Consider the following 72,089-nt stretch of genomic DNA (forward strand, 5'->3'; position numbering starts at 1 on the left):
CTCCCCTAAACAAGCAAACAAAAACCCCGGAAGACTGTGGATCACATGGTATCAGTGGTTTGAGATTCTGTCGGGCAGGCAGTCAGCATGTCTAACTTAGAGTTTGTTCCAAAGATTTTACATGCAAATATAGCTTTCCAAATCTATTTCATGACTACAAGAACCTGATGAGGTACAGGTGGTTATTACCGCCATAGTAATAGTCCGTAGACATTAAGCAGCTCGCTATGAGTTTGAATCCTAGTAGCTTGTCTCCAAAGTCTGAACTGTTGTTAATGAGAAACTCAGAACACACATGGAAAAAAACTGAAACTATTTTTAAGTTTATCTTTTGTTAATCATTAAAACAGTTATTTCTGATTGATTGGAAGGGATAAGATTTCAAATTTTTCTCTAAATTTTTCCCATAGCAATTTAACTTTATGAAAATTTTGGTGGACTTTCTTTGAACAATTCATTATTTCCTGTCCTTAGCAGTGTCTCTGGGATTGCTTCTACAGTGGAAAGATCTTTGGTTAGTCAGAGTTGGTGAAGGTGGCCATTCCAGGTATCGGCACCTACGAGAAGCCCTGGGAGAGTTTTGGCCGACAGAATAGGTCTGCGGTTACCTTTGCGACGTATTTGTTGTTAGTCTCTTTCACTGAAAGACTAGTCCAAGCCCAGCATAAAAGAAGATTGTGTCTCTATGAAGAACAGCAAAGACTTTTGTTTGTTTTTAATGTCAACTTGGGGCCTGGAAAAGTCACCCTGTACTTGAAGCACTTCCTGCTCTTGCAGAGGACCCCAGTTCAGTTCCAAGCGCCCATGTTGGGGAGCTCATGACCACTTGTAGCCCTGGTTTCAGAGGATCGGCCACCCTTCTGTGGCTCTGCAGGTACTGCGCTCATGTGCATATATGCACACACAAATGCATAATTAAAATAAAGATAAAATCTTAAGGATAACTTGGATATCAGCTTATAACTATAAAGGTGGCTTCTGAGGAAAAATCGTGAATTTCTATCAGCCGTGAAGATAGGAGAGATGCTGAAGAGAATGTGTTTTAGAACCTAATTTAGAGCAGTTTTGAAGGGACAGGAAAAGTCGGCCTCATCAATAATAAGGTCTGGTCAAACACAGACTCTTGATGATATCTATGTAAATGAAGTTGGAAAATCTAGATTCTTCTTCTTCTTCTTCTTCTTCTTCTTCTTCTTCTTCTTCTTCTTCTTCTTCTTCTTCTTCTTCTTCTTCTTCTTCCTCCTCCTCCTCCTCCTCCTCCTCCTCCTCCTTCTTCTTCCTTCTTCCCTCCTCCTCCTCCTCCTCCTCCTCCTCCTCCTCCTCCTCCTCCTCCTCCTCCTCCTCCTCCTCCTCCTCCTCCTCCTCCTCCTCCTCTTCTTCCTTTTTCTTCAACAGATCTTGCCTCAAGCTTATTTGTAAAAACAGCATAAGGTCCTGATTATCTGCAAATATTGTATTGATATTCATCCATCTGTCTTCACATTGGCAGACTAAGACCTTTTTATGGGGCCTTCACAGGGGCCTTGGCACCTTTGGGAGCCTGAGCTGGAGCTGAGGCCTCTGCCTTTGTTTGAACCTTGGGCTTTGTTTTTTGGAGCTACTACCCCTGGCCATGTAGCTTCTCATCTGCTTCCCAAGCTTGGGGTGAGCAATTAAAGTGAGACGGGTGAGTTTGCCGCTGGAGCCCTTTGGCATCATGGGCTTCACCACCGGGGGCTTCACCAGGGCCTCGACGGCCTCTGCGCATGCGTCATGGCCTTTGCGTTATTTGCCTGTATCTTCTTTAGGCCTTTTGTGCTTCTTGCCAAAACACATGTTCTTCAGGAACTTGGGGTCGACCCCTTAAGAGATTGGTATATTTGTGACCGGGGTTTCTTGATGCCATTTCTGTGCCATTTTCGGGACTGGTTGTGTGTGGTGTGATTTTTGGACCTGGCCACGGCTGGCTGGTAACTGGCGGCTCCTGAAGCGCCTAAGACTAGAAGAGCGATTGTTCTTGTTGTTGTTGTTGTTGTTGTTTTTTTTTTTTTTTTTTTGGTCAACAAAACTAGAAAGCACACTGCATGAACGCAGAAATCGTGGGCACGTATTGAGATTGACTGTCTGGCTCATGGATTTGATAGTGAAAAGTCTTTTTTAGCTACTACAAGCTATGTGGTGATCTGAGGCAGGTGTGTGTGTGTGTGTAAGCCTGTGTTTTGCCTTTGAATTTGGATCATATAAGTCACACTTCAGTTCAAGTCAGTTCAACATGTTAATAATAACGACTTCCGTGCACTGTAAGGTAAGAAATGTGGGGTGTAAGGCTGAGGATACGATGGTCTTATATATTTGGCTGGAACAAAAGTAAAGTGGAGGTGGCTTCAAAGAGTAAGACAAATCCAGCTGTTAAAATATGCTGTTTCTCGTGACCCATGGAAGGACTCCTTTTAACATATTATCTTTATTGACTCTTTGAGAATTTCATACAATGTTTTTTGATTGAAAGGACTCTTTTAAGGAAGTCATTTTCACACAGTACATTTCATGAAATCTCTTCCATGTAGTTTGTCCCTAGCTCTCTAGATGACTCTTAAACGTTTACTGGAAAAAAGCCTGCGACTTCCAAATAGCTTGTTTGGGTGCTTATGACATCTGTCAGCAGAAGCCATAGTCACATTCAGCTTAAAGACTTGTTCTGATCTATCTATCTATCTATCTATCTATCTATCTATCTATCTATCTATCTATCTATCTATCTATCTATCTATCGATCTATCGATCTATCTATCTATCCATCTATCTTTCATCCATTAATCCATCCATCCGTCATTTATCTTCATTTATTGTCTATCAATCATCTATATTCTATTATCTATCTATCTATCTACCTATCTATCTATCATCTATCTATCTATCTATCTATCTATCTATCTATCTATCTATCTATCTATCTGCCTGCATGTCTGTCTGTCTGTCTGTCTGTCATATATCAGTCATCTGTCTTGTTCCACTATCTATCAAATTACCATTTATCTATCTATAAATACATCTCACATATCTGTCTATCTATCTGCATGTCTATGCTTATATTATATTATACATGTGTGTGTTTGATACAGGGTCTTGCTTTGTAGCACAGACTGGTCTCAGAATCATGCTATTCTCCTGCTTCAGTCTTCTGAGGGCTGGGTTTATAGATGTGAGCCATCATGTCCCACACTTTAAAGGATTTTCCCCAGTCCTGGGAATTGACTCAGAGCCTCTCACAGTCTGAGCCAGTCAGTCCTCTGTCATTGAGACACATCCTCAGATGGCTTTCCTACTTATTTTGAGACAGGTTCTCACTGAGTTGTCTAGGCTGGTTTTGAACTTGCAGTCGCCATGCCTCCACCTCTGGGGAAGCTAGGACTATAGACCTGTGCCACCAGACCTGGATACTTTCATCTCTGGGCTCTGTGTTTATATTTCTAACCCTTCTTGTTATTGTCATTATTTTTTCTCTACTCTTTCTAATTTTTTTTTTATTTTAGAGACAGGGTTTCTCTGTAGCTTTTGGTTCCTGACCTGGAACTAGCTCTTGTAGACCAGGCTGGCCTCAAATTCACACTGATCCGCCTGCCTCTGCCTCCCTGGTGCTGGGATTAAAGGCGTGCGCCACCACCGCCTGGCCCCTCTTTCTAATTTTTCAGGTATTGCTCAAGTCTTAGAATGGACATTGAAGAGCGTCTTCCAAATAGTTGTTCCCAGAGGAGGGTGACTGTAGATACACTTTTATGTTTGCTCCACTTTGCTGTGTAACCTGGGAGAGATGGCCCTTCCAAGTCTCTGTGTCTGTGATTACAGTCTAAGGGTTACTGGAAGAGTATGGGGCTCTCCCAGCCACACGGCAGCACTCAGGGGTATCAATTCCTATTCTGGTAACTGCAACCGTTGGTACAGCTGCCCCAGTGCTGTTGTATAAGCATCACATCTGTATTTCTTTGTCTTATATTTGTAGCAGAACTTTTTAAAAGAAAGAAAGTAAAGACACAAACCTGAGCATGGCTGATATTTTGGCTGTGGACTGTAACATGAATGCTGGCTTGTTTGTTGTGGTTTTTGTGCCGCCCAGTACCCCACAACTGTTTAGCCCCAAAGAAAATCACACATAGGTCTCCATAAATTATAAGCTGATTGGCCCATTAGCTCTAGCCTCTCATTGGCTAACTCTCACATCTTGATTAACCCATTTTTCTGATCTATGTTAGTCATGTGGCTCAGTACCTTTTCCAGTGGGGCAGATCACATCCTGCTGCTTCAGTGATCTAGGTAGGAGTGGGAGAAATCAACTTCCTCCTTCCCAGAATTCTCCTGTTCTCATTACATCATTTCTACTTCCTGTCTGGTTTTCCCACCTATATTTCCTGCCTGGCCAATCAGCATTTATTTAAAACATGATTGACAGAATACAGACAATTCTCCTGTACCAGTGGACAAATCTTAGCTCACTGTTAACCAAGCAAGGCATTGGGAACCTTGAATTGTGGAGGGGTAAATCTGTGGATTCTGGCACCCAGAACTGAAATGATGGTTACTTTTCTTTATTGAACAGTTGCTCCTCTTCTTTAAAACCATTCCAGACTGCATCACTGAATAAATGCTAAGCCATGTAATTGCCGATTCAGAATTCCTCTTTGTAGACTGGGCGGAGGATGTGAAAAAAACAGGCCAGGCACCAATAAGGAGTCTGCTTGTATTTGTTTCCTAACTGTTGATGTCAGTGAAGCTAGACAGTTGCACACGTACCTGTCACACTGTGACTTTGTCTTTAAGGTCACAAAATTAAATTTTGCCTTGTTTTGTTTGGTGTGTGTGTGTGTGTGTGTGTGGTGATGTCAAGGGTTACATGCACAGGTGTGTGTGTGTGTGGTGATGTCAAGGGTTACATGCACAGGTGTGTGTGGGTGTGTGTGGTGATGTCAAGGGTTACATGCACAGGTGTGTGTGTGTGTGTGTGTGTGGTGATGTCAAGGGTTACATGCACAGGTGTGTGTATGTGTGTGTATAGTGATGTTAAGGGTTACATGCACAGGTGTGTGTGTGTGTGTGTGTGTGTGTGTGTATAGTGATGTCAAGGGTTACATGCACAGGTGTGTGTGTGTGTATAGTGATGTTAAGGGTTACATGCACAGGTGTGTGTGTGTGTGTGTGTATAGTGATGTTAAGGGTTACATGCACAGGTGTGTGTGTGTGTGTGTGGTGATGTCAAGGGTTACATGCACAGGTGTGTGTGTGTGGTGATGTCAAGGGTTACATGCACAGGTGTGTGTGGGTGTGTGTGTGTGGTGATGTCAAGGGTTACATGCACAGGTGTGTGTGGGTGTGTGTGTGTGGTGATGTCAAGGGTTACATGCACAGGTGTGTGTGTGTGTGTGTGTGTGTATAGTGATGTTAAGGGTTACATGCACAGGTGTGTGTGTGTGTGTATAGTGATGTCAAGGGTTACATGCACAGGTGTGTGTGTGTGTGTGTGTATAGTGATGTCAAGGGTTACATGCACAGGTGTGTGTGTGTATAGTGATGTTAAGGGTTACATGCACAGGTGTGTGTGTGTGTGTGTATAGTGATGTCAAGGGTTACATGCACAGGTGTGTGTGTGTGTGTATAGTGATGTCAAGGGTTACATACACAGGTGTGTGTGTGTATAGTGATGTCAAGGGTTACATGCACAGGTGTGTGTGTGTGTGTGTGTGTATAGTGATGTTAAGGGTTACATGCACAGGTGTGTGTGTGTGTGTGTGTGTGTGTGGTGATGTCAAGGGTTACATGCACAGGTGTGTGTGTGTGTGTGTGTATAGTGATGTTAAGGGTTACATGCACAGGTGTGTGTGTGTGTGTGTGTGTGTGTGTATAGTGATGTTAAGGGTTACATGCACAGGTGTGTGTGTGTGTGTATAGTGATGTTAAGGGTTACATGCACAGGTGTGTGTGTGTATAGTGATGTTAAGGGTTACATGCACAGGTGTGTGTGTGTGTGTGTGTATAGTGATGTTAAGGGTTACATGCACAGGTGTGTGTGTGTGTGTATAGTGATGTTAAGGGTTACATGCACAGGTGTGTGTGTGTGTGTGTGTATAGTGATGTTAAGGGTTACATGCACAGGTGTGTGTGTGTGTGTGTATAGTGATGTTAAGGGTTACATGCACAGGTGTGTGTGTGTGTGTGTATAGTGATGTTAAGGGTTACATGCACAGGTGTGTGTGTGTGTGTATAGTGATGTTAAGGGTTACATGCACAGGTGTGTGTGTGTGTGTGTGTGTGTGTGTGTATAGTGATGTCAAGGGTTACATGCACAGGTGTGTGTGTGTGTGTGTGTGTGTGTATAGTGATGTTAAGGGTTACATGCACAGGTGTGTGTGTGTGTGTGTATAGTGATGTTAAGGGTTACATGCACAGGTGTGTGTGTGTGTGTGTGTATAGTGATGTTAAGGGTTACATGCACAGGTGTGTGTGTGTGTGTGTATAGTGATGTCAAGGGTTACATGCACAGGTGTGTGTGTGTATAGTGATGTTAAGGGTTACATGCACAGGTGTGTGTGTGTATAGTGATGTTAAGGGTTACATGCACAGGTGTGTGTGTATAGTGATATCAAGGGTTACATGCACAGGTGTGTGTGTGTGGTGATGTCAAGGGTTACATGCACAGGTGTGTGTGTGTGTGTGTATGGAGGCCAGAGGTAAAACTCAGATGTCATTTCTCACGGGCATGCATGCTGTTTGAGACAGGGTTGTGCATTTGTCTGGAGCTCACTGGTGAGGTCGGCTGGTTGGACAGTGAACCCTGGGGATATCTACCTGACTCAGCTTCCCACTGGCTAGGATTACTATGTGGGTTTTAGAGGTTGAGTGTTTCCAGGCATAAAGTATAACAAGCACTTTATCAACTGAGCCGTCTCCTTATATGCAGTATTGCCATTTTTAGTTCTTGAATTTTCTATGTATAGAATCTAGTAATATTTTTGTAATTATTACTTTATTGTAATTATTGTCATTACTGTAATGACTTTTAGTTTTCTGGCCTTGATTCAGAATGTTCAGGGCAAGTCATTCATCATTCTTTAAGATTCTTCATCTAGCGACCATTTTTACCTAGTTTTTTTCTCTACATTATTTTTATCTAAGGCTGACCAGGTTTAAGGGGGAAGAGCCCGTCAGAAGCAAGATCCCATGTCTTGGCACCTCTTCAAAGGACACACAACAGTGAGACATGCATTTAGTGACAAGCCACCATGAGGGCAGATGGCTCTTCACAGTGTCATGGTACAGAGTCTGTCACAGTACGTGAACACTGTCCCTTCTTTACTCCAGCGTCTCTCTCTAAGTCATCATAGAAGGGTGGGCTTTTGCTTGGGAGGTTACTCCTATCGTCCAGACACAATGTGCATGTTTAAAAGCAACCAGGTTCTGAGAGCTCTCTGCTTTGAACTCCTTGAGTATTGCGTCCTCCCAAGGCAATTCTGAATCCTCAGATACTTCCTCCTTGTCTGGGAGAATGAGGAAGAGATATTATCCAGGAGCAAAATGCTAAATACCGTTAAAAGATTCATATACACGTTTGCAACACATTTCTTAATAACCATTATGGAAAACTCTTTCTTTCACAGAGTGTTTAAGGGTTGTTGACAGTTTTATTGTAACAGTTTTACACTGCCTGCTTTATTTATTTATTTGTTTGTTTGTTGTGTGTGTGGGGGGCATGCATGAGCCATGGTGTGCATGTAGAGACCAGAGGAAAACTTTTGGGAGTGGCTCTCTCCTTCCACCATGTAGGTCCCCGGGATCAAACTCATGTTGTCAGGATTGAGCACAGCACTCCACCCACTCAGCCGTGCTACCAGCCCTGCTATGCCTTTAATTGTGTACTGCTTACAATGTGTAGTATATGAAGTCAAGGGAGACTTACATTTTCTACTTAAAACAATTTTTATTTTTAATAAAAAATACAGATACATTGTTATAAATGGAGAGAACTCCTAGGCTGTTCCAAAGAGCAATACATTTTCAAACTCAAAAACACATTTAAATTTTTATCTACATAAACTTTACCACTGTGACCTGGTTTCCTCTGCATTTTAATAACGCAGTCAAATATCCATTTTTGAGGCTATCTTTCTAACCTTTTGTTTGAGACAAGGTCTCATGTAGCCAGGCTCATTATGTAGCTGAGGCTGACTTTGAACTTTTGATCTTACTGCTTCCATTCCCAAGTGCAGAGTTATAGGCATGTGCTACCAGGCCAGGCTCCAAATCCCATTTGATAAGTTTAAGAGTTAAAGCTACAGTGTTCTGAGAAACCCGAGTCCACCTCTGCACATTGAGTAAGGACTGTTCTGAGTGTTAGTCTACAGTCCTGGAAAAGCAGAGGCACAGACCAGCGTCAGTGCTCTGGATCAGAAGTGAGGGACAGGCTTCTCCACATGCTGGGCTTCTCCACATGCTGGGCTTCTCCACATGCTGGGCTTCTCCACATGCTGGGCTTCTCCACATGCTGGGCTTCTCCACATGCTGGGCTTCTCCACATGCTGGGCTGCTCCACATGCTGGGCTTCTCCACATGCTGGGCTTCTCCACATGCTGGGCTCATCGCACTCGGTACAGGCGAGCTGAAAGTCTTGGAAACGTGGGCTGCTTAAGCTTCTCAACCTGTTTGTCCTAATACATACATTCCTGGGAACCACAATGCTAGCAAAAGGGACAGGTACTAGAGACAGTGACATTTGGGTGTTTGCTTCACCCTCAATATCATTAGACTGTATTTACTTTTAGGGTTAAAGCATAACTAATTAATATTCAGAGTCTGGAAAACATTTTAAAGCTTTCATCATAAAAAAAATCTGATGTATGTGGTGGTTCATGCCTCCAGTCTCAGCACTCAGGAGGTTCACAAGTTCAAGGCTAGCATGACTACATAACAAGTTTCAGGATAGCCTTAGCTACAGCAAGATCCTGTCTCAAACAAAACAAAACAAAATAAAATGAACCAATCAACAAAAACCAACATCAACAACAAAAATAAAAACCCGGAGAGGAAAATTAAAAGACCTGCTTTTTATGCAATTTGAAATAACTGAGCTGGACAACGGCCTTGGAAAGACTCGGCGAAGACAATAATGCCGAGAAACAGGTGAGGTAGGGTGTTCTTTGTGGGCTGAAGGTTGGGGCCATGAATAACCAGACACGTCCGGAAGAACTGTATTACTGTTAGGGCAACTCTCATGAAAAATGTTCTAGACCAGAGGTTCTCAACCCATGGGTCATGATCCCTTTTTGGGGGTGTTGACTGACCCTTTCACAGGGGTCACATATCAGATATCCTGCATATCAGCTGTTCACATTACGACCCGTTACAGTAGCAAAGGTACAGTTACAAAGTAGCCGTGAGAATAATTCCATGGTTTAGGATCAGCCCAACTGTCTGAAAGGGTTGCAGCTGCAGGAAGGCTGAGAACCGCGGCTCCAAACGTTCGCTCACAGAACATCCTCACACTCAGCGTTAATCGCTACAGCTGTCCAATTCTGCTTCACTTGAAAATGGCTTCACTTTCTCCTAAAGTGATACACGTTCACTCATCTCACTGCCTGCTATTTCAGTCCACGGCCCTTTTGGCTTCGAGGAAAAACCACAAGCCCTGCTCGATGTTATTTGCACACCATGCCTCAGGTGCATCTGTGAGCCAGTCTTACTTGTTGGCACTTACACTAACGTGTCTTTTTAAAAGATTGGCACAGGCTTAGTTTTGGAGGAGTATCTGTGAGGGAGCTCGTGTTTTTTGTAGGAAGTTACATTTTCTTGGACTAGCTTAAAATACTTACAAAATATTATTTACATATACTAAACTTTCTTACATGCTCTATGCTACCTGTATTTTAAAAATGTCTTATTGTGAATACATATAGAATATAGATGCAGTAATTTAAGCATGTTCACCCACAGCCCTGGGCTTGATCAAAAGACAGGCTTTGAGTTCTCACACCAAGAAGACGAAACCCCTGAGCTGCATCCATTACCCTTGTCCCAAGCTGCCCTGAAAGCTTCATCATGCCCCTCAGATTTCCACTGTTATTAATAATACTCTCATATTCTTATTAATGATGCCAGAAAGGTGACAGAGACAGGAACCTGAACTCCAAGAAGGAAGCCAATCCACACTGCGTAGGGCTACAGCATCTTCCTTTGATGTTGATATCACAGAACTGTAAAGATGCTTAGGAACACTCCCTACATAATATCTTAAGATTATTTTTGAAAATATACAGGTTTACTTGCGCTTGAAAAAAATCAGAGAATTAGAAATATTCTTTAACATACCTAGCTGTTATATATGAATAAGAATATGTAAATCATGATCATGATCAGAGGTTATCCAGTAGGAGCCAAATTAGTCCAATACCACAAGCTTTGCTAGATTTTAAAAAGATATTTGGGTACAAATATCCAAATTTGGCTAGTATATTTTTCCAGTTTGCTTTGGTCATAGATGGGAACAGGTTTCTTTTGTATAGAGCATACTGTAGGACCCTCTCAGCTCCGTGGGAGCCACTATGCTGCCAGAGATACTAGGAAGTGGGCAAATCACTCTTTCTGTTAAGGTGACATTCTGGGTGAGATGTGGGTCAGAGGTGGCAGTGGTGGGCTGCATGAGGGAACCTGAAGTTGAGTGGGTTTCTGTGAGCAAGTAGTTACCAAGCTGTAGAGGGTCAGGGATAGCAATGGCAGGGTGGACAGACCCGGAAGTGAACAAAACAGAAGCATCCTGACTGCCAGGCAAAGTCTGGTGCCTTTGAGCACCCGACTGAGCGACCTCCAGACTGCCAGGCAAAGTTTGGTACCTGTTAGAAACTGATTGAGGGACTTCCAGACTGCCAGGCGAAGTCTGGTACCTTTGAGAACGTGACTGAGGGATTTCCAGACTGCCAGGCAAAGTTTGATACCTGTTAGCACCTGACTGAGGGACTTCCGCAGAGCGAGCACGGATGCCTGCCCCAGAACCACTGTCTTTAGGGCCTGGCTTTGCCTGCTTGGCTTCGTCATCAATACCGAGACATATCTCTGCAAGCTTTTTAAATTTGGGGCCAAGGGACTCCAAGAAGCTGTCATCTAGGTCATCGGGAATGAAGCTGCAGGAGCTGAGGGCAGGCGAACAGGGGGCGCCATCCTCGTCTTCGTCATCATAGATCAGCAAACAGTCATTCACTTCCCGCTCATCCTCCTCCTCGGCATAGGCAAACGATTTCTAAAGATGGAGAGAGGAGAGACGGACCTCACAAAGACCATCGAATTTATCCATAAAGCCCAAGGCTGGAGAGTGAATCCCCACATTAGGAAATCCCCACTAGTGATGAAAATGTTCTTCATATTTTAAATTTGGTTATTTTTTTCCTTTGGGTAGCTAAAATGTTTTCTTTTATTTATTTTTATTGTTAGTATGTTTTTAGTTAGTGGTCAATATAATAGGTTTATGACATTTTCATAAATATATATCCTTGATCTTTGATCATATTTAGATCCCTGCTTGCCCTTTCTGCTCTCTCCGCTCTCCTGCTAGCCATTTTCCTTTTCCCCAATAGTCTGTCGTTGGCGTCCATGGGCTATATATGCATATATAGTTAAATATAGATTTCATCAATGAGAGAAAGCACGAGATGGCTTTTCTTCCTGTTACTGCTCCTCTCTCCTATTCTTTCCCTTCCCTTCCAAGAAGTCCTCCTGCTTTCATGTCATAGATAAAAGTAAACCTAGGTCCACACTAGAGAAAGCAGGATATGAGTCTTCCTGAGTCTGGTTTCAGGAAATACTCTTTAATTTACATTTTTGTTTGGGGAATTGGCAATATGGCTGACAGGCCATCAAAGAGGCTAGCCTAGGCTTATGTGTTAGCTCTTGATTTCAGTCTCCATAGCAACTGTATATACTGCCTGGAGTCTATCACTAGGGCTGCTCGATTTTTGTCTTGGGGACAGGCAGCTTTCTCAACGTTCACGGAGACAGTTTTCACCCTATGGGGACTTTGCATTAGCTTTGTCATTGCTGGCTTGGCTTGTGAATTTGAGCTAGTGGCTCAAATCTGACAGTCACCAAAATTACCTGATTTATTTTGACAAGAGGAAGCTTTTCTTTCCTTACTTTGAAAAAAGTGTAGAAGAAATGAATCTCAAAACTATTGTATACAATCAAGTAGCCAGGTTTCCTATATAAATGAGATAACCCAGCCTGACAGTTTGCTACGCAGTTACCTGATTAAAGTAGGAACCTAGGAAAGTCATGTTCACTGGCGCAACAACGTAGTCCTTCAAGGTCCCTCCGGTGGAATGCCTCGTTCTCATCGTTCCTGAGTGACCCAGGGAACAGGGGCCAAGTGTCCCTGCAGCTCCTGCTCCAGTAGCGGCTCCCACTTTGGTAGTCATTTCCATTCCCGAAGCGCCTTCCACCACCGTCCCTCCAGCATATGTGTTCGTACAGACTTCTAAAGGCAGAAGAGAGAGAGAGTTCTCTGATAGTTCATGCTGTGACTTTGTAAAAGCTCCCATGTGTGCATATGTATGTGTATGTTCGTGTGCGCACTCAGGGGTGTGCTCATGCCCATGTGGTATGTGTGCACACGTCAGACTTGTTAGAAGTCAATCTTGGGGGTTGACCCTCAGGGCACCATCATCTCTTTCGAGCCAGGGTCTCTCCCTGGTCTGGAACTTATAGATTCAGCTAGACTCTCTATCAGTGAGCCCCGGGATCTGTCTCCCCTATTGCCACAAATTGGCCACAATGCTTAGCTTTTTCATGAATTCAGGGACTCATGCTCGTACAGCAAGCACTTGGCTGACTGAGCTCTTTCCAAGCCTTAAAGTTCTCTCATCCTTGACAGACAGTTGCCATATAAAGCCGCAATGTGAGGAAAGTACGGTGGTGTGGCTGGTATTAGCATTGCTGAAGGTTTCTGTGAGAGTAACTCTGAAGGGGCGTGGGCAGGTGGAAAAGCCACAAGACCATGTCAGTCAGTTAGAGGAGGGTACAGGGGAATTGGGTTGTCAGTGGCAATAGCCAGAAACAACAACGTGAAAGGACAGTTGGCAGTGATCAGCTGTGGAAAGCTCCCGAGCGCATGTGTTCTCAGGTACAATGACATTGCAGTCAAGCAGCCATGTGATTTCAGTACGGGAAAGGAAGAGAGACTCCATGACGTGGCCGTGCAAAGTGACAGATGGTATCCATGGGAAATTTAAAGTGTTATGGTGTATTTCCTATTTCGTTCATGTTATGCTTTCATAGATTATTTGAATTTATTTTTACTTTTTATTTGTGCATGTGTGAATGTGGGCCCATGTGTATGGATGGGTACCCACAGAAATTGTAGCAGGCTATCAGATCCCCTGTGACTGGAATTCACAGGTGTTTATTAACCACCCAGTGTGGGTATTGGGAAATTGAACCCCAGTCATTTGGAGTACCAAACAATACCCTAAACCACCTGACCAATTCTCAAGTTCATCATGAGCTATATTTTATACACAATTCTGAATTTAGTTTTTGCTATATAATCATAATGGTAGAAGCAATTGAGTATTTGAGAAGCTGTTAAAGGCTGTCACATAACTGGAGACAATTTGTGTAGATTTTTGCTAACTATAGAATTAAGAATAAAATTCCTGTGAGTGTCATATCTTATCGCACGCTAGTTTACAGAGTACTTCTGGTAATGAGACAGCATGATTGAAATTGTTACTCAGTAAACCCAAAGAAATAAGAGATTTACTTAAATGCCAGCTTTAGGCTTCATGCCCCATGGTGATTGCAGAGAACTAGGAGCTGAACACAAATCAGGAACACAGTTGATGCTGTTATGTCAGGAAGAGGGACAGAATTGCAGATGTGCACACAGTGTACACACACACACACACACACACACACACACACACACACACACACGAGGCATGAACGCTCACACATGAGACACAGATGTGCACACAGAGGACTTGACGGGCAAACATAACCCGACCTGAACTAGCAATAGACAGAGTTGGTGGTAGGCACAGCTATTGCTTGAATTTTCATTTACAGTTTTTTAATACCGTAAAATAGTTCCTAATTAAAGGTTATTGATTAGTGGTTGGAGAGATGGCTCAAAGGTTAAGGGCTTGGCTGCTCTTTCAAAAGACAGGTTCCATTCCTGGTACCCATATAGTGGCTCACAGCCATTTTTACCCCTGTTTCCAAGGGATCCTATACCCTCTTCTGACCCCTGTGGGCAACAGGCATGCACATGGTGCATAGACATACATGCAGGCGAAATATCTCTAAACAAAATAAAATAATAAATTAAAAATATTTTAAAGTTAGTAACTAGTTGATTGAGAGCTATAGTTGCTTCAATTCATTAAAATTTGGAAAATGAAAAAAAAAAGTCTTTACATTTTTCCAAACAGCAATATCAGCGAGTGAATTAACTCATGGAGGGCAGACCAGTGCTGTGGAATTGGCTCAGCCACAAATAACTGTAAAACCAGCTTCTAATCTCAGTGGTGATATCGCTTGTTATGTACACAAATGTTCAGTTATTGATCATTTCTTAATTTTGGCTAGTTCTCCTCTAACCTGCCCTTAATTTCAAAGTTACATTTTAAAAATAAATTCCAGCTACTCAAGGGGTTGAGGCAGGGGGGTTTAAAGTTCAAGGACTGCCTGGGCAAATTAGTGAGAGCCTATCTCAAAAGAGAAAACATAAAAAAGGATGGGCTGTAGCTCAGTGTGTACACTTGCTTAGCATGCATGAAGCCCTGAGCTCAAATCCCAGTACAAATAAAAAGACAAATTTGATGCCTACTCACCAGAACTTTCCATAAAATCTGCACCATTGGCTGTGATAGGAGGCACACAAATATTTGTGATTTCCTACAAATTATAAGACAAACACATGTTTCAGTGCAATATAGATGAAGTGTGACCCCCTTGTAAGTGATAACATTAAAATTCTTCTAGGAGTGTGGGCCTTTTTAGGACAGGACTTCTGCAGAGCTGGAGTCCTAAAAGTCCCCATCCATGACAGTCTCATCTATCCACTTAGGATTAAGATGTCCCTTGAGCTCTCTCTATTCCCCTTTCCTACGTTAACATAAACTGTTTCCCACTGCACGGCCACAGTAACTGTCTTACAGACTGGATCCTCACCTTGTCTTCAGGCTGGGCTCCTTCGATTCCCCACTGATGGATTGTTCCTTCTGAACCATCAGGCACAGGGATAAAGCCACCTGTCGCGGCTCCTCCTCCGATGGGACCTGACCCACAGTCACAGGCCAGCAGCAGAAGCGGGGCCACTGGGCAGGGACAAGGATAATAAGAGAATGGTTGAATCCATCGGAAACTATTTGACATGGCAATTGTCAAAAGTGTTACAAAGGCAATACAATAATTCAAACATTAAAGGAGTATATTTACTGAAAGCAAAACTAGTGTTTACAGAATGCAATTTGGTAAGTTCAATGCAGTAATTTTCCAGTGATCATGATCTGTAGGAGGCCAGGCCATTTTTTGGAGGGTTTGTTCAGTTTTGTAATTCCTTTCCATAATACTTATTATTATTACTCCTTGCTGCTGCTGTTGTTGTCATTACTATTTGTTGTACTTGTCTGTACATGTTGTCTGGCAAATACACACAAAACTATAATACCCCATAACCAAGATTTTGATAATACTTCAGGATCTGATCTTTACTAAAGAGCAATTGACCAGCAAAGTGCAACAACGGCTAAAGACATTTTAGTCAATGACTGTCAGTGCACCGTGTGTGATGCGCTGTGTGTGTGTGGACTGTAGGTGTGAGGTGCTGGGACCTGGAATCCAGGTTCTGGCAGAGCCTGTGCTTTTAACCTCAGAGTCGTCTTCCCAGTCCCCACCAGTGCACTTTTCATTGTGAACCGAAAGTCCTTAGCGTGAAGGATCTTCCAGCCACCATGCCATTCTTTCTGCTAATGGGTAAGACATGTTCATTTGAAAACATTTTTCATACGTATGGGTGTTTGGCCTGCATCTTTGTCTATGGACCGTGTGCCTGCTTGGTGCATGCAGAGGCTGGAAGAAGTGTCAGATTCCCTAGAACGGGAATTACAGGCACTTGCTGGCTGCCATGTGGGTGCTGCAATCCAAATCCAGGTCCTCTGGAAGAGCAGCCAGGGCTCTTAGCTGTTGATCACTCCCTAGCTCTGTTGTCCCTGCCTCAACTCCATTTCTGCACTGTCAAGGCCCTATGAACCCTAATGCTGGAACTGTCCACTTAGAAGTGGTCCCCTGAAAGGTTAGCAAACTCCGTCTCCGAATCAGACTTCTAGGGTCTGAACTTTGGATGCATGGCTTTTCAGTCTGTGATCCCAAGTTGTATGATCTAAGCCATCAATTCAAAGGGGAAGCAAGTGGTGCTTTCATCATGGTTGTCTGAGAGAGGGAAAAGACAGTAATGGATACTAGGAAGACCTGCTAGTATTGCTAGAATGAACTACATAATTATGCAAATTATATCAGTCATATATTAGTATAAAACTAGGTCAAGTTATAAATAGATGGGATGTAATTCATACAGCATATTGAATTTTAATATAATGCTTATATGAATTGTATTTATCATTGAAATATTTTATTTTTAATTATGTGCACACATGTGCATCTGTGTGTATGTATGTGCATGTTAGGGCACATGTCTCTGAGGGCCAGAAGAGGATGCTGGGTCCACTGGAACTGGATCTATAGGGAGTTGTGAGCCATCCACTGTATGTACTGGGACTGAATTCAGCTCTTCTAAGAGCTATGTGTTCAAGACCACTGAGCAATCTCTCCACCCCATAAACCATATTTCTAAAGACAGTTGAAGTAGAATATACATATATAACATGAAAAACTTTTTCCATTAATATTTTATGATGCAGTAATAAACTAAGGAATTATTGTGAATTTATTGAGGATATCTTATCCGACTCCTTTCCAAGTTTCTTTAAGTAGAGGACTCTTGCATTTACAGCATCATTTGATTAATGAACTTTTGGTTAAAATGAAAATTTCTAGAAATCTATCTATTGAATAAACTAAAATGCACATTTATTAAAAGACAGTAAGACATGTAGTTTCCCTAAATGCCTTCCTATTATGTATGAACATTAAGGTGTTTTTTAAAGGTTTATTTTATATGTATGAGTGTGCACTGCATATGTGTCTGGGAGTTATGGGTGGCTGTGAGCCACCAAATGAGTGCTAGGAATTGAACCCGGGCCCTCTGAAAGTACTCCTAACTACCGAGCCACCTTTGCAGCCCAGGGGTGAATATTTTAAAGGGTGCACATGAGATAAGGGGTAAACTCTGTTTTGAGGACTTGCTGGATTAAATAATAAATTCTCAGAGCTCAAGTTCTGCTAACGTGGATCCTAGATGACCTCTCTGAGGTTATGTGACCAGCATTCTTTTGTCTTAGAACTGTAGTCATGAGACTAGTATGTGGGTCGGAGATGTATCTTAGAAAGCCCATGCGTATGAATAAAGGCATGGTTTGGACTGTGAACAGAGCATCTTTATAATTTTCCCCTCATTCTTGTCCCCTACCCTCCGCGTGTGTGGAATGTGCTTGTGAGCACACACCATACGGGTGTACTCACGGAGGCCAGAGCACCACCTGAATATCATCCCGTGGGTATCTTCCCCTTTTGTTTGGGACAGGGCTTCTCAATGGGCTTGCGCTTCGCTAAGTAGGCTAGGCTAGCTGGCCAGTGAGTTCTAGAAATCGGTGTGTCTCTTCCTTCCATCTTGCTACTACGGCTGGAATTACAAGCATCCATTGCGACACTTGACTTTTTAGGTGGATGCAGGATTGAACTCAGGTTCCTTATGCTTGCAAGGCAAACAGTATTGACGGAGCCATCTCCCCAGCCCTGTCTTTTTTGGAAATGTTTGCATATATGACTTGCCTTGCTGTATTTAAATTGCTGTTAAGTGACAAGCTAAACACATTTGAGATTTTTTTTCTAGCAATTTCCTTCAGCTTTGCCATCTAAGTGATTAGAATGATGCTTCTCACATTGCACAGATGAGCACAGTGACTCTTCCAAATGAGGCCCTTGCCACAGACTCTGATGGGCGTGTTAGTTTACTCACGCAGCAGCATCAGGAGTCCCAGCAGGATCAAGCCGATGGCAGCGGGCCCCAGCCGCCAGGATGACTCTCTGTGTCTCATAGGCTCTCTGCTCGGGTTAGGGGCTCGGCACATGTTCCGGTCATCACACTGACACACTGTCAGGGTCAGGATCTCTGGTGTGTCACACTGCCCGCCCTCATTGTCCTTCACGACGACTGGGACGCTGTACACTCCTGGGGACACCTGCTGCTGGGCTCGTAGAAGTGCGGAGGTATCTACAAAAAAGTCAAAAGCAACAGTGAGACCAGGCAGCACTTGCTCTTAAAGCCTCCTGCGTGTGATAATGGTGCCAGAACTGTCTTGGAATCATGGTCACAACCAGCCAGACTGGCATTGTTGGAGCAGTGCTGAGTGGTGAAGGGGTTTGGCGGGGTCAGTCTGCCCACCAGGAGTGTCCAATCATGTAGGCCACATGTGGCCCAAAATAGCTGTAGATACAGTTGAACATAAAATTGTAAAAGCTAATTAAAACACAAGAGATTGACAAGAGATTGATTTTTTTGTTTGTTTTTATAGACTGATTGCCCAGTACTTGAAGTCTTTAGAAGACAGCTTCAAAGTGTTGTGTCATGAAACAGTGTTGTGAAAATAAACATATATATATATATATATATATATATATATATATATATATATATATATAATATATATATATATATTTCCAGCCCCCAGGCTCTTGTAGGTTCAAGGTTGTGGGTTAGACATCCCTCTGTGGCCCAAGACAGTTTTTCATCCAATGGAGAGAAGCCAAAAAGTTGAACCCCTCGTGATTTTTTGTCATTCTCTCCCATAGCCCAACAGGCCCATGATTCCCCTCCACAAGGACCCAGCCCTGTATTATTTTTTTTCCCACTGAAGTTGGTGGGAGATGGGGCATCACAATGTCATGTTTATATCCTGAGCTTACCCACTCTTGTGTATATCCGCACCAATACTTACAGGCACATGACCCCATGCATGCTTTCAAACTCTGATCCCATGTCTGACTCATTGAAATCTACTTTTGGCATTGGGGGTGCTCTCTTATCTGCTTCTTTTGCTTATCCCCAGAGCTAAGGGCCTGGGTGATAGGGTTCCTAGTGGTGGGGCCCATTGCCTGTTAGACAACTGAGCACCACCTGGTTTTGGTTCTCCATTTCTTTGTCACCTCTTTCTAAGTAGGAAACCTGGCAGTGTTACATTGTTTGAATTGTTCTGGAATCCACAGTGCCCTTGACATTGTGCCATGGCTGCATCGTTTGCTTTGACCAACCTAACTCAATTCAGTCACCCCATGCTGTCACCCCAATACTTGACCCTAGGACCCTGTGAGTGCTAGGCATGAGCAGTACCACTGAGCTACATTCCCAGCTATCTGTTTTCTGACCATGCGTCTATCTGGCAAACGCCTATAGAGACCAATGGCACATACAGTTTGGAGCTATTCCTCTAAATAAGATCAGAACGCCGAGAGCGAGAGAGCAAGATTTCTTTGGTGTCTCTGGCCATGACTGATATACGACTGCAGGATACCATGGAGCACATCCATGAGAGGAAGCAAGATTTGCACAGAAACCAGAGAGGGAAAGTATGTTTGCAGAGGATTAGAAGCGGCCTAATGGTCACTGTGCAGTCCAGAAAGGGACTTTTGAAAAACTCAGAAAATATATGATAAACACGATACGTTTTAGGAGGAAACGATTCCTTGTTTTTCATTGGCTGGTGAGTTTGTAGCTGTCAGTCCACTGTACTCAAGGTTACCTCTTACAGGGCAAGCTCCATCCCAGGCTAGACCGCACAGAGAGACCCTGTCTCAAACAACGATACTAACACACCCAGAAAACAGTAAATGATGCTCAGCTCATCCAATTTCTCTTCTCCTCAGAAGAGACCAGGCTCATGTCTTAGTTTCAAAGCAATGCTTTCAGTTTTTCACAGAAAGGACCTCCATCAAGGGGGTTCATGTTCCTCTGGAAATACACAGCAGCTGCGGCTTCGGCCCACAGAGGCAAGTTTGTTCGCTCACCGTTCATCATTCTGATGTTCCACATGACTGGCAGTTTCAGAGGCTGCTCCTCAAGCGACACTGTGTAGGGGCCAGTGTATCTGCCCCTCTCCAGAGTTCTCACCGAGACGAGCACAGACGGCGAGGCACTGCTACAGATCTCGTTCTTCTCCAGGACAACCGAGGGACAATTTTCACTGAAACTGGGCACTTCGACGTGCACTGTGCCCGTAGACGTCTTACCAGTGTTTTCTGTAAGAATAGTATTGGAATACAGAGAGAAAAGTTGAACAAAACATGATCTTCCACACCCCTTCTCCTCTCCTCTCCTCTCCTCTCCTCTCCTCTTCCCTCTCCTCCCCTCCCCTCCTCTCCCCTCCCCCCTCCTCTTCCCTCCCCTCCTCTTACCTCCCCTCCCCTTCCCTCCCCTCCCCTCCTCTCCTGCTCTCCCCCTTCTCTCGTTGCTTTCTCTGAGTTCTTCCCCTTCTCCTCCTCCTTACTGTTCCTCTCCACTTCCCCTTTTCTTTCTATCTTTTCACCTTCCTTTCTTTTTCTGCTTTCCCCTCTCCTTCCCACACTCTTCTCTCTCCCCTCTCTTCCATCCTTTCGTTTCCTTCCTTTCCCTTCCCTCTCTCCCCCTCTCTTCCCTCTCTCTCTCCTTTCCTTCCTTTCTTGTTGAGAAAGAGTCACTCTAAATTGCTCAGGCTGGCTGTGAACTTCGGCCTCAGTCTCCTGAGTAGCTGGGATTATAGATATGCCCTGCAGCCAACTTACAAAATTAATTTTTTATATTTCTTTCTTGTTGCCAAGTCATGATAACTTCTCATGAAAAGGTGTGTTTGTTATTATCAGGAGTAAAAAAACACCATCCTATCTCTGCAACTTATAAAACCAGTTCAAACTAGTCAAGTTGTCTGGTGTCTCTAGTAAGCAGCATGAGTATTAGTTAAATAGTCGTGAAATCAAAGTAATTGATTCATTAATTACAAATGAAATTAAAACAAAAAATAGCTTGTAAGGGTCTTGCTTCTGCAATCTGAGCCCCCAGTATTTAAAATAAATAATTATATTTATTACTTAATACTTAAAAGTTTACTGAAGTCAGGGTGGGTGGTGGCATGTGGCTTTTTAATCCCAGCACTTAGGAAGAGAGACATGTGGATCGCTGTCAGTTCGAGACTAACCTGCTATACATAGTGAGTCACAGGACCAGCTCCATACAGTCAAGCCCCATTTCAAAAAAGCAAGCAAACAATTAATGTTTACAATCAAGCAACAAATAAAACTCTTTGGTGGTGAGATGATGAATGAGTTCTGTCATTTTTGCAGTTGGGGTGGTTTTTCCAAATGTTAATATTTTTGATGTTTATTTTTGGTGCTTATTACACCGAGCTTAAATTAATTTTATAGAACATTTAACACATACATTCTATGAATGTTATTTTAAGACATCTCAGGAGGGGAAACTTTATTGCTTAATGACATGAGTTTATTGGGAGCTCACAACGTGAGCTTCCATTTGGAGTGGATTTGTGGTTGACTGTCTATGGGATTTTTCCTTGTCCTCTCAAACTCAGTTATTTCTGTAAGTCAAAAAATTCCTCCTGAGGCTTGGGAAATGGCTCAGGGTGTGAGAACACTCAATGTACAGACATGAGAACCCAAGTTTGGATCCTTAGCACTGTGTAAAAAGCCAGGGCTACTGTGTGTGTGCCTGTAATTCTGCCTTGTGGGCCTGCTGACAGCCAGCATGGCCCCAGGTTAAGTAAGACACCCTGTCTCAGGTTACTAAGGCTTACACTGATGAAACAGGAAACTCAACATCTTCCTCTGGTCTCCACAAATGCATGGACATATGCATTCCCACACACATAGGGATGAATACACATCATACACACACACACACACACACACACACGAACACACACACATGTACACATGCACACTTTCTCCCTCACCCATAGTAAACCAAAGGGACCAGAGTTATGGTGGGTACCAACTAAACTGGGAAATGGATATTCTTAGTCTCTCTTAGGTTAAGGTGTGGGGTTGCAGACTCAGGCCGGAGAGTTCCTAAGAGAATAATCTCTATGATAAAGGAAAGGTGCAAAGCACTCATGACCATCTACTCTGAAGGAAATGCTTTTTAAAAAATATTTAATTCAAAACCATGGAAATAGCTTTCTTACCATCTATAGCCAGAACCTCAGCTGAGATTGTCTTGTTAACTATGAAAGTAGAATCTCGGTCAATGTTCTTGATAAATTTGATCTGAGCAGTTTTTGGATCAATAACAAGCAAACCACCATCATTACGACCCAGGACATATCTGTTTTATAATAGAATAAAATACAAAATGTTACTTGTTTAACAAATACTATTCATTAGATAGCCAACACATTAATGCATGATCTAAAAATGTTGTATATGTACTTGTAAATAATATCAGGGTGCTGGAAAAGTAGCTCAGTACTCAAGAACACTTGCTGCTCTCTAAGGGGATCTGGGTTTAGTTCCCAGCACCCACATGGCAGCTCATCCACCCATTAACTCCAGTTCTAGGGGATCTGATGCCCTCTTCTGGTTCCTTGAGGAACTGCACACATACGGTACAAAGATACACATGCAGGCAAAACACCCATCCACACTAAAATAAACATAAATAAATCTTATAAAGCAATTAAAAAACCAGAAAGTTAACATGACATAGATGAATCATAATTCATAATCCTTACACATTCATTGGTCTGATTACCCAATTTTGGCTGTGAAAAATAAAAGAGAACAAAGTAAAACAAACCGTGTGCCTTTGCTCTTTACAAGGCGACTGTTACTCTGTACGACGCTTTATGCTTCAGCTATTACTGACTTTGCTTTGGATTGAACCATAATGTCTTATCTCACTCTTCTGATGAACTTCTAGACTTTTCCAAGTCTCAACTGTGAAGCGCTCTCCTGATTTCCACATGGGCTAAGGCATCCCTCTTTTATTTAGTGTCTACTAGTTTATGGGCATACTATTTCTGCTCACGGCATAATGTATTCTAATAATTTATCTTTATATATTTTTTTGGGTTGTCTGGCTCCCCAATTTCACCCTTTTCATAGCTCTGGTTTTGGCAGCTAGTGGGCGGAGCCTTATGCTGTAGTCGCTTATAGATGAAAGCAACACAAAGGCCTGAAAGGATAGAAGGCCTGTCTTACCTGACAGTCGAGGCAGCTCTACCAGTGTCTTCATCAGTAGCTTCGTATGTTCCCAGGATATAACCAGCCAGTTTACTGGTGCTTATGCTCCCTGGCACAGTAAATGTCTTAGAAGGAGGACGGAATGAAATGCCTTCTTGGACATTGGTGACTTGGATGATGACTGGAGTCGGCTGCACTCGGTACTGGGAGATCACAGACTGGTGGAACTCAGCTTTGTTCCTGACGGCGATGCTAAACTGCAGGCTTTGCATCTGCTCGTAATCCAGAGCCTGGAGTGAAGACCAAGTAAGACAGAAGGAAGCGTCACAAAAGAGAAAACAAGCAAGCACAATCTGGAAGACAGGACCTTCTAATTCTATAGAGCAAAGATAGTTTCAGAAGTGATTGCAATGTCCAATAGAAAATGCCTTAGGATTTCTAACTCATGAGACCTCGTTTTGGTAACCTGTTGTATACTTTCCAGATTAACAAAACATCATCAACTCTTTTTAGGCTGTGATGTAGAACTTAAGAAGTCCTGAATTCGTGGTGGTAACATGGCTCAAGTCTTCATTCTGATACATCTGAGCTGGATCCTCAGCTTTTTGCTTCTAAATGTTATGTACATTTTATTAATTTGTTTAAGAATATTAGTTTTTTCAGTACTGGAAACAGAACCCAGGATGTTATGTAAGACAACTGTTCTATCACCACGCCACATCCCAGGCCTAACTTCCTGACACATAAAACCAAACCTTTAACAATTAAGTTCTATGATTCATTCTTTTTTTGTTTGTTTGTTTTTGAGACGGGGTTTCTTTGTGTAGTTCTGACTGTCAATCTATAGACTAGACTGGCCTCCAACTCAGAGATCTGCCTGCCTCTGCTTCCCAAGTGGTGGGACTAAGGACGTGCCCCACCACTGCCTGGTGATTCATTTTTTTTTTAAATAAACAGCCACTTGGCCATTAATAATATATTCATTGGATTCATGTATCTTTTTTTCTGACATAAATAAAATTCCAAGGTTCAAAGGCCACCTATTGCATCTTTGTTGGCAAAAAGACCAACCAATTCTTTTTTATATTAGTGAGCAATTGGCCCAAGTCTTTATAAAACCAATTTTCAGTGTTTTTGCTTATAGTGACTTGGTTTTCTAGTTAAGCTGGCCTAAATCAAGAGTTCAAGATTAACAGTTTTCATTCAATCGTTTACTTCTTCTTCTTTTTTTAGGATGGTAGAGTAGGAAATGCTAATTTTGGCTTTATCTATTCATCCGCAGAATATTTTTTAAGGGAAGAGATCTGGATTCGAGTGTCAGCTACAGGGACTGCTTGACAGTGTCAGAGTTCCCCGGCGGAAGGGAAAGTGTGGGTAGAGATGGCAGAGCTGCATGGAAGCAGGAGAGGCTTCTAGGCCAGAGCTGGGAAAGGCATCTGAGAGGATCTGAACTGAGCACTGAAGGATGCTGGGAAGTTCTTCAGGGAAAGGCGGAAGCATCTTCAAACACCCTGCGCTGCGGAAGGATCTGAGCTGGCTGGTAGGGTAGGGTTTTGGGCACCGTAACGTGAAGGTCTGCTGCTTCATTTTGAAGTAGGTGGTCATCCACCTGGATGGCACGTTAGAATCACGTTGCTTAATTTAAGACTCAATAATATGAGTGTTTGCCCCCCAGACTCCTCCAACAAATCCTTTCTGTATTCCATGTAGAAAAACTGCAGGTGACGTGAAGGTGCTGTTGGCACCGGGGCCAGCTCAGCTCTCTGAGAGCCGGGGCAGGATTGACAGAACAAAGTAAGTCATCTTGTTTGTTTCTTTAAAATAATGTGGTAGTGGACTGGTGGCAGTGAGGATGACAACTGGGGACAGGCAGCAGGGACACCTGCTAGACAGTATTGCAGTCAGGTAAGAGGGAAGGAGCAAGGCCAGGCAGAAGCTAGGTGGTAAAAGAAGAGGAAGAGGAAGCCATCCTTGCTTCATAGCTTGCGGCAGAACGCAATGGCTGGAGGAATGCTGTAGGAATGGTCAAGGTTCAAGGATAACATCCAGGTGTCAAGTTTGAGAAAGGGAATGACCCCAGGACATTAAATAGGGAATCACGATGATGTTGGAATTTATAACAAGATCCTTGCAGATTCAGAAGCAGTGACAGTCTCCGTGAAATGTGGACCACTAAGAAGTGTCTTTGTTAGGAAAATCCTATCACTCCATCTTTAAGTCAGACCCAGTCATTAAAGAAGCTCCAGAATGTTTCAAGCCCAGTGCCAGAGAACATCAGCAGAGCGGCTACCGTTCGCGGCTACCGTTCGAGTCTACACTGTTTCCAGGCACAGCTGCCCTAATGTAATTCCAGCTGGGGATGCTGTCTTGCTGAACCCAAGCTTTACTCAGTGTTTTGCTTTTTACCTAGCAGAATTTGTTAAGTTTCCTTTTTTTGGGGGATTTTGTGATTTCTTTCTGTGATGAGATTAGTTTAAGCCCTTAAAGTGTGTTGACCAATTCCCAAGTCACAATCCCATGCTTTCCTATCTCTTCTGAACTCCAATCCATCTGCAGACAGTGGATTTGATTAATATATGAAATGTCTTTCCTTTCCTGTCATGAGAGTATGCAAACCTCCCCCACCTTGTGTGTGTATGTGTGTGTGTGTTAAAGAAAATATGGTAGCTTGGAAGGAAAAAAAATAGTATTTCAAGAGAAGTTGTCTTTAGGCAATAGAGCTATGATGCTAGTAAAATAAATGCTATCCACTTTGTTATGTTTTCTGTTTTTTTAAATAATAGAGTGATCATATTATTGATGTTATTTATTTGTATTACTAATAGCTTGAGTTCTGTAGAATGTTTTTACCCACTAAAGAAAACTCAGGCCTTACCTTAACCACCTTCAGGATGCCTTCGTTGGTTCTTGGATCTGTTTCAATTTCAAACCAATTCCCCTCATTCCCAGAGGTAAAGAAGTACACGGCCAACCAGTTATCCGTGTACTCTTCGTCCCAGTCTATCACCTGAAACCGGAGTAGCTCGGCGTTTAGAGTGTTTTCCTCAATGCGCGCTGAGTACTGAAAGGGAGAAGCGCAGGATTTAAGAGTCAGTGCTAGGCGTCCTGGGGGTTACCTGGGGGTGACCTGGGGGCGACCTGGGGGTGACCTGGAGGTCACCTGGCTGCAGCGTTGCTGCCAATCTGTCCACTGCCAGGGTTGTTTGGGTGACCTGGCTGCTTAGGTCAGTGTGCCCTTCCTCCCGCACTGTGTCAGCCCTCCCGCAGCTGAAGAGGATGGTCCGCAGCTCCACTGCTAGAACCGCTAGACAAGGACTCAGGAGTCCGCACTAGGGCTTACCTAAAAGAATATTTATTTTAAATAGTATTAATTCTTAGTTTTCAAATTATATGTTATTTCATACCAATCCCTTAACTGCCATATTTGAATTTTTTGTTTGTTAGATTTTGTTTCTTTTCTTTTCCTTTTTTTTTTTTTTTGATTTTCGAGACTGGGTTTCTCCGTAGCTTTTGGTTCCTGTCCTGGAACTAGCTCTTCTAGACCAGGCTGGCCTCAAACTCACAGAGATCCGCCTGCCTCTGCCTCCCGAGTGCTGGGATTAAAGGCGTGCGCCACCACTGCCCAGCATCTTTTTTTTTTTTTTTGACAGCATTTCTCTGTGTAGCCTTGGCTGTTCTGGAACTCACTTTGTAGACCAAGCTGGCCTCCAACTCATAGACCTTCCTTTGTCTCCTAAGTGCTGAGTGAGATTAAAGGTATGCACCACCACTGCTCTACCTAAACTATTTTTTAAAATAGAAAAACAGAAAGTTTAAAGCCCAACAAATGTGTAGTTAATAAATTGGGATGCAAAACTGTTAATCACACACAAAAATGGTTCTTCAAGGACAGGACCAGGCGGCATACCTGAGAATCCCTAAGCACTGGGAAGTTGTCGTTGACGTCTTTCACTTTAATACTGCATTCGCATTGAGTCGACAGTCCCGTCCCGTCATTGTCTGTACCACTTACAACCAGGTGGTAGCTACTGATTTGCTATATTTGGAGAAAAAGAATAAAATTTACGAGTGGCCAGTAGTTGCCTTCTATAGATATGATAAAATGTTTCCATGAAAACATTTAAGATCGTGAATCGTGGCTCATGCACACTGTTAGCTATCCGTGGCAGAGAGAGACTGGTGTGGCGCCAGATGACTGGGTGGAGGTGTTGAGGGGCTGGAAGAGGCTTCCTCTTTGGCTGACTTCTGAAGGTAGCGGTGTAGATGTAGAGCAAAAACATGGATATAGGAATGAGGGGTGCTGTGCCTGTCTGAGAGAATGAGGGGCGCTGTGCCTGAGAGAATGAGGGGTGCTGTGCCTCTCTGAGAGAATGAGGGGTGTTGTGCCTGTCTGAGAGAATGAGGGGCGCTATGCCTCTCTGAGAGAATGAGGGGTGCTGTGCCTGTCTGAGAGAATGAGGGGTGCTGTGCCTGTCTGAGAGAAGCTCACATGTGGCGTTTCCCTGCCAGTCTGTTGGGGAAACCATTTGTGTGAAGGAAATGTGCACCTGAGTAGCCTGCTCTGGTGGAGAAACATGGTGGTGGGGATGAAGAGAGGGAGAGGAAGAGATCCTTCCGTGTCTGTAAGGAGAGGTTAACCTGCTCTGGTGGAGAAACATGGTGTTGGGGGATGAAGAGAGGGGAGAAGAAGAGATCCTTTCGTGTCTGTAAGGAGAGGTTAAAAATAAATGGCGATGTCTAGAGGAAAGGTATGTATGCCTTCAGACTTTTATGACAGATAGACATCTCCTCATCTAAGAATTTTCTCCCATTCTTTAGGAATGAATCCCAGTGTAGTCTGCTTCTACACACCAGCGTCTTCTTTAACCCCATTTGAGCTGTCGTGTGAGAGGTATTATCCCAGGTACACATGCTACTACAGCGGAATCACACCCATGGAGGCAGGGTCCTCCAGACGGTGTCTTTGTGTTCTCTTTGTATCCTCAGATAAAATGGAGGTACCTCTCTTGGGTTGCTAGTCATCAAACCCTTTTGGCGTTTTCTTTTTTTTGATGCTTCCAGGTAATCTGCCTTACCTCTCGATCAAGAGAACTGGTCAAAGTGCGGACTTCTCCCGTGTTTCTGCTGATGAGGAACATGGGCATGCCTGCAGGCTCCTGGGAGACGATTTTGAAGGCAATTTTAGAATTCATATGGTTTGGTTCATCCGCGTCTGTGGCATTTAGGATCATTACCAGTGAATCTAGAAATATAGGAAAATTGTCAAAGACATTACATTCACATCAAAGAGCCAAACTAGTTTAGCATTGATTCCTATTCAAGAAAAAAAATTTTTTTTAAACACTACCTGTTTGCTTTAAAAAATAAACCAAAAAACAAAGTATGTCACTGTTGTTCTTTCTGCTGGCTTTTAGAAAAATCTTCCAACGTTCCCTCAGCCTTGACTTTGTTGAGGTTGGGGCTACCTTCTGACCGGAGTTCTCCCCGAAATAGATGCACCTGCGTGTTTCCTTTTAAATATGACCCAAGGAATGTGAATAGATCTCGGCCTCCTATAATCTAAACTCATTGAGCTTGTGCATCCAGGCTGACTAGGAGCCCTCTTCATGCTTGGGACTCACACAGAGGTTGTATGCAGGCACTAGCTTCGTGATGGGACTATAATCTACAAACGTAATCCTGATGGGTAATTGTTGAGAGTTATTACAAAATTTGGAAAAGAAATCTCAGACTATCGTGATGTTTTTTTTTTTTGTTATCAAACTACAGAGCAAAAGAACAGAATAGTTTTTAAAAATGGTATAATGACGTGTAGTTGAACGTCATGGATAGGAGGTGGTTGGTGCTGCTAAAGACTTACTTGAAGCACTGTTTTCTTCAATTTCACCCTTGAATATGGTTTGTGAAAATATCGGAGCATTATCATTGACATCTAAAATTTTCACTGTTAATATGAGTGGTCTCTCTACATCTTGTCCCAGGGCGTTTAGAGCTCGGCATGTGATCTAGAGACAAAGGGAGAATAGCCATCATCACTATATGGAGCTAGTTTGAATATGATTAACACCCATAGAAATTAGAGCAATGCTGCTATTTACAGAAGTTAATGAGAAAGGAAGAAAGAACATTTCCCCCAGTGTGGGTGAAGGGAAAGGTTCCCACTCTTGCTGTTGCCCAGCTGCTCTTCCTTCAAGTAGCTGCATTTTGGCAGGATGAAGTTCTGGAAAGTGTCCCCAGCCCCTCCCCCACTCCCCTATCATCATCCCCCACTCTCTGGTGTATTATCCCAGGGACATGAACCATGGGGTGGGAGTTAGTAGAAGGATGAATTTTATTCGCTGATGGACTAATCCATGTAATAATTTCTTCTCTTGCAAATCTACCTGGAGAGAAGTTAACTTCACAAAGAAGGCTAGCTTGACTGGGGACTCACCAGGAAGCTCGGGGTTTCCTCACGATCAACTATGGCCGTTATGTTAATATCACCATTGTTTGGGTCAACAACAAAGATTCCAAAAGGGGGCTGATCAATTCCCACCCCAGAAATTCGGTAGGTAATTTTCTGGGTTGCTTGGAAATCGGAAGTGATCTGTAAGGAAAGAAAATGGCTTAAATGTCAAGCTGACCCTTGACGAGCCTTCTCCTGACTCCTGCACCGTCTAAAGTCATCTGTTCACTGGACCCACCCTTTCCGTTGCTGTCATTTATTCTTGCTCTACTTATTTATTGGAGAGTCGGAATAAAAAATCAAGTACAGCTGCTCTGCTCACCAGCATGGACCAAGAATGACAAGCCATTCTGAGTGCTTATTTGGGTCGTGGTGCCATGGTGGGAATGTTAAAATGTTGTAAGAAAACAAAGGAGGCTTAGTGGTGAGAAAGCTTCTTCTGGATGCCCAATCCTTACTTACCATTTACAAAAGGATGCTTCTGTAAGTTCGGGGAAGTGACAAGGAAGGGGGAAATGGAGAGAATAAGGTAACAGATGTTCAGAGTACGTGTGAACATGGACTGAGTTTTATTTTTATAATCTTAAAGCTGTTTAGCAGAGCGAAGAGTACAAAGCTCACGAGACAGCTCATTGTCCAGCCTCAGCAGTCGCCATCCACGGCCACGCCCACACTCTCTCCCAGTCATCTAATTGCTATCTCTTTCCATTTTTAGCCTTGTTTAATAGAATGTGGACAGGCACAGGCTTATGCATTAAAATGAGCAATATATTTCTTAATCCCATTTTATAGCTCTAGAGGCTATCATTCCTATCTTTTTCTTTTACATTATTATTATTGTAGCTTTGTTGTAGAGGACAGGTTGTTGTTCTGTGGACTTCCCAGGCTGCATATTGTTGAGTGGAGTTCGTACATCGTGTGTAATTTGCATGTAATACGTTTATTCTAAAGCTCACACTGCTTCTGTCAATATGACTTACCTTGGCAATGGGATTTCTTTTTGAGTTGTCTTCTCTTTCTCTGCATGGCTTGGCAAATTTTACCCATTCACGTTTGTACCTTCTTTTGACAACCGGCTGCACTGCTGTCCCCTCTTCTCCGTGCTGTCCTCCTGACTGTGTTGAAAGAGACCCCGATTTATCGCATCCGTGACTGGCAGTCTTTGCTTTGAATATTGATCATAGATAGACACCTACGCTGAGAATCTTTATGTTTCTCCTTTGATGAGCATTTGCTCACCTGACTCTTTGTCGAGAAGAAGCAGCCTTAAATAGGTCATCACAAAGCTATGATATTTAATCTTACTATTTAGTCAATTTGATTTCCCCTATAAACTCCATAGTAGGATTTCACTTCTTGTTTATTTGAGCTATGTAGAAAGGAGCCAGACATAGCAGTGAATGCCTGCAAGCAAGCACTAGGGAGGCTGAGGCAGGAAGATTGCCAGGAGTTCAAAGCTAGCCTGGTAGGCATAGTGAGTACCCGGCTAGGCAGCACTTCCCAGAAGAGTGGTTCTCAAGAGAAGAGAGCCAAGCAACCAACCCAGAATCCAATAGAAAATAAGATAAAATAAACAAGACCATATGAGACAGTAATCATAATATGTATAGATAACTTTAAAATATCTTGGGTTATTTGCTAGAATTTTAGTTTTACACATTTTTACAGTTGAATTACCAAATAATTAAATGCTTTTCTCAATATAACTAAGTTTTACCAGTGAAGCGATTCTAATGATGCAGGCTGCACACTTTACCTCTGTTCGCAGCTCCCCGTGCACCAGCAGCACCTGCAGATATCAAATAGAAACAACTCCACGTGAGTTCCCCAAACAGGCGACTGTGGAAAGCTAGCCATCCTTATCACTGCATCCTGTTCTTCAGCTCGTAGTTCGTTTCTAGTTTTAAAACAGTCAGTTTGCAGAAGCATCCCGAAGTGTAAAATTCTACCAGGAAAAGGAATATTTTCCAAATAAACAAGGTCTTCAACTTTTTCGATCTGACTTTAGACATTTTAAGGATTTGTTTTACTTTATGTCTATGGATATTTTGCCTGCATGTATGTGTGTGCACCTGCTCAGTGCCCCACAGCTGGAATTTAGAATGGCTGTGAGCTGCCATGTCAGTGATGGGAGTTGCACCTGGGTTCTCTGCAAAAGCACCACGAGTTATTGATTCTTAAGATATGTCTCCAGTACTGTGCTTCAGATATTTTTTATGCCAGAAAAGAGGAATCCACCAGTGGTTAGTACAGGATAGACAAACCTGGGCTGGACAGTGACTGCAGATCAGCTTGGACTACAAAATAAAACCCCGTCTCAAAACAAAACAACAAAAGCAAGAAAGAAGATTCGCAGCCACCCCCACAACATCATCATCATCTCCATTGCCACCATTATCACCCTCTCCTTGACTGTAAAATTATGCTTTCAGGCACTCTCAGTCACTAGATGTTTCTTACACAGTTACCATATAAAAACCTCCCAGAAATCATTGCTTTAGGAACTGTTATGATAAACTCCTGCAAGTGGCCACACAGTTATTGACAGCTGTTGTGCTGGGCATGCTGGTGCATGCCTACAATCCAGCATGTGGGAAGCTAAGGTAGGAGGGTTACAAAGTGCTGGAGGATAGTCAGGAAGACATAGCAGGACTTTGTCTCAAAAAACTAGGAAGAACAAAGCAACAACAAAATCAAAACCCCAAGCCTCTATTATCTATCATGTGTGCTTATACAAAAGCAACTTCAGATTAACTCCTTCTAAAGACAGGTTCTTTGTTCCCCACTTTTTTATCCCCCCTCCTCTTTTTAAAGCTGAACTTGAGTAAGGAGAATAGGACAAAACTATTCTAGTTTATGAAAATGGAACCTTTTTCTAAAAGCAGGGGTTGTCCCATGCTGGTCTTAGGTGCTGTTTGCTGTAGGGCATGAATCTGTTCTTCTTCCTACTGTAACATAAACATTACACTTCATTTTTAATTCCAGACGTGGTGGTGTTGTCTTCAACGCCAGCACACAGGAGACAGTGGCAGGTGGGTCTCTGTGAGTCTGAGACTATCCTGGTTTACGTGGTGAGTTCTAGGCTAGGCAGAGCTACATGAGACCATGTTTCAAACAAAAACAAGAGTTTCATTGTGTACTACGGGTCTAAAAATTTGAATGAGGACAAAAGAAGTGGTGCTGCCTGGGACCTTTGCTTTCTTAGGAGCCCACAGGCCTGGCATCTGGATTGCTTTCCACCTGGAATGCGTTCCTGCTCCTCACGGCCCACCTACAGGTGATTCACCCAGTCAAGCACCGGCATGCTACATGAAGCTGCCTTTACTAATGGCTCCCTCTCTGAGTTTGTACAGCTCACATTCTCTTTAAGGGCATGTAGCTCACAAGCGCTCCCTGTATCTTACTGTTTTATGAGTAGTAAAGAATTTCTTCATGAGCTTTCCAAGTCCTGGGTCTTACGATATTGTTCTTCCCTATTCAAGTGTTCAGCAAGTATTTGCTGGTTCCCTGAGTGTGAGATCCGAAGAAAAGAAGGCCATGGAAAACAAATTACAGGGTAAATTTAGGAGAGTGGTAGTGGTGGTGACTTGCTTAGTGTTTACTTACAGAACATTGTGCTTAATATTGCTATTGTTTATTGCAACCACCTGAAGAAGATTCGATTATATAACCCCCGTTTTTATGTATATAGAGAAGCAGGAACACGGATACTTTCTCCCTGTTTATCAACCCTTGATGAGCTAGGGTTTGAAACATAGCCACTTTATCTCCAGGGTGTGTGCATTGCCGTGACAATAGATTCTAACCCCAACCTAACGTAAATACACAGAAGAAAGTTGTATGACAGTGACTTAGATTTTTATCTGGCCAAAGGCTGTGGCTGATCTGAAACAATGTAGACTTATTACGTCATTTATTTTTAAAGATTATAATGAACAGGCAGGTCCAAGTCTTAACTAAAGGAACAATTACACCAGACATATGATCAACCCCTCCATCATAAGCATTTTATCTGAAATTCTGATTTTAAATAATACCTCAAGATGATGCCCCAACATCGTGCAATCTCTGAGGAAAGAAGGGACCAGTATGGTGTGGTCACTGACCGTTCTTTCTCATCTGACTGTACGGGGAAGGATGGGCCGGGCGTGCTCCCCTTTACAGGAAAAATGGAGTCATCCAGAAACCATGAGTCACGTCTGTGTTGGCCCCGTGGAGAATGGGGCTTCTATAGACCTTAAAGCCCTGATCTACCTTCCCAGGCAGGCAAAGCCTAGTCTGTGGAAAATTAGCAGAGCAGACCACGGGTTATCGTATTTCCAGTTCTCAGAAAACCAGAATCCTTGGATGACTTCTCCATTCCAAAATTTAAACTCTCTTCTTTTAAGCCTGATCTCAAAGAGTGTCCCTTCATTTTAGTGTTGTAGAAAGATACTTTTTGTTTCTGGAAACATGAGAGATATCATAGGAAACATTTCTGAATGCGGAACCATTATTTTTGGCTGGCTGGAACTGTGATTGCAGCTCTACATTAATTCTGAAGGCCGGGGAGCCTTGGGAGGGGGTCCCTGGCTGGAGAAACAATCACTGAGGGTGGGGCTCAGAAAGTTGCCTCCTTCTCTAGTCTCAGCAAGCCCTCTTTGCCTCCTGTGTGAGCAGCTATTGATGTAATATTCTCTTGGCATGAGCTTTGCCATCATGTTTCCCAGTGGCAGACTGGAATCACTGGCCAAAATAAAGCTAGCCTCCCTTCAGGTTTCTGTCAGCTGCCTGCAGCAGCTGTGAGAAAAGCAGCTTACACAGCCACCGCCCGTTTCCAGAGTTATCACGGCACCCGCCATGCTCCCCGCTGGGGAGTTCAGAGAATAATGTAGGTAACTCAAAGAAGTCATTACAGAGTTCAAGTATGATTTTAGATTTATACCTTTCAGGCAAGAAATGCCATGAAATGCCCATAGGCTGGCGGTTTACTGCTATAATTGATCAACTAATCAGAAACTTATTGTAAGCACTTAGGTCATAGCAGCCTTTCAGGACACGTTTGATAAATGAGTTACACAGTGCACAGCTCAGAAGAATGAGTGACTTCTTCTGATTGCTATGTGGAAGCTCCTTCACTTATGGTGTGCAATGTCCTAATAACCCACTGTAAGCTGGAAATACTGATCCTCACGTGCATGTAACATCCATAACCCTCTGAACATCTTAGCTTAGTCTGCATCCTCAGAACCCTTACTACAGTCTATGGTTGGGGAATCATCTAATACAGAGGCTGTTCTATAATGAAGCCTTGAGTACTTCATGCAATTTATTGGATTTTACACTGAAAACAAAACCCCAAGAGTTGTAGAAATATAAAGCAGAAAAAATTTAAGTGTAAGTCAGGACTGTGTAGAAATTTTGAATTTTAAAGCCACAAAACATGCTAATAAATGTTATATTCATCAAGACAAAGACAAATTCTCCAACTGAATAATACATATTAAATTGTTTAGAAATTAGTATTTAATTTCAGGCGGTTCAGTTTTCGAGGACTGATACGTAAACTCAGTTAATTTAGAAAGCTAATGTTTTTTTCCTGCTGTGAAGAGAAGCCAAGTAAAAGTAATGCGCTTGGTTGCTTGTGGATGTTCCATTTGGAGGATGCTGTGTCAGGTGTGCTGGTATGAACCTGGATCCTGCACACTGGTTTTCTTTTTAATAGTGTGTGTGTGCATGTGAGACCATGTGTGTGGAGGTCAGAGGGCAGCCTTAGGTGTCAGTCAGTCTTCATCCATCTTACATGAGGTAAGAGCTCTGGTTTGCTGCTGCAGTTGCCAGGCTCCTGGGCCACGAGCGTCTAGGGATTCCCGTCTCTCCTTACTGTCTTCCCAGAGGCATGTTCTGATTACATGTGTATACTGCGTGTTCTGATTACATGTGTATACTGTGTGTTCTCATTACATGTGTATACTGTGTGTTCTCATTACATGTGTATACTGTGTGTATACTGTGTGTTCTGATTACATGTGTATACTGCGTGTTCTGATTACATGTGTGTACTGCATGTTCTGATTACATTTGCTCAGCAACCCCCTGAGCCATCTTCCTAGTTTCCAGGCCAATTTAAATTTTGGCCTTAGACATGTACCACTATATGGCTTGGGAACATGACCCAGTTCTTGCATTTCCTCATCTGCCGTAGTGAGATCACACCACTTCTTACTTGCATGTCGGTTTGTTGTGGGGATTGAACTATGAGCCCAAGTGCATAGTAGGTGCTTAGAAGATGCTAGTAATTTCTGTTAGAATAACAAGAGAAGGAAAGGGCTATCAAAAGCCCTTGGACCAGTACAGAGACTCCTTAACACAGCGCTCCACTATACCGCTGTGCAGGCTGCTCCTTGCAAACTTCCGGGTACTGCTTCCACTGCAGATCCCGTGAATGCACCCACTGAAGTTGTGCAATGCATAGCCTGGCCTGCGGCGCTGCATTAAGAAAAAGTGTGCATTAAGCAGATTCAATTATTCGTCATGTAATTATGGACGACCAACCCATCATCTGTGTAATTTCCTCATGAGGCATTTCCCCAAACAAGCCCTCACCTTAGGCTATCAGATTGACTTTTTACTGGAAAGGAAGCACCAAGAGCTAAGATATTTACGAGAAACCTCTGGGACACGGAGTATTATAGTTAGGGATGAGAACTGGCTTCTGGTATTAAGCAAGTGGGAAGGCTAATTGGTAGAAATAATTGGGTCTATCCCAGCTGCTGCCCAAGCCAGGCAGTGTTAGGCAGGAGTCCTGGCAAGGTTCTTCAGCCTTTAGAATTTTGAATTTCGAAGAGATTCAGTGGGACTCATCTTCATATGTATTCATCAGCGGAGGAAACAACCATCTCACTAATCAAGACAGAAAGAGACACTTCCGAGACTTCCATTGACTGAAGTGGGATGTTTGACTTAAAACTGTTTTTATAAACTTTCATGGGGCAGAGAAAGATGGCTGGAAGGGATCTTGCTAGTTTGAGGGGATATTCTGCTCATGACCTGACTTTTTAATGGCTGTCACTCTTTCCCTTTACCACAGCAGCTTAAAAAGCCGTGTTAGGGTTGGGTGGTGGTGGTGCAAGCCTTCTTTAATCCCAGCACTTGGGAGGCAGAGGCAGGTGGCCAGCCTGGTCTATAAGAGTTAGTTCCAGGCCAGGCTTTAAAACTACAGCAAAGCCCTGTCTCGATAAAAAAAAAAAGCTGTGTTAAACCTTCGGGTTTGGCATTGTCACATGAGATTGACAAGCTTATTCTTCGGGTAAGGAGTGTTATGGCACAGGATGTGTGCTAGAGTTTGTTAACTATGTGGCGGGGAATGATGGGTTTCTCTGTGGATAATCTTTATTTTCACAAGTGAATCTCTGAAGGGGAGCATCTTCCATGAAAAGTTTCTCTGATTTTGTGTTATGTGAAATAAATCAGATACATATAAATGACTGATAAATCTGACACCTTAAAAGGGATATTCAGATTCACTTTATACCTACGTATTCCAAAGAATTAATCTTAAAGCCCAAAATAGCAGAGATTTTTTGAAAAAAATTCTCTACATTAGAAAGCATGTCATTTTCCAACAGTCACAGTATATTTAAGATTGTTTTTTTTCCTGTAACTTTCAAAACATTCGTTTCAGAAATGTTTTTTTAATTTTTTGAGTATTCGTATGTATAGGTGAATGGTCTGTGTGTGTTTTATGTATTTACATGTGCCTGGAGGTCAGAGGGCACTGGATGTGTTCACTATCGCTCTTTATTCCCTTGAGTCAGGGTCTGTCACTGAACATGGAACTAGGTTAATGGGCAGCAAGACCCAACAGTCCTTCTTCTCCATTTCCCATAGTGGGAAGCTTCAGTCATACGGCCATACCTGGCTTTACATGGGTCTTGAGGATTCAAACGCACATCTTCATGTTTGTTCGCAAGCTCTGTTAACCTACTGGGGCGTCTCCCCAGCCCCACATATCGTAATATACTCTAACTGAAGAAACGTGTTTGTCCTTCCTTGACGTATTAAAATGGATGTCAGTGGTTACTTCAAGCATTAAAACACAACACTGAGACTGATGTAATCAAGAATCACGCCTAGAATGGAAACACCATAAGTGGGTGCTATCAGTTTTTCAAATGCTTCTGTTTCTCCAAGTACTTCTGTGAACACGATGACACTCCCTTCTCACTGTGGGCATAATAGAGAGGCGGGGGAGGACTAAGGTCTCTCTACTGTTATTACTTTTTGTTGCTTATTTTTTTTTGAGACAGGGTCTCTCTACAGAGCCCTAACTATTCTGGAACTTCCTATGTAGACCAGACTGGCCTTGAACTCACAGATGATCTGCCTCTCAAGTGACGGGGTTAAAGGTATGTGCTACCATATCCAGTCTAAGATGATTCTTTGTTGACAATGGAGAACACGGGACCTGGAGTGAGTCACTGGAACAGCTGCACAGTCAAGCCTAGGTCTTGCTGCTACATCTCACGTTACAGAGCTGTCAATGACCTTGTGTGGTGTGTGCGATGGGAAAGGGACCTAGAAACCTCCAGACATGTCTTTCAACTTTCAGACACCACCCTTCAACAACAAATGATGCCCGTGCTCTGAGAACATTGCCTTTTACCCGTAACCACATTATGTCAAAACTCTGGGTGGCTCCGCGTTCTAAAAGGATTCCATTTGCCTTGACAGAATGAACCTTTCAATGTCACACTCCTCTACCTTTGTAAATTGTGCCCCGATCCCCTAACAGACAGTTTCGGTCCAGTCAAACCGGTAGCTCCACAGCCCCTGGCAGAGGCCACAACTGCCCTGTCTTTGCTTGTATCGGTCTGACAGTAGTTCCGTCCATCCCCACTTATGGAATCTCAACTCCCACTCAATCCACGGAGTCATATCTGCCTACACCACCCTCTGCAAGTAGAATTAGGACACAGCTTTGCTTAATGTGAAGCACAAATGCCACCTACATGAACAGTTTTAAATTTTCTTATACTTTTATCAAAAGGCTTGTTAAAAAGTTAATTAGTGGTATATTTAATTTAATCTACTGAAAAAGACTATAATTTCAGTATATAACAAAATAAAAACTAGTAATATCTTTTACACTCTTTTGTTATGTTGTATGTTTTATATTTAACAGCATATCTCATCTCAGAACAATTATATTCCAAGTGATAAATGTCCATATATGGATGGTGGCTATGATATTGCACAGCTTACATTTAGACCCTTCATTTTTCCCCCTCTCTGTTTCTGTCTCTCTTTGTCTCTGTCTCTCTTCCCCTTTACCCTTGCTTTCCCCCCCTCTCCCTTCCTCCCTATCTTTCCTCTCTTTCTCTTCCCCTACATGGGTAAAACTTTACTGTGTGTTGGAAAACATCTTATATGTTTTAACCAGCATCATAAGAGAACTGAAGGTTGATTCAAAGTTAAAAGAGGCCTCGTTCAATCATTGGTTCAGTTTTTAAAAAGCAGTGCGGTGTCTACTTCCTGTCTGAGCACTGCCACATGAGGGAGAGTCGAGTTTTCTTCCACACGAGGCATCTGTTATAATGGCAGACAAACTTTACATTTTAGGCAGTCCTTGAGATCTGTCTCCCTGTAACTTTTAAAAGCCACTGCTCTCTGTGTTTTGAAGTGAGGCAATGGCTGCTGAGGCCGAGTTTGTCATCTACAACGTGGTGATAAACTTTGATGATTTCCCTGTATTTATTTATATTCAAGTTTTTGGTGAACTTCATGTATGAGATAAGTCATATTTTTGCCTCACTAATACAATGATTAAAGCATAAACTAGCTTATAGAATCTGAGCTAATGCTTTCCCTCTTGATTCTTTTTGTCTATCAGAAAACATGTAACATTCCCCCAGCCAACAAAAGAGCTACTCTCCTGAACATGATCATGTAAAGCTCATGTCACCCCTCCCCAAGGCTCGATCTAGTTTGTACATAGTGGCTAAATGTAAAACCGGTTTTCTTAATAATCCTCCCAACTTGTCTAGAATCAAAATTACTTTGATTTTAGTTCAACGGTTGATGAGTATGCTTAAAACAAGTAGGGCGTCAAGATCAGGCATGCAGAGCTCTCAGCCATACCGTACCAGGAGATGTGTAATCCTGGAGAACAGAAGTGCCTGTGTTGTGTGTGTTCTCATCTGGGTGTTGGGAAAATAATGCGCTGCTTTGAAGAAAACGAAGGTTGTGGGAAACAAAACTTGGGATTGGGATGAGTTAATCTCATCACTGAAGAAATGTGAAATAACTATATTAAATAAACTTTTTTCCCTGATTTACACTTCTTATCAAAATTGAACACTAAGAAAATCAAAAAAGGAAGGAATGTAAAAATTTCAGTTTAACGCTTAGTTCTGCTGTGTCCTTGTTAGAATGTACATCAGAGATTCAGCAAACAAAGCCAATTTTCTGATCTATGCAAGGAAGCAGAGAGAGTTTTCTGGTATTAGAAAAAGAAGGGACTTACCATCAAGAGGACTAGAGGCCCTAGCGCTCTGGGGAAAAGGCAGGTCATTGTCGCTGGTGTCCCCGGTGAACAAATCCAAGCCTCTTGCTGCCGCTCCTCACCCGAGTGTCTGTATCCAAGGTCTGAAACTCCCTTCTGGCAGTGGTGGCTCCCTTGTCTGCCCTAGGACTCTCCTGGTGGCCTGCTAGTCTCTTCCTCCCCACCCCAAGCCAAGGATTGGTCTCAGCTGAAACGCTTGCATCACTGCCTCCCAGGTAAAAACCGAGACACACCTCAGTTCCTACAGCAATGGAATCCTTTGTTGGGAGCAAAATGAGATGTTCACAGGCTAAAGGCAAGAGTCGACTAGGAAGGTGCCAGATGAATAACACATTAATCACGGCACGAAAGTGCAAGAGCTGGCCCTGCCACACTTAACAAAAAAAAAAAGGTCTAGTTGGCTTCTTACGGTCATAGCTAAAAACTAGAAAGCAGAAGAGGAAACAGAAAATCCCCAAACCTGCTTGTGGAAAAGTGCTTGTTTTAAGGCTGTGTGTGGGTAAGGGGGTTCATCTTAATTAATAATGTATGTTATCGAAAGGTCTACAAGTAACAAAGAAAGGAGCCATATCTAGCCACAATGAATACAGAGTTTGAATAAAATCAATTAGCAATAACTAGAAACAAGCAGCTCCATGGGTGCGCTGGGGTTTGAGGTACATGACTAATGCATTGCAGAATCTGCTTGTGTTGGCGCTGAAGTGACATCCTATTGTGCCTTTGTTCACTCATAACTTAGGGAAAGTAGATTGACTATCAGATAGGTTATCACAGTGCTCATTTAATTACTCTTTTAATTTCCCGAGGCAGTCACCATGACTGTCACATCATAAGAGGCACCTGAACACCTGGACTGTACCCCAGGTTAGGGGACGGAGCTAGAATAGGCTCTTCGCTGGTGTCACAATATCTGAAGGACTTGAGGAAGAATAATTTTATCTTTGAAATATTTATACATCATTTTAGAAGCATTTCGTTCTAAGTAGCTTATTCAATCCTAAAGCATTTGGCATAAAAGATTATGTAGGCCAGGAGTTAAAAAAGAATCTGGTAGGAAACATTTTAATTTCTTTTAAATTGTGGTGAAATATTCAGGAATGTTACTAATGAAATTTTTAAAAATTGCACTTACAGTGTGTGTGTGTGTGTGTGTGTGTGTGTGTGTGGCCACAAGACAAGTTACAGGAGTCACTTCTCTCCTTGTTCCATGTCTCTGGTGGCAGAACTCAGGTCATCAGCCTTGGCCATGATGTCCCCATGTCTGAGCCATCTTTCCAGCCTTCCTGTTCAGGTACTTCAGGGCACAGCTCAGTGTTATTAAACATAGTGTTATTATTCATAGAGTTGTGCAACTGTGATCATTATTACCACCTATCTCCAAAAAAACTGTTGTTTTTGACATAAAAAATTTTGTGAATTTAAGGTTAATGGACATAGACATATCCACTTGTTTTATTGTGAATGGCCGCTTTGGTGCAGGCATGGGATAGCTGAGTAGGGCTGTGCAATTATACAGGAGCCCATATGACTGCTGGGACAAATATATTAACTGTATGTCATGTTCGTTTGCTGATTTCTGGGTGAAACTATAAATGTGTGTGTGGTTGTGAGTATATGTGTTTGTGTGTCTCTGTGTGTATGTGAAGTAGGGCAGAGGATGACCTTGGGTGTCATTCCTAAGGTGCCATCTGCCTTTGACTTACTTATTTACTTTATTTATTTTGAATAGGCTCTCATTATGTATCTCTTTCCTGGACTGGCACTTACTATGTAGACCAGGCTGGTCTTGAACTCATAGAGATTCACCTGTCTTTGAATCAAAGTTATGTGTCGCCATACCTGGCCTTTCTTTTACTTTTTTTTTTTTTAGATAAGTTCTTTCCTTGGCTTGGAACTTACCGAGCAGTAACTTATCCTGGGCCAATGGGTCCCAGGAATCTGTCTGTGTCTGCTTTACTAGCTCCCAGACTGCAAGCATGCTACCACGTCTGGATTTGGGATTCTGGGGATTGGACTCAGGCTCTTGTGCTCACGAGGCAACCACTTTACCAACCGAGCCATCTCTCTAGCCCCATCATCCATTTAAACAGTATTTGTGACAAATCTGTTGGGCATTTGAGTCTGTAACAGAAAAATAATTAGTGAATCTTTTAAAGTCGACTTCTATCCAAGAGGTCAAGCTTGACATTCCTCGTAGAGTTTCCTCCATGTGATTCCAGCAAACGCATTTTATGCACTTTTGGACCAGCATTAGAAAGTGAGTGACTAGAGGCACAGGACAAAGTCTGGACACGGAGAAGGTTGTTCTGTGCCTCAATCCTTGGGAGACTTGGGAGCACATGTGAGTGGTTGGCCGCTGAGCAGAGATTTATCACATTTGCCAGTGTTTTGTGCAGTGCTGATATAAGTGATCAAATGTTAGGGGCTCTCTGAATTTAGTGTTTGAATTTAGTTAAGGTTGTAGATAACCTTGGGGTTTCTGCCTCTACATTGTTCCCACAAGAAGAAATGCAGAAGAGCGACAAAACAGTAGTAAGGTTCATTGCAAAGCCCAAGCTTAGTTAGAAAAGTCTGAGTGTATTTTCCCGATTTTGATCATATGCTGACTTATATGTGATTTTGTTTTTGTGGTGAGAACCTTTGCCACTCCACTTTGTTTGGTTTTGTTTGAGACAGGATCTCACTAAGTAGTAGCTCAGACTGGCCTTGAACTCAAGGTCTCCCTGCCTCAGCCTCCTGTGTGCTGAGACTGTAGATGGGCACCATATCCAGCTTGAGACTGGATTAATTTTCAATTAAAAAGCCAAGTTTCTTAAAAAGTAATGTGAAGAAAGCAAGGCTTTATGAGTAATATTCCAAACTTATTGGTAGGGAAGGAAAGACAAATCAAGTATGGTAGTTTTCCCCCCCATAATTTAATATCTTGCAATTCTTTAGATTTTTTCTTGAGCTAATGACAAATGGATCCACAGGCAGATGGGGCTTTCTGTGTTTTTTTCTCTGTGCCTGTAACAGTTCCTTTGTATTTTATTTTACTATTCTGGGTTACATAAGACAAATTTCATGCAAGTGTATAATATACTTGGGGCATGTTTCCCCAAGCCCTGCCATCTTTCTGTTTTTTCTATAACTCCCCCAGACAGTTTGACTTCTATGTAATGCCATCTGTGCTTATAGGATTTTATGCATCGCTATTAAATATAGGACCCACAGATGAGAGAAAACATGTGATCTTTGTCTTTCTGAGATTGATGTAATTGCCTTAATATGATTATCTCTAGATGAATCGATATTTTGGCAAATGACATACCTTCATCTTTCTTCATGATTGGAACATTTCACTGTGTATATAGATTGTATTTCCCTTATCTATTCTTCTGTTGATGGGCACAGGTTAGTTCCACGACTAAGTTACTGTGAAGTGCTTCAGTAAACATGGAAGAAATGCAAGAATTGATGTGACATCTTGACTTGGAAACTTTAGGGTTAATAACCAGAGAGGTGTAGCTTGGTTATATGAAGATCTATTGTTAGTCTTCTGAGGCTCCTCCACTGACTTTCATAGTAGCTGTAAGAAGCCATACATCCTGTTCGTTGAAAGATGGATGGCTTAGCAAGGTAAGGAAGCAGCCTGGTGTAGCCCTGTTCATGTGGCTGTAAAAGTGATCTGGATGGTGATTTTAGGTAGTGCTTCTTATACTTAGTAGGACTTTCTCTTTCTATTTAATTTGTGTTTGGAGTTAAAGAGGTTATGAACTCCCATGTGGTGCTGGGAATTTGAACTCCAGTCCTCTGGAAGAATAGACACTGCTCTGAACCATTCACTGTTTTCCAGTGCTTTCTGTTTGAGCAATGGTGTTATTACTCTTGGGATAATTGCTTGGAACCCCAGCCTAGCTTGAACTGGCTCTGGATCAAGAGACTGAAATCAAAATGAGAATCATAACAATAAAAATTAAAGGGGAACTTCATTGTATGTGTTGGCTGTGCCCCAACTAATGTACCATGTGAAGACAGGAGAGGTTGAAAGTGGATCCAACATAAGCTGAAGAATCCATCTTCTCTTTGCTGGAAATTGAGCCTCAGAAGCCAAGCAATAAAAGTGAGCATTTATTCAAATGGGCAGAGTCTCCAGAAGTTTCCATGCTGCTTTTGAAGCTTGTTATCTATAGTAGCTCCCTTATCCATCAAGTACAGACACTAATTAGACTTCAGCTTCCCTGGCAAGCCTTTGCTGGCATTCATTGCTTCCACTGGAAACATGTATGCAGCTCTATGCCACGTTTACTACTTTTTTGATGTTTAATTGTGCTTAAGTGTTCACAAACTCATGAACTGAGATTAGTGCTGCCAGTCAAAAATGTACCTGTATTTTGATATGACTTGCAAAAGCATGGGTCTGTCTTTTTTTGTTATTCAAGGTAGTGGGAACTGTATAACTCTTCCATTCTGATCATCCAGGGGAGACATCCAGACATGCCAGGAAGTCTGACTGTGCTGCAGAAAACAGCGTGCATTTAATTAGTGGAAACCCAGCTGTTGTCCCAACAACGCTTCACATCCTTCTGTGGTTCTTAGGAATATTTTGATAGAAAGCATTATGTAATCTTCTTCTTCTTCTTCTTCTTCTTCTTCTTCTTCTTCTTCTTCTTCTTCTTCTTCTTCTTCTTCTTCTTCTTCTTCTTCTTCTTCTCCTCCTCCTCCTCCTCCTCCTCCTCCTCCTCCTCCTTCTTCTTCTTCTTCTTCTTCTCTCCTCCTCCTCCTTCTCTTTTTTCATGTATATGCTTGTGGTATCAAGGATTAAACCCAGGATTTTGCACATGCCAACTGAGCACCCTGCTGTTGAGCTACATCCAGACTTACATGCTAACTCTATCCCAGACTTCAGACTTCATTAAAAAAATTAATGTATGTTCTTTTAGTCTGATTTAGTAATTGCTTACTTGTGGGAATGTTTTGTAAGATAATAAAATGTGTGAGAGAGACTTTCCAGATGAACCTTAATGCTGCTTTAAAGTAAACTTTTCCTTTGTTCCTGTGACTTTTTTTTGGAGGTAAAACTGACAGACTTGAGTCATTTTACAAAAGTGTATAATGAAGTCATGAGTTCCTTTCTTCTCCCAGCTACTTTAGCCATGTTCTTAGCATCTGTCTTAGAGGTAAGGACTTACAACTTTGTTTTTGCTCAGGTTCCACTCATTAACATCCTACATACTATTTTTAAAAAGATGCTGTCTCCCATGCTGGGTGGTGATGGTGCATACCTTTAATTTCAGCACTTGGAAGGCAGAGGCAGACGAATCTCTGAGTTCAAGGTCAGTCTGGTCTAGGATAGCTAGGGCTATACAGAAAATCTCTATCTTGAAAAACTATCAAAACAAAACAAAAACCAAACAAAATCCATATACAACTTTCTGAACAGAGCACCTATAGTGCAGACACTATGATCAACAATTAATAAATGGGAACTTATGAAACTAAAAAGCTTCTGTAAGGCCAAGGACACCATCAATAGAACAAAACTGCAGCTTACAGAATGAGAAAATATTTTCACCAAATATCTGATAGGGGACTAATATCCAAAATATATAAAGAACTCAAGAAAACTAGATCTAAATACACCAGATAATCCAATTAAAAATGGGGTACAGATCTAAACAAAGAATTCTCAACACAAGGATCTCAAATGACTGACAAAACAGTTAAAGAACTGTTCAGAGTCCTTAGCCATCAGTGAAATGCAAATTTATATTACTTTGTGATTCTATCTTATACCTGTCAGAATGGCTAAGATCAATAATACAAGTGACAGCTCATGCTGGAGAGGATGTGAAGCAAGGGGAACACTCCTCCACTGCTGGTGGGAGTGCAAACTGTACAGCCACTATGGAAATCAATATGGCGATTCCTCAAAAAACTGGGAATCTATCTACCACAAGATCCAGCTTTATCACTCTTGGGCATATACCCAAAGGACACTCCATCCTACCACAAGGGCACTTGCTCAACCATGTTCATTGTGGCTTTATTGATAATAGCCAGAAACTGAAAACAACCTAGATGTCCCTCAACTGAAGAATGGATAAAGAAAATGTGGTACATTACACAACGGAGTATTAATTAACTGCTAAAAACAATGACATTATGACATTTGCAGAAAATGATGGAACTAGAAAAAAACGCATCCTTAGCAAGTTAACCCAGACCAAGAGAGACAAATATGGTATGTGCTCACTCAAAAGTGGATATTAACTGTTAAGTAAATGATAATCAAGCTACAGTGTACAGAGCCAGAGAGGTAAAGAGGAAGGCTCTAAGGGGTACACACAGATCTCTCTGGGAAGGGGAAATAGAATAGAATTTGTGGTTGGTCTGTGGGATGATGGGGACGGGAATGCGAGGGATCAGATGGTGGGGGAATGAGATGGAGAGAGGGAGATTCAGGAGGGATGGATGGAGTTGGGGAGTATTTGGGGTGGTGTGGAAACAGTGCAGTGGAAATTTCCTGGAATCTATGAAGGTGAGCCTGGTGAGGACTCCTAGTAATGGAGTATACAGAGTCCGAATTGGCCCTTTTTTGTAGCCAGTCAAGGCTTCGAGGGATGGGTTGGGTTGCATTCCCTTGAGTTGTTGATCAAAGGGGTCCCACGGAGATCCCTAAACTACCCAGGCTGATGCTAGGACAGAGGGTTATTCTCTGAAAACTGATAGTGGGTCCCCATTGCTGAGGACAACATTCACACAGCTTATTGAACTTAGAGAGGTAGTGCTGGTGCCCGGCTGGAACTTTCACCCTACATTCTGGTCACTTTTGTATTGGAAGGTGATCCGCAGGTTACTGAAAAAGAAACCTGGATACCAACTCAGCCATAAAACGGTCGACCTATAATCTGTTCTCCTTGCAGGATGTGCTGGGGCAATGGTGGCACAGAACTTGTCTAAATGGTCCACCAATGTCTGACTTACTTGAGGCCCATGCTCTGAATGGGAGCGCCAATTCCTGACACTGTTCGATGACCACGAACCAGACACTGGATAGCCCAGAGATCTAAGATTGGTGCCTTGGCCTCCAGTTGTTATCGGAAAGGCTTCTTATGGCAGCATATGGAAGTCAGACATTATACAGAGAGTCTAAATTGGAGGTCTCCATTGGGTCCCTCCCCTTGGAGCTTTAGAGAACCCCATGGAAGAGGAAGATGAAATACTGTAGGAGTCAGAGGGGTATGGAGAACACTAGGAGAACATGGCCCACTAAATCAACAGGCAGAGCTTACATGGGCTCACAGAGTCCGAAGCAGCAAGCAAGGGTACTGTGTGGGTTTGCACCAGGTTTCTGTTATGACTGTTAGCTTGGTGTTTTTGTGGGACTCCTAGCAGTGGGAGCATGTGAGTCTCTGACTCTTTTACCTGCTGTTGAGACTCTTTTCCATTAGATTGCCTTGCCTATGAGAGTTTTTCCCTCGTCTTATTTTATCTTGCTTTGTACTGTTTTGTTGCTGTCTTTTGGAGGTGTGCTCTCTTATGAAGGCAAAGCTAGAGAAAGTGGATCTTGTGTGTGTGGGCTCAGAGTAGTGGAGGGAGGAAAAACTGTGGATGGGATATATTGTAAGAGGGAACAGTCTATTTTTAATAATAAAAAAAAGACACTGTCTCCCTGTGTCTTTAGGACAGAATCTAATCTGCTTGATGCAACTTTAAATACCACGGGATCTCAACTTCTACCTTCTATTGGTTGAATGTACCCTTATCATTACTAGCAATTCTTAGGGAGATTTTTAAAAAATAATTTTTGTGAGTTAAATCACAACCCATTTCTAATACCAAGTGGAATATTCTACTGGCTCCTCAACTCCATAATAGAAGATGTAGTGACCACTGGTCACTGCCTGGGCTCTCTGTCACATCACAGATGCTGATGTGTGGAAGGGTGCTGTCTGTAAACATATGTCACATTGAGAAGAAGCTGTGTAAAGGTCTCAGCTCTCAGTGTAGTGTAGAACCACCAGCTCTGACATGACAAAGGCAGCACGTCATACTTAATTCTTCAAGGCCTGTGCATTTTTTATTTAAGACTCATGTACTCCTGTCTTTTTACCCAGTGATGTATTGGGCATCTATGTGTGTGTGATTAGTAAGTCCCCAGTGAATTTACAAACCTGAAAGACTTGCACAACCAACTGGGCTCTGTGATTTTTCTATTGTCTCCTAACCAGAAGTTATGAGACACTTCCTGAAGTGATTAATTGGTGGGAATAGAAATTTCGAAAGGGGTTTTTGTCACTTCTGCCTCTCAGAGGACAGAATAACACTAGCTCATGAGAACCTACTTTTCATTCTCCTGTGGTTGGGCAAATGACCTACAGCTCGGGATGTGTTTGGTTGGCCTTTCTCTGTGTCATCATCATTCTCCTGCTGTGGGGGAAATTACCTAAGTTTGGGATACGTTTGGTTGACCTTTCTTTGCATCATCATTGTTCTAGCCATTGGCATTAATGGCAGAACCCGTCATCTTATTTAACCTGTTCATGAATCTGTTAGAGAGATGGGTCAGTTACTCTACAGAGGTTTTCTATATTGTTCCCCATTGCTTTGATTCCGACTCTGATTACAATCTACTTTCTTGGTTTAAATCTCTCCAGGATCCCAAGGGTTATTTAGTCTGAACATTAGATGTGACTCTCAAAGAGGGGTTTATAATCTTTGGTCCAAGACTGGTACAGATGCAGCAATATGTGGTTCCCTTTCTGGAAACTTAATCTAAGAGGGTGACAGTAGAGAAAACTCCACCTTTCTCCTTCCTCACTGTGACAGCTCCTCCATGAGTCACGTAAGGCTGAGTTTCTGATGCTTTAGTCAAAGGACAAATTCGATGGTTGTTTGTTCTCATCCCTCATCTTGTGCAATATAGTGGCTTAGCATTAATCTTCCATTCTCTGGTGCAGAATCAGGCTGACACATTCTCAAGACACCCTTTTATTGTTTTAGAAATAGAAGAGGCACAGTGCAGGCTGATCAGGCATCACTCGGAGGAGGTGTTGAGCTCAGGCTATTTAACCTCTAGGTAAGAGTGTCCCTGCTCTAAATGCCCTCAGCATGCAATCAGTCTGCCAATGTTTTCTTATGTTTGAGGAGGAACTACATTTTTATAATTAGTGTTTTCTCAGGATCGATGAGCTCTTCAGCATTTTCACACTCACCACTGCATATTTGCATATGGTACCTCTCTTAGAAAAATTTAATTCCAAGAAATGGTTAAGGGGAGTTAGGATAAATGTTAAAAAAAGGTACCTTTCCTGTAGTAATGAGAATTTAGATAATGACATAAGAAAAATAATCTATGTAGAATTTTAGCTAAAAATGATCAAATATTTGGAAGTAATTTCTCAAGGATGCACAGAAATCACTAAAGAAGGACATAAAATACAGGAAAATAATAGTCAGATAATATATTCCTCTATGAAACAAATTGCTGCTGTAAACAATTATTTTTTTAAAAAAAATCTATCTGCCTTTTTTCAGAATTGACTGGTAATCTAAGCAGAGTGTGAAGTTGGGGCACTAAAAGGCTACACAGAAGAAAAGAAAGCTTCTAAGCAATCTTAAAGGAAACACTGAGGATAGCATTATACTGAGGGTAGAGTGTGTGATTACTGTGGGCAAAGCCCTGGGCTCAAGCCCCAGCACACTTTGCCCAGTGAAATCCAATATTAACAAAAACATTATTGTTGAGAAGAAGGCTGAAGGGTCTTGTTTATTAGGCATCAAAGTTTACCCCAGTGCTTCTATTGTCCCTGAATCAACCATTAGAACTGTTGCTACTGGGGACCTAGAAAGGGGCACCAGCGGTAGAGAGGCACTGAGTTTGATTCCCAGCACCTATGCTGGGCAGCTGACAATTACTTGTTACTCTAGCCCTGTGAGAATGCTCTGCCTCCACCAGTATCTGCGCTCATGCCTCCCTATGTGCACATGACTAAAATAAAAAATAAATAGGGTGAATTTTAACATAAAATATTCTTACTACTATATAGTCCATAGAAGGGAAGGGTCATTTAACTAAGAAGGAAATGGAAAAGAACTCACTGAAATCTCTTTTAATTATTTTACTTTTATGTTACTGCTTTATTTTATATATTAATCCATCACATTTATGCATGTCTTAGGGTTTCCATTACTGTGAAAAGACACCATGACCATGGCAACTCTATATATAAAGGAAAAACGTTTAGTTGGGATGGCTCACATTTTCAGAGGTTTAGTTCATTATCATTATGGTGGGGAACATGGAGGCTGGGATTATGGTGGCCTATAGGCAGACATGGTGCTGGAGAAGGAGCCGAGAGTCCTATATCTTGACCTGCAAACAACAGGAAGTGGTCTGAGACAATAGGTGTAGCTTGAGCATATATGAGACCTCAAAGCTCACCCCTACAGTGTCATACTTCCTCCAACAAGGCCATATCTACTCCAACAAAGCCACACCTCTCAATAGTGCCACTTCCTATGATTTTATGGGGATCAATTGCATTCAAATTACCATAGTCACCTATGAAAAATGTAATATATGCATCTGAAAAATAAGATATTTTGATTAAAATATATTTTTATTTTTCAAAGCATTTGATATTTAAAACCATTTAGAAAAAATGAACTTGGCCCTAACATGAAAAGTTACATATAATTGTTATTTTAAGACTTTATCTACAATAAAAATACCATACAAACATTGAACTATTAGATTTCTTTGAACCACGTGTTTTTCCCTTAATATAAAATGCTGTCTGAAGAGAGGAATCAGCTGTACACATTGTGCTGAAGGTATTGGCAGCATGACCAACTTTATTTTCTTCTATTGTAACTGAGACAGAGGGACATTTAAAGAGAGAAACTGGAACAGGACTGAGGAAGAACATTCTTTTTACTTGCGGTTTGAAATGAAAAAAAAAATGAACATTTTCTTTTTAATATGGAAATCACTTTCTTATTGTAGAGGATAAGAGTGTTGTAGCTCTGACAATGGGGATTTATAGAAGATATTACTAATTTGGTGTGGGAGGTCCTTCTGTATTATATGTGTTGCTTTTATTGATTAATGAATAAAGAAACTGCTTTGGACCTATAGCAGTGCAGAACAGAGGTAGGCAGGAAAAAGTAAACTGAATGCTGGGAGAAAGAAGGCCGAGTCAGTGAGAAGCCATGTAGCCCCGCTGGAGACAGATGCTGGAACTTTACTTGGTAAGCCACAGCCTCATGGCAATATACAGATTAATGGAGATGGGTTAATTTAAGATATGAGTTATGGAGAAATATGCTTAAGCTATTAGCCAAACAGTATTGCAAATAATATGGTTTCTGTGTGATTATTGCGGGCTGAGCAACCAGGAACTAACTAGCGGCTTCCTACAGCACTAATTGTTATGAGATTCACTAGCAGATTTCTAGGGACATGAAAGATTTTGGAGAGGGATTCCATGGCTGAGTTGTTTGCTTAGTGGTAGAGCACATGCCTTAGCATGCCCAGATCAATTCTCAGTGCCATCAAAATGAAGAAAGAAAAGGAGGAAGAGGATCCCAGACTGTTGATGGAGGGCACAGCCCAGCATAAATGGGTAGATCCCAAAAGGTGAATGTGATTGCCTGTTGTCCTCATCATCAATTCTACTGAGATGTGTGCACCACCACCTGCATCAGTTGGGACTAATCTCAGAGCCTAAGAGAAGTTCCAAGTGGAGGCTTGAGTCAAGTCACTATGCCTTAAATTAAAACGGTCTGGAATAAAGTATGTAACATGAAAGAGCATACAGTTCAAGAGAGAAGGTCTCTTTCAAAGGACTAGAGCACAGGCTCTGAGAGGAGCAGGCCCATACCTGTTGTTTTCCACTTCTCTCCTGGTTCAGTGTTTGGTTCTCACTATGCACCTATTGAGGATGTGAGTACATGGACACATCATTGGGTGAAAGTGGAGTTGAAGGGAATTGAATGTGGTTCTTATCTAGGCTCCAAATGAGCCAGAGACAGAGCAAAGGATCTCCTACTGGCTACCCTTAATTCCCTTCAGGTTACAGTCTAAAGACCCTGAACCCCTATAGAGTTTGACTTCAGCCAGGCTTGGAAGCTGAGATTCAGTGAACACATACTTAATGGTAATGCTCAGTACTTTTTAAAATATTAATTAGCTTACCCTAAATGCCCTGCATTGGAGATGTTATCAACTCTGTTTTATACACCACACAGCCAAGACTCTAAAGTAATAAATACTGGATTTCTTTCTTTCTTTCTTTCTTTCTTTCTTTCTTTCTTTCTTTCTTTCTTTCTTTCTTTCAAGATTTTTTTGTAAAAAAATACCAATCCAAATTTCCACTTCCTCCCCTTCTCCCATTCCCTCCACATACCCTCCCACCTCACCCTAATCTAATCCTAAGAAAGGGTAAGACACACTCATTGCCTTGGGGAAGGTCCAAGGCCCTCCTTGCTATATCTAGGCTGAGCAAGGTATCCATCCAAAGAGAATAGGTTTTCAAAAAGCCAATACATTCAGTTGAGATAAATCCTGGTGCCACTGCCAGTGACTCCTCAGTCTGCCCCAGCCATGCAACTGTCACCCACATCAGAGGGACTAGTTTGGTCCTATGCTTGTTCCTTTCCAGTCCAGCTGGAGTTGGTGAGCTCCCATTAGCTCAGGTAGACTGTTTCAGTGGGTGAACCCATCATGGTCTTGACCTCTACACATATTCTCATTCCTCGACTGGGCTTTGGGAGCTTAGTCCAGTGCTCTGATGCAGGTCTCTGCCTTTGTTTCCATCTATAGTTGGATGAAGGTTCTATGGTGATATTTAAGATAATCATCAGTTTGACTACAGGGAAAGTCAAGATCGGATCCCCTCTCCTCTATTGCTTAGGGTCTTAGGTGGGGTCATCCTTGTGGGTTCCTGGGAATTTCTCTAGAGCCTGGTTTCTTGCTAACCCTATAATGGCTTCATTAATCAAGATATTTCTTTGCTTGCTCTCATCTCTGTTTTTCCTCCATCTTGACTATCCCATTCTCTCAAGTTCTCCTCAATCTTCCCTTCTCTCCTCCTCTTCCCCTTCTACCCTTTTCTCTCTCCCCCATTCCCCTGCTCTTAATTCTGTCAGGCAATCTTGTCTGTTTCCAATTTCCAGGTGGGCCTATATATGTTTTTCTTTGAGTTCATCTTATTACTTAACTTCTCTAGGATCATGAACTATAGGCTCAATGTCCTTTGTTTATAGCTAGTATCCACTTATGAGTGAGTACATACTATATTTATCTTTTTGGGTCTGGGTTACCTCATTCAGGATAGTGTTTTCTAATTCCATCCATTTGCATTCAAAATTCAAGAAGTCATTGTGTTTTTTTTCCCCACTGAATAGTACACTGATGTGTAAATGTGCCACATTTTCTTTACCCATTCTTCAGTTTAGGGGCATCTAGGTTGTTTCCAGGTTCTGGCTATTACAAATAATGCTGCTATGAACATAGCTGAACAAAGGCTTTTGTAGTATGAATGAGTATCTTTTGGGTATATTCCCAAAAGTGGTATTGCTGGATCCTGATGTAGGTTGATTCACAATTTACTGAGAAACTGCCACACTGATTTTCAAAGTGGTTGTACAGGCTTGCATTCCCACCAGCAATGGATGAGTGTTCTCTTTACTCCACATCCTCTCCAGCATAAACTATCATTAGTGTTTTTGATCTTAGCCTTTCTGACAGGTGTAAGATGGTATCTCAAAGTTGTTTTGATTTGCATTTCCTTGATAGTTAAGGAGGTTAGCTTAAGTTTCCTTAAGTATCTTTTGGCCGTTTGAGATTCTACTGTTGAGAATTCTGTTTAGTTCAGTACCCCATTTTTTTAAATTGGGTTATTCAGAATTTTATTCTCTAATTTCTTGAGTTCTTTACATGTTTTGGAGATCAGTCCTTTGTCTGATGTGGGATTGGTGAAGATCTTTTCACATTCAGTAGGCTGCCTTTTTGTCATATTGAGTTTAAAGAAGCTTCTCAATTTCAGGAGGTCCCGTTTATTTATTGTTGCTCTTAGTGTCTGTGCTACTGGGTTATATTTAAGTGCTTTCCTATGCCCATACATTGAAGACTACTTCCCACTTTCTCTTCTATCAGGTTCAGTGTGGCTTGATTTATACTGAGGTCTTTAATCCATTTGAACTTGAGTTTGGTGCATGGTGATAGATATGGGTTTATTTTCATTCTTCTACAGGTTGACACCCAGTTATGCCAGCACCATTTGTTGAAGATGCTTTTTTCCCCATTGTATAATTTTAGCTTCTTTGTCAAAAATCAGGTGTTCATAGGTGTGTGGATTAATACCCGGGTCTTCAATTCGATTCCATTGGTCAACATTTCTGTTTTTATGCCAATACCAAGCTGTTTTGATTACTGTAGCTCTGCAATAGAGTTTGAAGTCAGGGATGGCGATGCCTCTGGAAGTTCCTTTATTGTATAGAATTGTTTTGGCTATCCTGGGTTTTTTGTTTTTCCATATGAAGCTGATTATTGTTTTTTCAAGGTCTGTGAAGAATTGTGTTGGGATTTTGATGGGGATTGCATTGAATCTATAGATTGCTTTTGGTAGGATTGCCATTTTTACTATGTTGATCCTCCCTATTTAAGAGCATGGGAAATCTTTCCATTTTCTGATATCTTCTTCAGTTTCTTTCTTCAAATACTTAAAGTTCTTGTCAAATAGGTCCTTCACTTCTTTGGTTAGTGTTACCCCAAGACATTTTATGTTATTTGTGGCTATTATGAAAGGTGATTTTTCTCTTATTTCATTCTCAGCTTCTTTATCATTTGTGTATAGAAGGGCTACTGATTTTTTTTTTTTGAGTTGATCTTGTATCCTACCACATCACTGAACATATTTTTAGCTGTAGGAGTTCTCTGGTAGAGTTTTGGGGTAACTTCTCTACACTATCATATCATCTGCAAATAATGAAAGTTTGACTTCTTTTTTTTTCCAATTTGAATCCCCTTGATCTCCTTTTATTGTCTTATTGCTATTGCTAAAATTTCAAGAACTGTGTTGAAGAATATGGAGAGTGGACAACCTTGTCTTGTTCCTGATTTTAGTGGAATTGCTTTGAGTTTCTCTCCATTTAATTTGATGTTAGCTGTCAACTTGCTGTATGTTGCATTTATTATATTTATATATGTTCCTTGTATCCCTGATTTCTCCAAGACCTTTATCATGAAGGGGTGTTGGATTTTGTCAAATGCTTTTTCAGCATCTAATGAAATGATCATATGGTTTTTCTCTTTCAGCTTATTTTTATGGCAGATTACATTGATAGATTTTCATATGTTGAACCAGCCCTGTATCTCTGGGATGAAGCCAACTTGATCATGGTAGATGATTTTTTTTTGATACGTTCTTGGATTCAGTTTGCCAGTATTTTATTGAGTATTTTTGTACCCATGTTAATGAGTGAGATTGGTCTGCAGTTCTCTTTCTTGGTTGAGTCTTTGTGTGGTTTTGATATCAGTAACTGTAACCTTATAAAAAAATTTGGTAATGTCCCTTCTGTTTCTACTATGTGGAACACTTTGAAGAGTATTCCATTTGCTCTTCTTGGAAATTCTGGTAGAATTCTGCACTAAAACCATCTGGCCCTGGGCTTTTTTGAGTTGGGAGACTTTTGATGACAGCTTCTATTTCCTTACAGCTTATAGGTCTATTTAAATTGCCCAACTGGTCTTGATTTAATTTTGTATATGGTATCTATCTAAAAAAATTGCCCATTTGTTTTGCATTTTCCAATTTTGTGGAGTACAGGTTTTTTAGTATGACCTAATGATTCTCTGAATTTCCTCAGTGTCTGTTGTTGTCTCCCCTTTTCATTTCTGATTTTGTTAATTTGGATGTTCTCTCTCTGCCTTCTGATTAGTTTGTATAAGGGTTTGTCAGTTCTGTTGATTTTCTCAAAGAACCAGCTCATTGTTTCCTTGATTCTTTGTATTGTTTTCTTTGTTTCTATTTTGTTGATTTCAGGCCTCAATTTGATTATTTCCTCTCTTCTACTCCTCCTGGGTGAGTCTGCTTCTTTTTGTTCTAGAGCTTTTAGGTGTGCAGCTAAGTCACTAATGTGAGCTTTCTTCATTTTCTTTATGTGAGCACTTAGTGCTATGAACTTTCCTCTTAGTACTGCTTTCATAGTGTCCTATAGGTTTGGATATGTTGTGTCTTCATTTTCATTGAATTCAAGGAAGACTTTAATTTCTTTCTTTATTTCTTCCTTGACCCAAGGTGGTTTGGTAGTTGACTGCTAAATTTCCATGAGTTTGTAGGCTTTCTGAGAATAGTACTGTTGTTAAATTCTAACTTTAATCCCTGGTGATCTGATAAGACACAGGGAGTTACTTTCTTTTTTTCTTCTTTTTCTTTTTTCTTTTTTTGTATCTGTGGAGGTTTGCTTTGTTACCGAGTATGTGATCAATTTTAGAGAAGGTTTCATGAGGTGTTGTGTTTGGGTGGAATGTTTTATAGTTGTCTGTTAAATACATTTGATTAATTATATCTATTAGTTCTCTTATTTCTCTGTTAAGTTTCTGTCTGGTTGATCTGTCCATTGGCGAGAGTGGAGTGTTGAAATCTCCAATTATTAATGTGTGGGGTTTGATGTGTGATTTAAGTTTTAGTAATGTTTATTTTACATATGTGGGTGCTCTTGTATTAGGGGCATAGATATTCAGGATTGATATTGCATCTTGATGAACTGTTCCTGTTATGAGTATAAAGTGTCCTTTTCCATCTCTTCTGATTGATTTTATTTTGAAATCAGTTTTGTTAGATATTAGTATAGCCACACCCGCTTGTTTATTAGGTCCATTTGATTGGAAAATCTTTTCCAACTCTTTACTCTGAGGTCTTGAGTAAAGGTTGAGATGTGTTTCTTATATACAGCAGAAGGCTGGATCCTGTTTCATATCCATTCTCTTAGCCTGTGTCTTTTTATAGGTGAATTGAGTCCATTGATATTAAGCAATATTAATGATCAGTGGTTGCTAATTCTGGATATTTTTTGGTAGTAGCATTTGTTTCTTTTCCTTCTTTGGGTTATACGGTGGGGGGTTATCAGATTCCTGTGTTTTTGTGGGTGCAGTAGCTTCCTTGGGTTGGGTTTTCCTTCTAGTACTTTCTGTAAGGCTGGGTCTGTCGATATGTATTGTTTAAATCTGTTTCTGTCATAGAATATCTTGTTTTCTCCATCGATGGTGAATGAAAGCTTTGCTGGGTATAGTAGTCTGGGCTTGCATCCATGGTATCTTAGTGTCTGTAGCACATCTATCCAGGACCTTCTGGCTTTCATGGTTTCCATTGAGAAGTTAGGTGTAATTCTGATAGGTTTACCTTTATATGTTACTTGCCCTTTTTCCTTTGCAGCTCTTAATATTTTTCTTTATTCTGTATGTTTTGTGTTTTTATTATATGGTGGGGTATTTTTTTTCTTTTTTTATTGAGTCTGTTTAATGTTCTATAAAATTCTTGTACCTTCATAGGAATAACATTTTTTAGGTTGGGAAGGTTTTCTTCTATAATTTTGTTGAATATATTTTCTGTGCCTTTGAGGTGGAGTTCTTCTCCCTTTTCTACCCTTATTATTCTAAGGTTTGGTCTTTTCATAGTGTCCCAGATTTTCTGGATGTTTTATGTTAAAAATTTGTTGGATTTAATGTTTTCCTTGACCAATGAGTCTATTTCCTCTATCATATTTTTAGCACCTGAGATTCTTTCTTCTATCTTTTGCATTCTGTTGGTTATACTTGTATCTGTAGTTCCTGTTCATTTTCCCACTTTTTCCATATCCAGAATTCCTTCTGTTTGTGTTTTCTTTATTACCTCTATTTCAGTCTTCCAGCCTTGAACTGTTTTCTTCACCTGTTTGATTGTTTTTTCTTGTTTTTTTTTTGAGGGATTTATTAATTTCTTCCAATTTTTGTTTGTCTTCTCCATTTCTTTAAGGATTTTTTTTCATTTCCTCTTTAAAGGTATCCATCATTTTTATAAAGGTGTATTTAAAGTCGTTTTCTTCTACTTCTTCTGGGTTAGGATGATCAAGTCTTTCTGTTGTGTGACCTCTGGGTTCTGGTGTTACCATGTTGCTTTTTAGGTTGTTGGAGAAATTCTTACATTGGTGCCTACCCATCTCTTCCTTCAAATGAGGCCTGCAGTGTCTTTGTGTCTTGGTCCAATATTTGCAGTGGCTGTCTGAGTGTTTGGTAGTTTTACTTGATCTGTTCTGTACTGTTAATATCTGTCTCAGAAAGCCTCTGAAGTCTCTATAAGTCTGCTCTCTTGGTCTTCTCTCCTGGTTTGCTCTCTTGGTGCTCTCTCTTAATCCCCTCAGTGTTGTAGTAAGCTGTGAGCTCTTAGACAGGGTGTCACTAGAAACTTGGGGGATCCAGTGGATGAGTTTGGGTTTTGGGGGAACCTAGCCACAGAAAACCCTCTGCTGGTTGGCTAGAAAAGCCAAGGGAGAGGGGCCGGGGGTCTTGTCCCACTGGGGAGAACTTCATTTCTTTTTTCCATTTCTTCTTCACTCCTCACCTCTTGGACACAAAGTCTTGCTGTATTGCCAGGCAAGGTAACATCCACTCTAGGGGCTGTAATTTTCTCTGTGTTTGAAATTTATGATGTAATACTGGGTATTTTCACTGCTCTAAAAATGTCTATACTCTTCTATTTTACCCTTCCCTCCTCTCAGCCTTTAATGGCCACTGATTCTTACAATTTCCACACTTAGCTCTTTCACAGTGTCAGATGGTTGAAATCATACATTATGTAGCTGCGTACAGGTATCTGTGGAGGCCAGGAAAGGGTGTAAGATCATCTGGAACTGGAATTACAGACATTTTTGAGAAGCTGTATGGGTACTGGGAATGTAGCCTGTGTCTGTCCTTTGTAAGAACAGCACATGCTCTTAGCTAAAGAGCTATTGCTACGGTCCCTTATTAGGTTTCTGTTATTAGTAACTGACATTATCTCTCTGTTTTTCTTATCCCACCTAGAGGCTCATCAATTTTATCAATATTTGTAAAGAGCCAGCTTGTGATTTTATTGGTTATCTTTATTACTTTCTTGTTTTTTATTTTCTGGTCTTCGCTCTAATTTTCATTATTTATTTTCTTTGGATTCAACTTGTACTTCATTTTGCAATCACCTTTTCTCTTTTCTTCATTTTTTCTTTCTTCCACTTCTCCCTCTTTACCTTTCTTCTTTCTTTTTTTGTGACAAAACCTTGCTACATAGCTCAAGTTAACTTTGAATTCACAATCCTCCTGCTTCTATCTTCAGAGTGCTAGGATCATATGTGTATTCTACCATGCCCAGTTAATTTTTACTATTTATGTTAGAATCTAGGATTATTGATTTTATATTTTTCTCCTCACTGAACAGACATATTCAGTGCTATGACTTTCTCTTTAAATACTTCTTTCTCTGTACCCTACAGTGTTTTAAAGGTTGAGCTTTCATTTAGCTTAAAATATTTAAGCTTGAGATTTCTTCTTAGAGTCATGCATTATTGACTTTTAATTTAATAAATAAAAACACAAATGTTTCTAGAAAATACAAATAAGAAAGTCATCAAATTCTGATATTACCTTTCTTCACCCTTCAAAGTTCATGCCTTGTCTATAAAATCATAACATCTTCTTTGCTGGGTGTTTGGCAGAGAGAATAAGATAACTAAATAAGTATCTGAAATAAAAATCTTCACATTTTGCTGGGGGCCAGCCCCTACATAAATTATTTTTTTTTTTACCAGAATGGAAGTGTGAGAATAAATCAGACACAGTTCACATGGCAATATCAGGAGGGAGTCTCAGAGTTCATTCAAATCCTGAAGATCATCTGTGTTCACCTGTTATCCACACAGCTTTTATATCAAAAGGTAAACTGAGGGGAAAGTTCATTATCATTCTGTTTCCTAGATAGTGGGGGAGAATGACTTAGGTCACATTCACAACTATGGCTGCTCTGTCATGTAGACTGAAAAGCACCTCTTACCTTGGCGACCTCCTAAATTACAATAGAAGGAGCCGAATGACATTAGTATATCCTGGCCACTTGCTTTGGAAGGTGTCAGGTTGTCTCGCTACCACTATCAAAGGCTAAGCGACCACCTTCTGTGTGGAAGGTGTAGATTGTGCCTTGCTAGGTTGCTCAGAATTCTGATTGCCATACAATTAGAAATATTGGCCTGTATAAGCCAACCCCTACAACATTTAATAATTTTTAGGAGTATTTGGTCAAATAACATAAAATGTATTAAGACTGATCTAATTTTTAGGTTGCTCTTTATTTTGCTAACATGTATATATATATATATGTGTGTGTGTGTGTGTGCAACTGTGTGTTTGTGAATATGTGAATATATAGCTGTTTCTGAAGGAAAAAGGAAAAGAAAATTCTCATACATAAGTATGCATAGAGCAGAGAGTACGCAGTGTATTCTACTTCCCTTTCCTCACACAATCTCTTCTTGTTGCTTTTGTATCACTTTTTTTTAAAACAGTGTTATAGAATATTTAACTGTAAAGGTGTGTTATGTTTGTTTAATTATGAAGAGACGCGCTACTCTTTCACCTTGTCTGCCCACGGCACCTGACTGGTCTAATAAAAAACTGAATGGCAGTAGCAAGGCAGGAGAGGGATAGGTGGTGCTGGCTGGTGGGCAGAGAGAATAAATAGGAGGAGATAAAAGAACAAGAGGAAGAGAAGAAGGAGAACAGAATGAGGAGAAAGAGAAGGACAAACCCGGGGTAAGAAGCCAGGCAGCTACCTACCAGTCAACTAGACACAAGAAGCAGTGAAAGTAAGATATAAAGAAGGAGAGAATGTAAAAAGTCCCGAGTCAAAGGTAGATAAAGAGAAACAGGTTACTTTAAGTAACCTAAGAAACGAGCCTAAGCTAGGCCGAACACTCAAAACTAATAAGAAGTCTCTGTGTCCCTATTTGGGAGTTGGTTGGTGGTCCAAAAGAAAAAGCCTGCTACACAACAAGAGTCTACTGTGTGTGCTGTTTTTTTCTGTGAATGATCATACCCTTTGTGTTAATGAACATCTTCCATGACACCCAGTTCTTAGTTAATATCATATGAACAAAAACAACCAAACCAACCAACCAACCAACCAACCAACCAACCAAACAAACAAAAAAGGCTTTTAGGGCTGATTTATCCAAACCAAGGGTCTGACTCAGCCACGGTGCCACCTTAAATGTTTTTCATTCTGTGGTCATTAGTCCTGGTTGCTAATGTGAGGAACCTAGGAAGGGGGCATGTCAACTGAGAAACTGCCCCCATCAGATTGGCCTGTGAGCTTGTCTGTGATTGCTAATTGACATAGTAAAGTCTATCCATTGTGATTGCTAGTTGACATAGTAAGGACCATTCATGGGGAGGTAGGTGGTTCTGAGCTGTATCAGAAAGCAGACTGAGCAAGCCAGGGGGAGCAAAAGCAGCACTCCTCCATAGCTTCTGCTTCAGTTCCTGCCTCCAGGTTCCTTCCACTCCTGCTTCCCATCTTTCTCATAAGTCAGATAAACACTTTTCTCCCCAGGTTGCTTTAGATCAGTGTTTTATCAGAGCAATGAAAATCAAACCAAGACCCTGCAGTAGTGGCCTTCTGTTAGGATCTTTAGAGACTTCAGCTTTTGCATGTCTGAGGCAGTTAGTTCCACAGATGCCCCATTTTTGTATTGACCTCGCAGTCAGGTTTACTTGCTGTCCTGTCCTTATACTATTTTCGGGCCTTTGCCTTTTTCTTTTTATCTCTAGGGCTTCATTATATTCAACCCAAATGCTTTGGTGAATAGTAGATTCTCTCTGCTTCACTTTGCATCTCTTCAGAAGGTGGAGTCAGAATTGACTGATCCACTTGCATCTATTTTTTTTGAACCCACACTCAAATTAGTCCAGTGTAGAAGAAGAACGGAGACTTTAAGGAAGTTTCTAGTGACTGTAGTCTGGTTAGCCCTTGGTTTGCATTCCCAAACACTTCACTTGTTGCAGCGTAAGCTTTCTGAAATACATCAGATATTAAGCTATCTTATTGCTTCTTCCAGGTCTAAAGACAGCGGCCTCCAAAGACACCTGGCTTGTTACAGATGATCACAGGGCCAAGTCGCCTAAGAGGTGCAGAGCTGGAAGTCGCAGCAATACAGTTTCTTGTCCACATCCAATTTTATTGCCCACTAGAGCAACACTACTAGAAGGACATGTGGCAGACTCTAGGCTCTGCAGAGATGACAGGCCTTCTATGCTTTGGGCCAGTGAAGATTTCCAACCTTCTTTTCTAGCATTCCCAACTCTTTATTGCCAGACTGCAGACAGCAGCAGCTAGCATTTCCCACCACTGTCAGCCGCTACTCAGACTCAGCTCAGGTTGTGTCTTCTTCAGGTATCTATCTGGGCTCATCCTGTTTGCATGTCCAGAGCTGCTGGGAGAACTTTCTCCAATGCTACACTGAAATGTTTGCTTAAGCATTGATCCCTTAAACCCAGCACTTGGGATTCAGCGGCAGGGCAAGCTCTAGGGCTGTGAGGTCAGCCCAGTTCCAGGCAGGCAGGACCACAGAGTGAGACTCTCTCTTAAAAAAAAATGACTTCTCTTTTTTCCTTCTATTACTTTTGAGACAGAAATCTTTAATAAATAAATAAACGGAAAAAAATTACAGAAGACTTGAAAGGATTATATAACTAATGAAAGTTATAATAAAAGTTAGATTCAGTGCTTCAAAAAAAAATGACTTCTCTAATTAGTCTGTGCTATTCCCCAGTGGTAGGGATCAAGCTTTGTTCTCTTTGTACCCCAGTGCCTGTCAATCAATACTAGTTGAACAACAGTGAAGCACCAGTTTAAGGCTCGTGGCTCTGTGGAAGACACGAGCTTATATGGCTGGAGTCTTCAGGTCAAATCTAAGATCGGGGTGAGAGACACCAGGTCAGACTGTAGGGGGGGGGGCAGTCTCAGAGCCTGAAAACTCTTCAGTTAGCAGTGTTTGACTAATGTATTTCTAAGTTAAGATTAGGTAGGAAAAAATAAATTCACAAAACAGAAATAGAAAATTTGGAGTAAAAATTAGGGACAAGTTATCAGGAATCAGGACAGGATTTCATCCTTCCAAATCCTAATCAGGAAGCCACTTTGTTTCTCAGAACTGGGACTTCACCTATGCTGAGAACTGGAAGTGAGTGGCTTCCTGGTAAGGTTGGAGAAGGCTGGGCAGACTTGGGTGCGGCTTGATCCCTGGCAGGCAGGTGAGCACAGCCCACCACACCCTTGGGGCACGCCCTTCCTTCTCTGAGGCAGTTCTCTCCTTAACCATTTTCCGTCTTCTCTTCCTTCTTGCTGCTCAGTCTCCCCATCTCTGCCTATCCTCTCATCTCCTTCTATGTTTTCTTATTCCCCCAGTTTCTTTTCCTTTGTGTTTGCTCCCACTGGGAATATGGAGGGACTGAAGTCTGTATGCATCTACTGATCTGAGGGAATTTACTTTCCATACTTTTGCTTGAGAAGGTAATTACCCTTATGTAACTTTTTTTTTCATTTTTGAGAGATCAGTTAATTATAATCCTTTATACGCATTAGAAATCATTAAAAGTTAACCTGATAAAAAGCAAGCTGCTGAGGGTAAGGGTTCTGGCGGGGTTGGGTGCGTGGAGCCTGACCTCAATATAAGCTGAAGCAGTAAAGCCCAGGGTACCCTCCACTCCATCCAGAGTGGCAGACAGGGAAGGCCATAGGGCATCCACCCACAAGGAATTCTTGTCTTCGGGCTCCTTGTCTTCCCAGAGTGGCATTTCCCGCTTTCTCTGAGCATCCTGTGGAGTGTGCTACACACAAAGAACATCCCGCAGAATTGATTTCTTTTTGACCAAAATGCCTGGAATGCCTCAAGTCACTGTTGCATCAAAAAATATCTAGTATCTGCCCACACATAACAGAATAGGGGCTGGGAAGTTAGCTCAGTTGATATAATCCTTGCCACGTTAACATGAAGACCTGAGTTTGATCCCCAGAAGCCACTTTAGGAGAGGGGTAGAACACATGACGATGCGTGCTTGTCATCTTAGTTTTGGGGAGGTAGAGACAGGTGGGGCTTGATGGCCTGGTAGCCTAGTCAGCCTGGTAAGCTCCAGAGTAGCAGGAGACCATGTCTCTAAAGATAACAAGTGGATGGTATCTTGACATTGCCAAGGTTGTTCTCTAGTTTGTACATGCCCATGCACCAGTGTGCACCTATCCACAAACATGCACGTGCACACATACGCACGCACACATGCATACACGTACAAAACTGAGCACTGAATAATTTTATACCTAGAGACCCAGTTGGGGAAACTCAATTTTTTCAGAAGATGAAACCCCGATAATTCTATCACTGAATTGCTCATCACGAGTAGTACTGGGCCCAGAATCCATGCCTTCATTTGAGGTTAGGATAACAGTTCAGTGCCACTGGATAACCGGGTCAAGAACCTACATACAAAGTGCAGTGTGTTTCATACCCAGGAAGCTGAGATGAAAGAAAAAGAATCAGAGTGAATTTGTGTTCATTTATACCTGTAATCCCAGCACTGTGGAAGCTAAGGCAGGAAGATCTCTAGTTTTAGGCTAACCAGAGCTGTGTAGTGAAATCCTGTCTAAAATAGTGTGTATGTGTGTGTGTGCGTGTGTGTGCATGTATGTGCGTGTGCGATTTAATACAAATGAGTGAAGGAATATGTACCTCAAGCTCATGGCATCCCTTCCATGTGGATGAACGGTCTCCTGGGGAACAATTACCATAGGCCCCTGGTGGATGCAGATCCCAGAGGGCTCATTTTTATGAATCCTTTCGTTGTATCTTAGGGTTTAATACTTTATTTCCCCAGTTCTTCCTGGAAATAGGCATATTTGTAAGGATCTTACCTGTCTGTTAAGAGTGGTTGAGTGCAATTCTTTAATTTCATAAACAGGCAGGGGAACACTGGTGACGTACTGCAGACTTGGCCTTAAATATGAATAGACTTCTCTATCCCATTTCTCAGAGCTTCAGTGTGTATATAGAACTTGAATCTTGGAGTCTGCTTCCCTTCCCCAATAGGGTGACAATGTATTTTCATAAATAAGATTTTGTAATGAAACTAAAAATTGATTGCAGAAATGCAATTAAACTGTCAAACATTTACGCCACGAACACTTTCCAAATATCTTGCAAGTGTGGACACAGCCTGTACCTCAAGATGCAAAGACAGAGACAGTGTTATAATCCTGTATCTGGGTGTGTTGGGTGACAAGGACAGAGGGGAACTAATTATGCACTCCACCTCAACATCACCAGCTCTGGCAAGTTTCAGGCTTACTACAGAGCATTTCCTTATTTTCACTAGGTATTTTCTAGTTGACAGAGTGTTTTCTCTTTCAGCTTTGTCTGAGGATCAGTGATCTGTGTGTCTGTAGTGAAGCTCAGAAGCATCACCTCTTGGTCTCCACCTCCAGGTCTCCTTCGCCAACCTCTTCCCTGTTCAGTCACATGTTCTTTTGTTGTAGATGAGTTCTTTGCAAGCAATTTGCCAAGGCCTGCAGTGAGTTGGACATGCCCTGGCCTTCAGGAAAAGGACTTCTCTTTTTGTCCACAGAAACCATAGTTCCTAAACCAGCAGGATTTTCTGGTCGATTTTTTCCCTCTTCCTACTCTCTCTTTTTGCCCTTCCACAGGAAGGCAGAAGGAAGCTGGTTCCTTCTTCACTTTTGGGCCTTATTTCTGTAGATCGCCTGCTGGAGCCATCATCTTGGAGAGACAAGGAGAAGAAGGATCAATATAGCATAGGGTTTTGCTTCCCTCTTGATCCACTGGCCAGGGCTCCTTGTCTACAGAACCAACTTGCTGCGGCCCTGCAGAACACAGTCTCCTGAATCAAATCAGAAACTATGGAGGTCTAGAGAAGTGGTTCTCAACACATGGGTTGAGACCCCTTTGGTGCCCTCATTCTCTTCCTTCTTCTTCTTTGGGTTTTTTTGAAATAGGGTTTCTCTGAGTAATAGCCCAGGCAGTCCTAAAACTTGCCTTGTAGACCAGGCTGACCTTGAAGTTCCAGAGAGCCACCTGCTTCTGTCTTGTGAGTCCTGGGATTAAAGGTGTGAGCCAGTACCACCTGTCGATCTTCTTTATTGAGGGGTAAAATGCAGTGTGCTGGCATGGGCTTTCAGTCACTGCTACTGTGGGTTTTCAGTCCCTGCCACAGCTGCTTTTCTCTTGCTGACAACTCAGGGCAGATGAGACAGAGAATTTAGGTTTCCTAAGGTGGGGAATGGAAATGACAGAGCTAAGTTAGAGCAGGACACCTACAAGCTGTGAAAGTCCAGTCTCAGTGCAGTGCACTATAGACTATGCAGAAATCTCCAGGTGGTTTAGATTTAGGATGAGGTCAGGCAGTAAGGGTTAATAGAGGAAGGGAGTCACATGATCATGTCAGATCATGTCCGTCATTGCCAAGGATGTATTTTACCCTATGAAGCTTACACCTGAATCTAAGACATTTTACCCAAGTAGAGGGTCTGAAGTTAGTTAGCCCAGGTTAGCCTGTACCTCATTGATTTTACTGTTTCTGCTCCAGGTGTTATGATTATAAATCTGGACCATTGGGCTGGAGAGAAGGCTCAGTGGTTAAGAGCATTGCCTGCTCTTCCAGAGGTCCTGAGTTCAATTCCTGGCAACCACATGGTGGCTCACAACCATCTGTAATGAGGTTTGGTGCCCTCTTCTGGCCTGCAGACATACACAAGACAGAATATTGTATGCATAATAAATAAATAAATAAATAAATAAATAAATAAATAAATAAATAAATCTGGGCCATTAATGTCTAGCTAGAGTTTCATGTCATCAATCGGCTCATGGCTAGCTCCTGGGAGATGTTGGGGTAACAATGTAGTTTTAATTTTTCTCATGACATTTTTGGACAATTTTTTTTTACAGAATCTAAAATTGTCAAAGATAGCTTAGCATTTTCATAGAAAACTATATCCTACAACGTTAGTCCTAGGGTTATACAATACACAGGAAGCGGGTAGACACATCTGTAGACAGCAGAGTCTGCATCAACTTCATTAAAAAAACAGTAAGTTTTGCAGCCACCAAAACAGCCTGGGCCAGCTTTAGCCTTGATGCAGGGCTGTCTGTTCAATTAGTTCACCATAGTGAGAAAGTCTATAAGAAGGTTCAAGAATAATATGTGTATACTGAACTCACAGACTCGGTCTAGAACTTAAAGAAAACTGGGATTTCAGAGTTAAAAATTATGTCATTCTTGTCATTATGTCTGTGGGTATAAGCTGCTATCAGCAACATCTGGGACTGTCTTGCTATGCTCATGTTGTATGGAAGATGTGTTACAGATGCTGCATTCATCAAGCAGTCCAAGAAAGAGCAGTTTCTTGCCCAAATGGCTAGCAAAATCCATAAGAGACTCTTAAATGCCCATCATTCTCTTGAAGTAGATTGGTGCTGCCAGGAGCAGATGTATCTCATTGTCATGAAAATTCCTAAGTTCTTAAACATTTTAAATGTCATATTCTGTTAGTCTTTGAAAGGTTTGAAGAATAACTATCTCTCTGAAATATAACTCTGTACATCTATAAAACCTAACTAACATGAGTACAAGCTTGAATATTATAGATGACTATTATTCTATATTTTTAGTAATACATTGTATTTTTAAATGAGTTATACAAACACAATACCTTAACCAAGAGCAGAAATATACATATAACAAAATTGACCTTAAATATCAATAGACCAAAATCCATATCAATGCCAAGTATTCATTTCTATATCATAACCCCCCTTAAATGTAAACAAACATTTATAAACAATATTTGGGAATTGGGCATAGTTCTCTCCAAACTGCTTCCTACTTTTTGTTGGGTCAAACCACTATTAGTCTGGAAGGAATCCACAAGTTTTTATCCTTTGTGTAAACAAAAACAAAACCTCTTTTCCAAAGCAACATATCCTTAGACCAAAATTTTGAAGTCAAAATACCTTTAAAATATATGTGTTGGTTTAGCTTAGCAATGTATACAATGAACCATCTCTCTATACTTAGCTCATTCACAGCCAAAAAATTCAAAGAAAACACAATAATATACATAATCCAGACTCTCTGTGTATATTTAATCATTACATGGCTTATTCTTTTACTCTTTTAATCTACAACTGTCTGTACTCTGTCTTTTTAAAGACTTTGTTTTATTTTTTTCTATATTCTATTTCTTCTCTCTCTCAAGCTTATGCACATTTATACAACACTGTGACCCATTTAGAGATCTTTTTCCATCTGAATCTCTATTATGTATCTGTAATCCTTTTCTGATCAGGACCACTTCTTAAAATGCTAAACAGTATGGTTAGGACTAAGGCTGCTTTGCCTTTTGGCTTCACCCAGTCCAAAATGGTGGATGTCTGTTCAGCTCTGTGAGTCATGCTCACAGCCCTATTTTCAGGCTCACAGTGGGTCTATATTGCCATTAAGCAAGTTGTAGCACTCTGCTCACATACCCTCATTCAAATGCTCAGTCTCCTGAAAGAGCCAGAGCTGTTCATGTAACTAGTACAAACCAGGAAGCCCTTCCCTAAAGAAGATGCACAGCCTTTTGCTGCTGATGCTGAGTCACAGAGACCTCTCTTAAAGGAGCTGTGGTACCCCTGACTGCTACCAGCAAACAGAGCCCATTTGAAAAAAAATGTTGGCTACCAAGAAGCTATGCTTAACTCTGTTCTTTTGTGTCTAGACTTCCTTTCCGAGCTTTCTCAGGTTTTATGTGGATGTAGTCAGCCCCATCTTGGCATGCCATGTTAGTTCTCTTATTTTTCTGTTAAGTTTCTGTCTGAAAGACCTGTCCATTGGTGAGAGTAAGGTGTTGATGTCTGTTATTATTAGTGTGTAGGCTTTGATGTGCGATTAAGTTTTAATAATGTTTCTTTTACATATATGGGTGCTCTTGTATTTGGGGCAGAGATGCTCAGGATTGAGACTTCATTTTCAAGGATTTTTCCTGTGATGGGTATGGGGTATGAAGTGGCCTTCTCCATCTCTTCTGATTGATTTTAGTTTGAAGTCTATTTTGTTAAATATTAGGATAACTACACACACTTGTTTCTTAGGTTTATTTAATTGGAAAATCTTTTCCCAACCTTTACTTTGAGGTAGTGTCTATCTTTAAGGTTGAGGTGTGTTTCTTGTATGCAGAAGGATGGATCCTGTTTTCATATCCATTCTGTTAGCCTGTGTCTTTTAATAGATGAATTAAGTCCATTGATATTAAGATATACTAATGACCAGTGATTGTTAATTCCTGTTTTTTTTGTGGTAGTGTTTGTGTTTCTTCTTCTTTGAAGTTTGTGTGTATGAGATTATCTGTTGCCTATGTTTTTGTGAGTGCAGTTGGATTCCTTGGATTGGAGTTGTCCTTCTAGTATTTTCTGTAGGACTGGATTTGTGGATAGGTATTATTTAAATCTGGTTTTTATCATGGAATATCTTATTTTCTCCATCAATGTTGATTAAAATCTTTGCTGGTATAGCAGTCTGGGCTTGCATCCATAGTCTCTTAGTGTCTGCAGCAATATGTCCAGGATCTTTTGGCTTTCAGGGTTTCCATTAAGAAGTCAGATGTAATTCTGATAGATCTGCCTTTATATGTTACTTGACCTTTTTCCTTTGCAGCTCTTACTATTCTTTCTTTATGCTCTAAGTTTAGTGTTTTAATTATTATATGATGAGGGGACTGTTTTTTTGGTCCAGTGTATTTGCTGTTCTGTAAACTTCTTGTACCTTCATAGGCATATTTTTTTTTATAGATTGGGAATGTTTTCTTCTATAATTTTGTTGGATACATTTTCTATGCCTTTGATCTGGAGTTCTCCTCTTTTGTCCCTATTTTTCTTAGGTTTGATCTTTTCATGGTGTCTCATATTTCCTGGATGTTTTATGTTAAAGATTCATTGGATTTAATGTTTCCTTTGACAGATAAATCTATTTCCTCTACCATATCTTCAACTCCTGAGATTCTCTCTTCCATCCCTTGTAATGCTGGTTATGTTGGCATCTGTTGTTCTTGTTTGTTTACCCAGATTTTCTATTTTCAGAATTCCCTCAGTTTGTGTTTTCTTTATTCCTTCTATTTCAAGTCTTAAACTATTTGAACTGTTTGCTTCACCTGTTAAGTTGTTTTTTTTTTCTTGGTTTTATTGCCTTTCTTTGAGAGATTTACTGATTTCTTCCATTTTTTGTTTGTCCTTTTCTCTATTTCTTTAAGATAATTTTTCATTTTCTCTTTAATGGTCTCTATCATCTTCAGAAAGTTGTATTTAAGTTTTTTTTTACCTGCTTCTTCTGGGTTATGATGGTCAGGTTTTCCTTTTGTAGGACCACTAGGTTCAAGTGTTGCCATATTGCTCTTTAGGTTGTTGAATATATTTTTACATTAGTGCCTGCCCATCTCTTTCTCTAAGGGGTGCAGTTGGGGTTTGTGCTTCAGGGGGTCTCTCTTCCTCCAATTGGTGCAGGTGGGGCCTGTGGCTTAGGTTATCACTCCTCCTCCTGATGAAGGTGGGGCTGTACCTCTGGTACTCACTGATGTGGCTCTGGGGGATCCTCTACAGATGCAGTCAGGGTCAAAGCTCCAGTGGTTGTAGGTGAAGTGGGGAGATGGTTGCAGGTGTGACAAGGCTTCGCTGGTGTCTCTGGGGTTTTGGTGTAGGAGGTCCTTTTGTCTATGTGTTTATTTTATTGAATAATGAATAAAGAAACTGCCTTGGCCTCTTGATAGGGCAGAACTTAGGTAGGCAGAGAAAGCTGGACTGAATGCTGGGAGAAGGAAGGTGGAGAGAGAAATGCTATGGAGCTGTGGCCAGAGTCAGACATGTCAAATCTTTGCTGGTAAGCCACTGCCACATGGCGATACACAGATTAATGAAGATGGGTTAAATTAATGTGTAAGAGTTAGCCAATAAGAAGCTAGAGCTAATGGGCCAAGCTGTGAATTAATTAATACAGTTTCTGTGTGGTTATTTTGGTTCTGGGTGGCAGGGATGAACAAGTGGCCTCCATGCAACAAATTGGCATCCTTGCCACAGGGTTTGGTGGTTGAGGGTGGGGCATGGGATGTTTCTCTGTGGGTTAGGGCCTGGAGAGCAGGGCTATCCAACCTGTAACCCAGACACTCACCTCTCCAGGAGCCAAGGCTCCAGTGGTCAGGGATGAAGTGGGGGATGGCTGCAGGTATAGGGAGACTGGTCCCATGGCTCTGGGTCTTCACTGTGTGGATATGGGGCTTGGGATGTACCTCTGTGGGCTAGGGTCAGAGCACTGGGCCCTTCAGCTACAAACTCAGACATTTACCTCTCTAGGGGCAGCCTGGGCCAAAGCTCCAGTGGTCAGAGATGGCCCTGTTTTATGTTTTAAGACAATGTTTCATATAGTCCAGGGTAGTCTCAAATTTACTATATAGCCACACTATGCTATTTCAAATCCTCTTGCTTCCATCTTCTGAATAATGGGGTTACAGATGTGTACTAAAACAATTAGTTTTATGTAGTGATGAATATTGAACCTAGGGCTTTATTTGAGAATGCCTGGCAAACACTCTACCAACTGTCTGTTTCCTGACTGCACTAGCTGGGCAGCTCTGCTCAACAACATGGTCTTCATGG

The 72,089-nt window shown here is 41.5% G+C and overlaps 1 protein-coding gene and 1 pseudogene across 1 annotated transcript; both read right to left on the bottom strand.

The window, feature by feature from the left end:
• Positions 1-1,501: 1,501 nt before the first annotated feature.
• On the bottom strand, positions 1,502-8,604 carry LOC142848536 (large ribosomal subunit protein eL29 pseudogene; annotated as a pseudogene).
• A 1,888-nt stretch (positions 8,605-10,492) lies between these two features.
• Dsg3 (desmoglein 3) lies at positions 10,493-40,355 on the bottom strand. Its single transcript, XM_075970877.1, has 18 exons — positions 40,308-40,355; positions 33,448-33,450; positions 31,560-31,592; positions 30,784-30,918; positions 29,789-29,944; positions 29,216-29,360; positions 28,431-28,597; positions 27,263-27,391; positions 26,231-26,416; positions 23,374-23,645; positions 22,359-22,498; positions 20,191-20,421; positions 18,146-18,400; positions 15,181-15,326; positions 14,841-14,904; positions 12,255-12,484; positions 10,953-11,254; positions 10,493-10,850 (listed from the first exon to the last, which is right to left on the bottom strand). The coding sequence occupies exons 1-18, from the start codon at positions 40,353-40,355 to the stop codon at positions 10,493-10,495; spliced, it is 3,000 nt and encodes a 999-aa protein (XP_075826992.1).
• Positions 40,356-72,089: the final 31,734 nt, after the last annotated feature.

Source organism: Microtus pennsylvanicus, chromosome 4 (assembly GCF_037038515.1).
Source record: "Microtus pennsylvanicus isolate mMicPen1 chromosome 4, mMicPen1.hap1, whole genome shotgun sequence".
NCBI lineage: Eukaryota > Metazoa > Chordata > Mammalia > Rodentia > Cricetidae > Microtus > Microtus pennsylvanicus.

What these genes read in the sequence shown, in the direction of transcription:
- Dsg3 (XM_075970877.1), bottom strand. Translation starts at nt 40,355, where the DNA reads ATGACCTGCCTTTTCCCCAGAGCGCTAGGGCCTCTAGTCCTCTTGATG. An exon ending in AGGAAACCCCGAGCTTCCTG is followed by an intron (nt 29,361 to 29,788) that starts GTGAGTCCCCAG and finishes CTTTGTCTCTAG; the next exon opens with ATCACATGCCGAGCTCTAAA. An exon ending in GAACATCAGAATGATGAACG is followed by an intron (nt 18,401 to 20,190) that starts GTGAGCGAACAA and finishes ACTTTTTTGTAG; the next exon opens with ATACCTCCGCACTTCTACGA.